At 41.2% G+C, this 72,089-nt stretch overlaps 3 protein-coding genes across 4 annotated transcripts; 2 read left to right on the top strand and 1 right to left on the bottom strand.

Moving 5' to 3' along the window:
* Positions 1-23,364: 23,364 nt before the first annotated feature.
* Positions 23,365-25,054, bottom strand: LOC117811770 (myosin heavy chain, cardiac muscle isoform-like). Of its 2 annotated transcripts, none has more exons than XM_034682238.1 (2): positions 25,036-25,054; positions 23,365-24,616 (listed from the first exon to the last, which is right to left on the bottom strand). In XM_034682238.1, exon 2 carries the CDS (start codon positions 24,557-24,559, stop codon positions 23,453-23,455), a length of 1,107 nt encoding a protein of 368 aa, XP_034538129.1. In that variant the 5' UTR covers positions 24,560-24,616; positions 25,036-25,054; the 3' UTR covers positions 23,365-23,452. The 2 variants fall into 2 exon arrangements, with proteins under 2 accessions (XP_034538129.1, XP_034538128.1); XM_034682237.1 differs by lacking the exon at positions 25,036-25,054 and adding an exon at positions 24,851-24,901.
* Positions 25,055-29,724: 4,670 nt separating this feature from the next.
* On the top strand, positions 29,725-61,396 carry pcca (propionyl-CoA carboxylase subunit alpha). Its single transcript, XM_034681979.1, has 23 exons — positions 29,725-29,902; positions 33,782-33,859; positions 36,611-36,658; positions 38,665-38,733; positions 40,656-40,769; positions 41,022-41,075; positions 43,550-43,681; positions 43,798-43,834; positions 45,859-45,937; positions 48,391-48,493; positions 48,594-48,688; positions 49,420-49,570; positions 50,583-50,726; positions 53,337-53,411; positions 53,544-53,612; positions 53,710-53,785; positions 54,401-54,614; positions 55,843-55,945; positions 56,123-56,221; positions 56,340-56,393; positions 58,688-58,828; positions 59,468-59,545; positions 61,031-61,396. Exons 1-23 carry the CDS (start codon positions 29,849-29,851, stop codon positions 61,097-61,099), a joined length of 2,136 nt encoding a protein of 711 aa, XP_034537870.1. The 5' UTR covers positions 29,725-29,848; the 3' UTR covers positions 61,100-61,396.
* A 4,471-nt stretch (positions 61,397-65,867) lies between these two features.
* Positions 65,868-69,397, top strand: LOC117811128 (trichohyalin-like). Its single transcript, XM_034681212.1, has one exon. It carries the CDS (start codon positions 66,156-66,158, stop codon positions 69,270-69,272), a length of 3,117 nt encoding a protein of 1,038 aa, XP_034537103.1. The 5' UTR covers positions 65,868-66,155; the 3' UTR covers positions 69,273-69,397.
* The last annotated feature ends 2,692 nt before the right edge of the window (positions 69,398-72,089 follow it).

Here is a 72,089-nt window from a genome sequence, read left to right as displayed (position 1 = left end):
GAGCCTTATCTTCAGCTGCGCTGTCATGAACAAGGTTTGACATCACTGGATGCTGCTCTGAAATTCGCCATCCAGATTGAGACTGCTCACCAAGCTAGTAGGGTGTTTTCATCTCAAAACACTGTGCAATATGTTTCCCAGGCACCCGTGTTGCCTAATGTACCTAGTGCTGCACCTGCTCACTTCTCGACATCATCCCCTTCTCTCAGTGTTAACTCTGCCACCTCAGAGGACCTCAGAAACATGCAGAAAACACTGGAGACACTTTCTGAGCGTGTTGAACAGCTACATCTGCAGGTACAACGCCAGCATAAAGACGCACGCCACAGCTCATCTGACTACTGGTCTCATCGGAGGAGTCCCTCTCCTCACAGTGAACGGGGACACAGCCGCCACTATTCCTCGGACAGAAACAGCTACAGACGACCTTCCTATGATCAGCACACAGCTCCTGACCGCTCCTATGGACCCTCAAGGTATGTAGAGGATCGTTATGACACACGGGACTCCCACAGGCGTTCCGGGTCGTATGAACGACAGGCACGTGGCCGCAGTCCATCATACAGGGAACACACACAGAGTGGTCGCTCTGCTGACCGCCATGAGGACAGACGTGGATCTCATCGCTCTCCAAGTCCTGGACATGTACGGTTCCAGTCTCCTTCACACACCAGCTCCAATAAGTTAAACTACAAGTAGTTGACGATGAGGGCCAGTTGCCAGCTACTGACTTTTCCCAGGCCCATAAAGACAATGATATGACACAGACTGACTTAACCAGAGACATTTTATCTGAAGTTAATGCGTCAAAAAGATATGTGTCAGTTGTTATTGAGGACACTGTGGTACATGCTTTTGTTGACACTGGGGCAGACATTTCAGTTATTAGTGAAGATTTCAGAATGTCTACTAGTGCTCTTCACAAAAAGCCCATTATGAAGCAATTTGTGCCTCTCACTAGTGTCACAGGTGACCCTCTTGACTCAGTGGGTTCAATTTCCGTGAATCTGAGTATTGCCCACAAACCAATGTCGCATAATCTGCAGGTGGTTAGAAACTGTACAAAGCCGTTAATTCTTGGCTGGGATTTTCTGGTTGCTAATGGCATTATTGTGAACACCAGAAACATGTCTCTAGTTGTAGATCACAAAGAAGTGCCGCTAGTTAGCCCACACCAGTATGTTCCTAAACTAACTGATGTCACTGTTTCTTCTACAGTTACAGTTCCAGCCATGTCAGAGATGGTAATTAATGCTAAACTTGATGTACCACTAAAAGGGTTAATACCTCATGCTTATGAAGGTGTTTTTGAACCACATTACACTAATCAGTCAGTCACTGGTTTTGCATGGACTGTGTCAGAAGTGAACAACGGTTCCATCCATGTAAAAGTAGCTAACCCCTCCAGTGATGATGTCATGTTGCATTGTGGTAGCCTGATAGGGACTTTTTCGCTACATCTAACAGCAGCAACGATGAGTACACTGTGATAGAACGTTCTGTTTGTAATATTAACATACAGATGCCAGTTGTTTCTAAACAGGCTGTACTATCAGATGTGTTGAACCCTGACCTTACGAGTACACAACAAACAAGGCTGAAAGATACTTTACAGTCATTCTCAGACGTGTTCAGTCAGCACCCACATGATTTTGGAAGGACGCAATTGGTCACACACAAAATTACAACAAAATGTGACATTCCCATCTCACAAAGGGCATACCGCACTTCTCCTTCCATGAAAGCAGAAATCCGCAGGCAAGTTGAGGACCTAAAGGCTCAAGATTTGATTGAGGACAGCAAAAGCCCCTGGGCCAGCCCAGTCGTCATGGTACGGAAAAAGGATGGCACATACAGGTTCTGTGTGGATTTCAGGAAGTTGAACTCTGTCACCATCACCGATGCTCATCCTCTCCCCAGAGTTGATGACAGTTTGGATGCACTGTCTGGATCTCAGTTTTTCTCAACCATGGACATGTCAAGTGGATACTGGCAAGTTGAAATGGATCCTTTGGACAGACCAAAAACAGCATTTACAACAGGTGACGGTCTCTACCAGTTTAAAGTGATGCCAATGGGACTGAAAAACTCCCCACCTACTTTTCAGAGACTTATGGAGCTTGTTTTGAGAGGTCTTCATTGGACAACATGTGTCATTTATCTCGATGACGTCATCTGTATGGGACGTGACTTTGAAGATCATTTGACGAACTTGACAGACATTCTTACCAGATTCAGAGAAGCAGGACTGAAACTCAACCCGAAGAAATGTGAGTTTTGCAAGTCGGCTGTTAAGTATATGGGACACATTGTTTCAAGGGACGGTCTGGCATTAGACCCATTGAACAGCAACAAGATTCGTGAGTGGCCAAAGCCAAAATCACCCACTGAAGTTCGAGCATTTCTTGGCCTTTGCTCGTATTACAGACGTTTTGTGCACAGATATGCTTTCATTGCTCTTCCTCTTCACAGACTCACACAAAAACATGTGACATTTGAATGGACAGCAGAGTGCTTAGCTGCATTTCAGACATTAAAAGACGCACTAACCTCTCCTCCGATAATGGCTTTTCCGAACTTCCATCAGCCATTTATTCTCAGCACAGATGCCTCTAACTTTGCAGTTGGTACAGTGCTCTATCAGGTTCAAGATGGTACGGAACGGGTTATAGCATATGCCAGCCATGTTTTGACCCGCACAGAGAGAAAGTGGTCTACATATGACAAAGAACTGTGGGCCATTGTTTGGTCTGTCAGACATTTCAGACACTACTTGAGCTGTAATCCTTTCACCATCATTACTGATCATCGTCCACTCCTAAGTTTGAGAAAGATGGATGTCACACATGACCCTACAGGACGACGAGGTCGTTGGGCTCTGGAGTTGGATCCTTATCAATGGACGATTTTACATAAAGATGGCAAGAAACACACAAATGCAGATGCCATGTCGAGGATTCCCCTCTCTAAACAGGACTCTGAGGACGCTGTTTCTGCGCCTGATGACCACTCTTCACCTACAACACTGGAAGCTCCTTCTCCAGGTTCCAAGTCAGTCAGTCTCCCGGTGCAGCCTGTGTCTTCAAGTGCCAACATGACAGCTCAGGTTTGTTCTGCTGACAAAGACACTGTTGTTATACCAGCTAATGACGCTGATATGGTGTTGTTGGAAAACTCACTTTCTAATCAAGATACTGACATTCGAGCAGAACAACTTCAAGATCCGGTTCTCTCAGAAGTACTCAAGTGGGTACAACAAAACCATAGACCTTACCTCAGAAGTGTTAAAGGAAAAATGCAAAGAAAACTCTGGTGGCAGTTTCCTAGACTTGTACTGTGTAATGACATATTATGTAGACAAGCGCATACTGCACCTGGTCAACCAGTTGTTTATCAAGTGCTCATTCCCACTTCACTTATCACAGCCACTTTGAACATTCTCCATGGCAATCCCTGCTCTGGTCATTACAGTGCTGATCGCACACTGAAGAAAGCCTTAACTATGTGCTATTGGCCAAGCATGAGGTTTGATATTGAAAAGTTTTGTGAGACCTGTCATACATGTGAAGCTTTTAGGAAGCCAGTGCCAAAGCACAGAGCTCCCCTTCAATCGATACAAGCAGAGCAGCCTTTTCAGTTTGTATGCACAGACATTACTGAGCTCCCACTTACTTCTCAAGGACATAGATACGTACTTGTAGTGCAAGACCATTTTACAAAGTATGTCAATGCTTATCCTATGCCCGATCAAAAAGCAACCACGGTAGCAAAACTGCTTTGTGAGAGATACATTTCTGAGCATGGAATTCCTGAAGAATTGTTTTCAGATCAAGGCAGACAATATGAATCGGTCATAGTTCAAATGATCTGTCAGAGACTGAACATCAAAAAGAAAAGAACCACACCATACCATCCACGTGGAAATGGAATGGTGGAAAGATTTAACAGGACTCTAAAAGAACAGTTGTCTAGGCTAGTTCATGGGAATGGTGGTGAATGGGACCACTATTTGCCAGCTGTGGTTCTTTCTTTCAACTCAACCCCACATTCTAGCACTGGATATTCACCCTATTTTCTTGCACATGGCAGAGAACCTCGTGTTCCAGCACATGTGGATCTCTCTACGCCTGTTGAGACTGTGCAGGACTATGGCTCAGAACTGGTGAGACGGCTGGACACAGTCTTTCAGTCAGTTCGCTCTCATCGTGAAGAACAGAGGGTCAAACGTGAACACTACTCCAACAGACAGGTGAAATTCAAACCGTATCATGTTGGAGATTTAGTATGGCTGGACGATCCTACTACACAGAGACAGAAACTTGAGCCAAACTGGATTGGACCCTACAAAGTTGTTTCATCAGAAAACGAGGGACTCATCTACACTCTTTTGGACTTGAGACGCCCTCAAGCTGGATTCAAAGTCGTTCACTATGACCGATTAAAACCTTTTAGATCTGCCTGGGACACAACTTCAGCACCAGTGAATTGGACAGTTCCCCCCTTGACTATGGACACATACCCCAGGTATACAGCTTTGTCTGGTTCACTCCCCTTGCACTCTAACACTGACTCTGGACAGTCATCTGCCCCTGCCTGCCCCTCTGTTCCACTGCTTCGAGGGCCTTCTGGTCGGGTCTCCCCTGTTCTCCCAAGGCGGTTTGATCCTCCTGTACTGCCTTGTGGGACGCATGTTTGTGACCTACCAATCACTCGCACTGGACGGATTGTCAGGAAACCGCAGCGTTTTTTGCTGTGAGTTATGGGCCATGGACTACTGATTGAAACAAGGACAAAAATAAATAAATACATAAAAATAAAATAAAGAAAGTAACAATATAAAAAAAAAAAAAAGAAAAAAAAAAAGTAAACTAAAGAACACTTTGATTTGGTTTTTGCAATTTTTCTCTACCGTTGACTAAACAATGATACAGGTGTTGCATCTATTGTTTAATTTTTGTGGAGGTACATCATTGCTTTGAACTTTCAAGTGTGCTAAATCTTCATGTGAGTGATATGTGAACAGGAGAGAAAAGAAAAAGGTTCAAGTTTCGTGTTTGAAGAATTTATGCCATGTTTTGGTCTCTATGCATATTTGAATTAATGTATGTGCATTGCCTGGTTGTTCTTGACTGTTATTCTGTTTACGAGTCTTAATAGGTTTCACTGTTGGATGAGATTTATTTTTCATAACTTTTGAAATGAGGACATTTCATCTGAAGAGAGGAAAGTATGTAAGATGAGATTTTATTTTGGTCTAAGTGATTATATCATTAAGTCTTTAATGAAGTTTGAAAGACTACGGTTTCATATATTGCACTGCTTCTTTAAGGTTGCTCAGGGTGATATTGTCTGAGGTTAAGTAAATGTGTCACGAGTTTGATGTGCGGTTGTCCAACGTTGTTGAAGAGTCATTAAAGGCATCACGACGCAGAGCAGAAGTTGTCCCGTGCTATTTCTTCCCCACAGCCCTGAAATATATTTAATTAAGTTTTAAGTTAACGCAGTAACAGTTTAACAGATCTGAAGAGATTAAACAAGGTACGGCGTTACATTAGCTTGGTCTCTACCTGCAGCATGTGTTCTGTGTGAACCAGTCTCCTCTTCATTGAGGATTTTTACCCCCAGTGTGTGTTAGTGACAAAGACACACCCGGGGGACGTCTGTTTAATATTTGATGTTTGACGTTTTTGCCGGTCTCCCCATAGAAAGCTCCGCATCTAGAGCTTGATTTAATCCAGTTTGGTGAAACATCAGACACATTTAGTAAGTGTAACCAAGCTAGGGCTGGAAAGGGATTTCTGGGATTAGAAGATAAAATACCAACAACGCCACCTTGGGACTTTCCCCCAAAGAGTTTTAACAATATACTTATTTTTTAGTTACCGACCCTTTAACAGAGGGTTTCCCCTTTAACAATACGCAGGTGAGTTCACAAATGAATACAAAGGCATGGTTTAGGAAAATATATACACGATCTTTATTTAACTGGCAGAAAAATAGTTTTAAAACACCATTATTATTATTACTTCAACATGAACCACATACTAGAAATCAGTGTTGGGACACCGCTAACTGCAGCCAGGTTATAAGTATCGGGCTTATGAACACGGCACACTCACGACAACAACACACATCTAGTTGATAAATTAGACGATGCAAAGAACATGAAAAAGCCTGACACAATAAACTGTAGCTACAGCCACGGCTGCTTACACAGCCTGGACGGGGATACTTTAACACTGTTACTGAGTAGAGTCTTTAACTCACACTGTTACTGAGTAGAGTCTTTAAATCACACTGTTACTGAGTAGAGTCTTTAAATCACACTGTTACTGAGCAGAGTCTTTAACTCACACTGTTACTGAGTAGAGTCTTTAACTCACACTGTTACTGAGTAGAGTCTTTAAATCACACTGTTACTGAGTAGAGTCTTTAAATCACACTGTTACTGAGTAGAGTCTTTAAATCACACTGTTACTGAGCAGAGTCTTTAACTCACACTGTTACTGAGCAGAGCCTGTAACTCAAGGCAAAAAGAACAAAACAAAGACAAGCTAAATAGAAAGGCAAAAAGAGACAAAAAGACACCAAAAAGACAAGGCAAAAGTGGCAATCTGCAACAAAATACATGAACGTTAACCACTTACATACAACAAAACGGCACATTAAGATAAACAAAACCCAGTTGAGGTTTACCTCGGCCGTCCGCGACCCTATCACGTCACTACCCGCGCTCGTACCGCGTACTATATGCGCTGCCGGCACACAACGATCCACCAACACGAAAGGAACACCGTCCTGGAATAAGAGTGAAAGTTACTCACATGTACGAACATTGAAAACACTTAACACACGCGACTCGTACCTGCTCTCAACCCGGAACTCTGCAGAGACTGAAGGGAGCTCCGTCACTCAATTTTATCCCCGCAAACAACCAGGTAACCGCAGGTGATTGGTTCCCACCCAGCTGTGGGGCATGAGCGCTAATCAGCCGGTTACATAAGTTTGGATCAACTCCTAGGAATCAAAGACTGCCGTGAGCTGACGGTCTGTCTAGACTCTAGAGCGCCTGTCACTGCAGTTGCATTCAGGGACCGTCGTAAAAGTGCAATGCAGACCTGTATTTTGCGTTCATGGCATTTTTATTTGAATCAAGAGAATCAGATATAGTGGTCACATGAAGACTGTTTTCTTTTGACTTTTTTGCAGGCTAGATTATTTAACTTAAGATATTACAAAAGCAAAAGTGTTGAAAGAGTGAAATGATGCCAATTTTAATACTTGGTATAGCCCTGATACCGATATCTGATCAACTACATGAATTATTTAAAAATAGAAAGATAGACTTTGAGCATGTAGAGAATGAAAGTAAGCGTGTACTGAGAGACTTTGAGCATGTAGAGAATGAAAGTAAGCGTGTACTGAGAGACTTTGAGCATGTAGAGAATGAAAGTAAGCGTGTACTGAGAGACTTTGAGCATGTAGAGAATGAAAGCAAGCGTGTACTGAGAGACTTTGAGCATGTAGAGAATGAAAGCAAGCGTGTACTGAGAGACTTTGAGCATGTAGAGAATGAAAACACGTGTTTACAGAGAGACTGAGTATGTAGAGATTGACAGCACATGTACTAAGAGACTTTGAGTACGGAGAGAATGAAAGGGCGCGTGTACTGAGAGACTTTCAGTACGTAAGTCTTAAAGGTGACATATCACGCTTTTTTCATCAAAATATATTGGTCTAAGAGGTCCCCAAAACATGTCTTTAAAGTTTATGCTCAAAAAAACACTTTGAAATCAGATTTTGGCATGCCTGAAGAACCCTCTTCTTCAGCCCTCCTCAGAACACTCTGTTTTCCCTCTGACCACGCCCCCTCAGGAAGTGGATGTGCCTCGGCTCTCCGGCACGTTGATCTAATGTTTACATGTTGGCTGCTCACAGATCGGGCTACTTCAACCCTCTAAATCTGATCCAGAATCTGATCCTGACGGAGAGGTGCCTGTAGCAGGACCTTTCTGAACGATTGGTCACAGATTTAGTGTTTCTTGTTGTTTTATTTATCAGTATGTCGACGTGTGTCTTGGAACACAGCTACGAATATGTAGCTATGTGGCTATGCTAACTAGCGCTAGCACCTTTCCATGACAAATAAAAATCATCCACTAGATCTTCAAATCTGCAGACGTGGGGAGTAAAACCGACCTCTGCCAGAAAGGCAGCAGGACCTTTCTGAAGGATTGGTCACAGATTTAGTGTTTCTTGTTGTTTTTATTTGTCAGTATGTCGACGTGTGTCTTGGTACACAGCTACAGCTACAGCTACAAACATGTAGCTATGTGGCTATGCTAACTAGCCCTAGCACTTTTCCATGATAAATAAAAATCATCCACTAGATCTTCAAATCTGCAGACGTGGGGAGTAAAACCGACCTTTGTGTTTATTAAGACAGCCTACAACTAGCATGCCCCCCTCCTAAGCTCCTTGTTAGCACACGTGTGCAGGGAATGAAAAACGGAGGAGGGGTTGAGTTGTATTTTATACAGTCTATGGGCTGAACAAGCTCCGAGCTCTGATTCCGTGACAGACCGGATATTGTTGTTACGTAACAAAAACACGGAAGTCTGAAACGGCTCGTTTCACACACATTTACAGAAAGGTGGAGAAATCAAAACAGGGGCAGAATGGATTTTTTTCATTCTCGGGGGGTTTGTAGACATGCCAGGGACACATAATTCAGGTAGAGAACCATTTAAAAGTTGATTTTGCATGATATGTCACCTTTAAACTTAAGTATGTAGGTCGTAACTTTGAGTACGTAAGTCGTGACTTGAAGTACGTAGGTCGTGACCTTTAGCACGTAGGTCGTGACCTTTAGTACGTAGGTCATGACTTTGAGTACGTAGTTCGTGACCTTGAGTACGTAAGTCGTGACTTGAAGTACGTAGGTCGTGACCTTTAGCACGTAGGTCGTGACCTTGAGTACGTAGGTCGTGACCTTGAGTACATAGGTCGTGACTTTGACTACATAGGTCGTGACCTTGAGCATGTAGGTCGTGACCTTGAGTACTTAGGTCATGACTTTGACTACGTAGGTCGTGACCTTGAGTACGTAGGTCGTGACCTTGAGTACGTAGGTCGTGACCTTGAGTACGTAGGTCGTGACCTTGAGTACGTAGGTCATGACCTTGAGTACGTAGGTCGTGACCTTGAGTACGTAGGTCGTGACCTTGAGTACGTAGGTCGTGACTTTGAGTACGTAGGTCATGACCTTGAGTACGTAGGTCGTGACCTTGAGAGAAGAGCTCCTCCCCCTTCTCTTATATATAAGCCTGTTGTTCATTTGAAATCCAGATCGAACTCTAACAGGACAGACTTCAGACTAAAGTATGGAAGCAGTCATCAGAAGAATCCTCGACACACTGCAGCATGGACTGGTGTCTCTGAGGACCTTCTTTAGTCGGTTTGAAGTACAGCCCGGGTATGAGGAGCCTCTGGGACTGGTTGTGGTCATGAACTTTGACAGGCAGAGATTTGCTGTGATATCCATCTCGTACTGGGCCACGACACTGTTGAGGGCTGCATTCAACATTGATGAATCAACAGCAGCCTAGCAGAGTGTGATCAAGGCGACATACGGAGCGCTGTGGTGTGAAGAGGCGGATACACTTTTGCTCTCTCTTTTTTTTTTAAAGTTATATTTTTGGCCTTTTTGCCTTTAATGGGCAGGACAGCTGAAGAGAGACAGGAAATGTGGGGAGTAGAGAGCGGGGGAGGACATGCAGGAAATGGTCAACCGGCAGGGAATCGAACCGGCGACCTGCAACGGGGACTGTAGCCTCTGTATGTAGGGCGCTTAGACCGCTAGGCCACCAGCGCCCCACACTTTTGCTCTCTAAGCGTGAAACTCGGCTGAGACGACACCGAAAACATCCCCGAGGTGGGAACCTCTCCAGCAGGCAGCTCGACAACATGAAGGAAATGCACAAGCTGCCCTGTGTGCTCCCCGGGACAGACTGTGCATGACGTTCAGTGAAAAGAAGAATCCAGCGCTTTGTCTGTCACCCTGTCAGTTTATAATAAAACCAAACTTTCAAGTGAAGAATTCAACACCGTATCAAATGAGAGAAACACTGTGCATTCATGATGACATTTTTACAGATGTTGTTCCAGTGGTTGAAGTTGTTTTTTATCTGAGACACACACACACACACACACACACACACACACCACAACATGTACAAACAATCATCATGTGGCAGCACAAGGGTAGGTCACTATTTGGGGCAACGCCACCCTGGGAATTTCACCCAGGGAAGTATTGAAGACAATTTAAACAGATAAATTACACACTGGTTCAACATATATACAGAGGAGCCTAAGGCGTGATTCACAGTAAAACAATTTTTATTATTTTTTTTAGAGGTTGCCAAAATTTCCTCCAAATGTGGCCAGGTGCCACGCCCACAGCAATTGACTTAGAGAAAATCTGTCTGATAACTTTTGATCGCCAATGGTCTACTTCAAAATGTTCATGGTTGGGAGTTGATCGGCGCAAAATTGTAGGAGGGATCTACATAAATACGTACCCTTGCGAATCGGGTTAAAATCAAAATGGCCGACTTCCTGTTGGGATTTCACCACAATGTCAAGAGGATTTTTTGTAGGTCTTGGCATGATACCTATCCAAAAAAAAAATCATACATGTATGTTGAACGGTCTTGAGGGGCTGGCCCTTTGAAATTTGCAAATCCAGTGTCTTCTGCATAGATATGGTAATTTATTTTGTTGTTTCTTATTATCTGACCTAAGGGGAGCATGTAGATGTTGAATAGCAGGGGCCGCAGAATGGAGGTACTCCACATATGATTTTCATCCGTTCAGATGTGTATTTACTTATAGACACAAAATAGTCCTGTTCATTTAAATAGGACTTAAGCCAATTTAGTACTGCACCAGAGAGTCCCACCCAGTTTTCAAGTCTGTCCAGTAGTATCTTGTGGTCAACTGTGTCAAAAGCAGCACTAAGATCAAGTGATACCAAAACTGAATTTTTGCCATTGCCTGTGTTTAAATGAATATCATTGAGGACCTTGACTAGAGCGGTCTCTGTGCTGTGATGTGATCGGAATCCTGATTGGAAGACATCAAAACAGTCATTTATCATTAGATAATTGTTCAATTGTTGAAAAACAGCCTTTTCAATAATTTTACTTAAAAAAGGGAGGTTTGATATCGGCCTATAGTTGTTCATTTCTGATGCATCTAAATTGTTCTTCTTCAGGAGTGGTTTAATTACTGCTGTTTCCTGGGGGAAGACACCTGTAAGAAGAGACATGTTGACAATTTGAAGCAGATCTGAGGTCATGCAGTCTGAAGCCTTTTTGAAAAACGATGAGGGTAGAATATCAAGGCAGCAGGATGAGGATTTCAAATGTTGTATTATATCTTGTAGGTTTTTGTAATTTATTGGATTAAATTGTGTCATAGTGATTGAGTTGTTTTTTGGTGGACACACAGATAACACATTCCCAGTACCTCGTACAGTAGTGCTGACTGCTTGTCTGATTTTCTGAATTTTGGCAGTGAAGAAGGATGCAAATTCATTGCAGGCCCTGTTAGATAGATGTTCAGAGGCCACTGGCACGGGGGTGGGGGGTGGGGGGTGGGGGGGGGTTGTTAGCCTGTCGACTGTAGCAAACAGGGCGCGCGCATTATCTTTGTTTTTGGTGATAATGTCTGAGAAGAAGGTCTGCCTTGACTTTTTCAGTTCTAGATTAAACATGTGAAGTATTTCTTTATAAATGTCATAATGAACCTGAAGCTTTGTTTTACGCCACCTGCGCTCAGCTTTTCGACATTCCTTTTTTCATGTTTGACCTGCATGGTATTCCTCCAAGGAGATTTTTTCTTATTGGAGACCACTTTTACTTTAGTTGGTGCAATGGAATCAATAATATTTGTAATTTTTAGTGAGTCCAAAGTTGTCAAGGACATAACACAGTTCTTCAGTCACTCTGTCCTCAGGTTTGTCAAAATGGATGTTAAAATCACCAACAATTAAAACAGAATCAAAGTCAGTGCAGATAAGAGACAGTAGTTCAGCAAGGTTATCAAAGAAATCAGTACAGTATTTAGGTGGTCTGTAAATATTAAGAAATATAGACCGAGAGGATGTATTTAACATAAACTAGATAGCTGCCAAAAACAACACTGGTTTCATTTCTTTCATGCATGGGACAGCAGGCATGAGCTGTTTAGCCTGACCAAGACGGGAAGGCAAAACTTTGCCTAGTTGATATCTAGTTGAATACAATCTATTTTCGTATGATTGTCAGTCCAAGAGGGACAGATGAAAAAGGGGAAGGAGAGGAGAGAGTGCTCTTGCACTCTCTCCTCTTCTTCCCCTCAGGAAGTATCAGGTAAATACAAATAGAGATGGTGGCATGCAAATCACCAACCTTTTAAGCTAGGGTTGGTAGTCACGGAAAATTAGCATGAATTTGAATGTAGCATGTCCTCAGGACTCCACCTAACCCCCTCCTTCCCTCGGAGCTCCTCCAATCGGTTTACCTCGGCCGTCCGCGACCCTATCACGTCACTACCCGCGCTCGTACCGCGTACTATATGCGCTGCCGGCACACAACGATCCACCAACACGAAAGGAACACCGTCCTGGAATAAGAGTGAAAGTTACTCACATGTACGAACATTGAAAACACTTAACACACGCGACTCGTACCTGCTCTCAACCCGGAGCTCTGCAGAGACTGAAGGGAGCTCCGTCACTCAATTTTATCCCCGCAAACAACCAGGTAACCGCAGGTGATTGGTTCCCACCCAGCTGTGGGGCATGAGCGCTAATCAGCCGGTTACATAAGTTTGGATCAACTCCTAGGAATCAAAGACTGCCGTGAGCTGACGGTCTGTCTAGACTCTAGAGCGCCTGTCACTGCAGTTGCATTCAGGGACCGTCGTAAAAGTGCAATGCAGACCTGTATTTTGCGTTCATGGCATTTTTATTTGAATCAAGAGAATCAGATATAGTGGTCACATGAAGACTGTTTTCTTTTGACTTTTTTTGCAGGCTAGATTATTTAACTTAAGATATTACAAAAGCAAAAGTGTTGAAAGAGTGAAATGATGCCAATTTTAATACTTGGTATAGCCCTGATACCGATATCTGATCAACTACATGAATTATTTAAAATAGAAAGATAGACTTTGAGCATGTAGAGAATGAAAGTAAGCGTGTACTGAGAGACTTTGAGCATGTAGAGAATGAAAGTAAGCGTGTACTGAGAGACTTTGAGCATGTAGAGAATGAAAGCAAGCGTGTACTGAGAGACTTTGAGCATGTAGAGAATGAAAGCAAGCGTGTACTGAGAGACTTTGAGCATGTAGAGAATGAAAGTAAGCGTGTACTGAGAGACTTTGAGCATGTAGAGAATGAAAGTAAGCGTGTACTGAGAGACTTTGAGCATGTAGAGAATGAAAGTAAGCGTGTACTGAGAGACTTTGAGCATGTAGAGAATGAAAGCAAGCGTGTACTGAGAGACTTTGAGCATGTAGAGAATGAAAGCAAGCGTGTACTGAGAGACTTTGAGCATGTAGAGAATGAAAACACGTGTTTACAGAGAGACTGAGTATGTAGAGATTGACAGCACGTGTACTAAGAGACTTTGAGTACGGAGAGAATGAAAGGGCGCGTGTACTGAGAGACTTTCAGTACGTAAGTCTTAAAGGTGACATATCACGCTTTTTTCATCAAAATATATTGGTCTAAGAGGTCCCCAAAACATGTCTTTAAAGTTTATGCTCAAAAAAACACTTTGAAATCAGATTTTGGCATGCCTGAAGAACCCTCTTCTTCAGCCCTCCTCAGAACACTCTGTTTTCCCTCTGACCACGCCCCCTCAGGAAGTGGATGTGCCTCGGCTCTCCGGCACGTTGATCTAATGTTTACATGATGGCTGCTCACAGATCGGGCTACTTCAACCCTCTAAATCTGATCCAGAATCTGATCCTGACGGAGAGGTGCCTGCAGCAGGACCTTTCTGAACGATTGGTCACAGATTTAGTGTTTCTTGTTGTTTTATTTATCAGTATGTCGACGTGTGTCTTGGAACACAGCTACGAATATGTAGCTATGTGGCTATGCTAACTAGCGCTAGCACCTTTCCATGACAAATAAAAATCATCCACTAGATCTTCAAATCTGCAGACGTGGGGAGTAAAACCGACCTCTGCCAGAAAGGCAGCAGGACCTTTCTGAAGGATTGGTCACAGATTTAGTGTTTCTTGTTGTTTTTTATTTGTCAGTATGTCGACGTGTGTCTTGGTACACAGCTACAGCTACAGCTACAAACATGTAGCTATGTGGCTATGCTAACTAGCCCTAGCACTTTTCCATGATAAATAAAAATCATCCACTAGATCTTCAAATCTGCAGACGTGGGGAGTAAAACCGACCTTTGTGTTTATTAAGACAGCCTACAACTAGCATGCCCCCCTCCTAAGCTCCTTGTTAGCACACGTGTGCAGGGAATGAAAAACGGAGGAGGGGTTGAGTTGTATTTTATACAGTCTATGGGCTGAACAAGCTCCGAGCTCTGATTCCGTGACAGACCGGATATTGTTGTTACGTAACAAAAACACGGAAGTCTGAAACGGCTCGTTTCACACACATTTACAGAAAGGTGGAGAAATCAAAACAGGGGCAGAATGGATTTTTTTCATTCTCGGGGGGTTTGTAGACATGCCAGGGAAACATAATTCAGGTAGAGAACCATTTAAAAGTTGATTTTGCATGATATGTCACCTTTAAACTTAAGTACGTAGGTCATGACTTTGAGTACGTAGTTCGTGACCTTGAGTACGTAAGTCGTGACTTGAAGTACGTAGGTCGTGACCTTTAGCACGTAGGTTGTGACCTTGAGTACGTAGGTCGTGACCTTGAGTACATAGGTCGTGACTTTGACTACATAGGTCGTGACCTTGAGCATGTAGGTCGTGACCTTGAGTACTTAGGTCATGACTTTGACTACGTAGGTCGTGACCTTGAGTACGTAGGTCGTGACCTTGAGTACGTAGGTCATGACCTTGAGTACGTAGGTCGTGACCTTGAGTACGTAGGTCATGACCTTGAGTACGTAGGTCGTGACCTTGAGTACGTAGGTCGTGACCTTGAGTACGTAGGTCGTGACTTTGAGTACGTAGGTCATGACCTTGAGTACGTAGGTCGTGACCTTGAGAGAAGAGCTCCTCCCCCTTCTCTTATATATAAGCCTGTTGTTCATTTGAAATCCAGATCGAACTCTAACAGGACAGACTTCAGACTAAAGTATGGAAGCAGTCATCAGAAGAATCCTCGACACACTGCAGCATGGACTGGTGTCTCTGAGGACCTTCTTTAGTCGGTTTGAAGTACAGCCCGGGTATGAGGAGCCTCTGGGACTGGTTGTGGTCATGAACTTTGACAGGCAGAGATTTGCTGTGATATCCATCTCGTACTGGGCCACGACACTGTTGAGGGCTGCATTCAACATTGATGAATCAACAGCAGCCTAGCAGAGTGTGATCAAGGCGACATACGGAGCGCTGTGGTGTGAAGAGGCGGATACACTTTTGCTCTCTCTTTTTTTTTTTAAAGTTATATTTTTGGCCTTTTTGCCTTTAATGGGCAGGACAGCTGAAGAGAGACAGGAATTGTGGGGAGTAGAGAGCGGGGGAGGACATGCAGGAAATGGTCGACCGGCAGGGAATCGAACCGGCGACCTGCAACGGGGACTGTAGCCTCTGTATGTGGGGCGCTTAGACCGCTAGGCCACCAGCGCCCCACACTTTTGCTCTCTAAGCGTGAAACTCGGCTGAGACGACACCGAAAACATCCCCGAGGTGGGAACCTCTCCAGCAGGCAGCTCGACAACATGAAGGAAATGCACAAGCTGCCCTGTGTGCTCCCCGGGACAGACTGTGCATGACGTTCAGTGAAAAGAAGAATCCAGCGCTTTGTCTGTCACCCTGTCAGTTTATAATAAAACCAAACTTTCAAGTCATTGTTCCTTTCTTTTTATTTACCTCCAAAGAATTCAACACCGTATCAAATGAGAGAAACACTGTGCATTCATGATGACATTTTTACAGATGTTGTTCCAGTGGTTGAAGTTGTTTTTTATCTGAGACACACACACACACACACACACACACACACACCACAACATGTACAAACAATCATCATGTGGCAGCACAAGGGTAGGTCACTATTTGGGGCAACGCCACCCTGGGAATTTCACCCAGGGAAGTATTGAAGACAATTTAAACAGATAAATTACACACTGGTTCAACATATATACAGAGGAGCCTAAGGCGTGATTCACAGTAAAACAATTTTTATTATTTTTTTTAGAGGTTGCCAAAATTTCCTCCAAATGTGGCCAGGTGCCACGCCCACAGCAATTGACTTAGAGAAAATCTGTCTGATAACTTTTGATCGCCAATGGTCTACTTCAAAATGTTCATGGTTGGGAGTTGATCGGAGCAAAATTGTAGGAGGGATCTACATAAATACGTACCCTTGCGAATCGGGTTAAAATCAAAATGGCCGACTTCCTGTTGGGATTTCACCACAATGTCAAGAGGATTTTTTGTAGGTCTTGGCATGATACCTATCCAAAAAAAAAATCATACATGTATGTTGAACGGTCTTGAGGGGCTGGCCGTTTGAAATTTGCAAATCCAGTGTCTTCTGCATAGATATGCTAATTTATTTTGTTGTTTCTTATTATCTGACCTAAGGGGAGCATGTAGATGTTGAATAGCAGGGGCCCCAGAATGGAGGTACTCCACATATGATTTTCATCCGTTCAGATGTGTATTTACTTATAGACACAAAATAGTCCTGTTCATTTAAATAGGACTTAAGCCAATTTAGTACTGCACCAGAGAGTCCCACCCAGTTTTCAAGTCTGTCCAGTAGTATCTTGTGGTCAACTGTGTCAAAAGCAGCACTAAGATCAAGTGATACCAAAACTGAATTTTTGCCATTGCCTGTGTTTAAATGAATATCATTGAGGACCTTGACTAGAGCGGTCTCTGTGCTGTGATGTGATCGGAATCCTGATTGGAAGACATCAAAACAGTCATTTATCATTAGATAATTGTTCAATTGTTGAAAAACAGCCTTTTCAATAATTTTACTTAAAAAAGGGAGGTTTGATATCGGCCTATAGTTGTTCATTTCTGATGCATCTAAATTGTTCTTCTTCAGGAGTGGTTTAATTACTGCTGTTTTCATGGCCTGGGGGAAGACACTTGAAAGAAGAGACATGTTGACAATTTGAAGCAGATCTGAGGTCATGCAGTCTGAAGCCTTTTTGAAAAACGATGATGGTAGAATATCAAGGCAGCAGGATGAGGATTTCAAATGTTGTATTATATCTTGTAGGTTTTTGTAATTTATTGGATTAAATTGTGTCATAGTGATTGAGTTGTTTTTTGGTGGACACACAGATAACACATTCCCAGTACCTCGTACAGTAGTGCTGACTGCTTGTCTGATTTTCTGAATTTTGGCAGTGAAGAAGGATGCAAATTCATTGCAGGCCCTGTTAGATAGATGTTCAGAGGCCACTGGCACGGGGGTGGGGGGGGGGGGGTTTGTTAGCCTGTCGACTGTAGCAAACAGGGCACGCGCATTATCTTTGTTTTTGGTGATAATGTCTGAGAAGAAGGTCTGCCTTGACTTTTTCAGTTCTAGATTAAACATGTGAAGTCTTTCTTTATAAATGTCATCATGAACCTGAAGCTTTGTTTTACGCCACCTGCGCTCAGCTTTTCGACATTCCTTTTTTTCATGTTTGACCTGCATGGTATTCCTCCAAGGAGATTTTTTCTTATTGGAGACCACTTTTACTTTAGTTGGTGCAATGGAATCAATAATATTTGTAATTTTTAGTGAGTCCAAAGTTGTCAAGGACATAACACAGTTCTTCAGTCACTCTGTCCTCAGGTTTGTCAAAATGGATGTTAAAATCACCAACAATTAAAACAGAATCAAAGTCAGTGCAGATAAGAGACAGTAGTTCAGCAAGGTTATCAAAGAAATCAGTACAGTATTTAGGTGGTCTGTAAATATTAAGAAATATAGACAGAGAGGATGTATTTAACATAAACTAAGATAGCTGCCAAAAACAACACTGGTTTCATTTCTTTCATGCATGGGACAGCAGGCATGAGCTGTTTAGCCTGACCAAGACGGGAAGGCAAAACTTTGCCTAGTTGATATCTAGTTGAATACAATCTATTTTCGTATGATTGTCAGTCCAAAGAGGGACAGATGAAAAAGGGGAAGGAGAGGAGAGAGTGCTCTTGCACTCTCTCCTCTCCTTCCCCTCAGGAAGTATCAGGTAAAATACAAATAGAGATGGTGGCATGCAAATCACCAACCTTTTAAGCTAGGGTTGGTAGTCACGGAAAATTAGCATGAATTTGAATGTAGCATGTCCTCAGGACTCCACCTAACCCCCTCCTTCCCTCGGAGCTCCTCCAAATCGGAGTCCTGAGGACATGCTACATTAAAATTCATGCTAATTTTCCGTGACTACCAACCCTAGCTTTGAACGGTTAGTGATTTGTGTGCCACCATCCCTATTTGTATTTTGCCTGGTACTTCCTGATCATGCTGATCATTGGACTGACAATCATACACAAATAGATTGTATTCAACTAGATGAAAAATTACATAAATAAGAAAAAATACATATAAGCATACTAATAAATAAAGTCTTCTCTCTGCTCCTTTCTCTTTGTATTGTCAAGCAAAAGGCAAATAACCAAAAAATGCATTTTAAATCTGATAAGAGATCTAAACTGATACATTGATCCAACTTACAACATCATTCTAGATAGATAGACCATTTGATCTTACATTGTCTATCTGTCTGTACACACACACGCACGCACACACACACAATAAGAGTTCTAATGTTAATGGATGGGAATCCAGTCAGTTAGCTAGTCAGTAGCACATTGGCTTTAATATTAACACATGCACATAACACAACAGCTAGCTTCTCTCATTCCAATTCAAACAGAGGACAGTGGTTCTGTCTGACCACATGTAACGTATAGCTAGCAAAAAAGTCAGCTAACTCCGACCTAACAACATAAAAAGTGACCTACGATTAAATGCAATAAAAATTAGGACTTGTAACGATAATAATGTGTTGGTATTGAGTGGTAGAAGTTAAGAAATGTGCCACATATCCTGGTTTAAGCCAGATGCTTAAATCACTATTGCATATCACTAGCTCTGGAAGGCAGCGCATTCCTTTGTGTAGATCGGTGCAGAAAGAGGACTCAGAGCCCATATTACGTTTCAACCAAGTACTGTATGGTTTCAACACTTTTCTAGCTTGTTAAAAAGGACATACCGTGACTTTTTTTTAAAAATCTCTCAAATTTTATGGGTGCTGGGATTCAATTTAGTGGAGCTTCAGCATCCCCAAAAAATGTTTAGAAACACCTATGGCCTGGGTTGTAGCTGCTTGTCGACGGAGGAGTGAGCCGTGTGTAAAAGGAGCTGATTGTCTGTTTGAGTCACAGCAGGCACTTTGAGAAGTGACTCGGTTCAATGCTGCGGTGAACTGGACCAACATGTTTGTGAGCTATGAGTCCCCTCTGAATGCTGAGCTTTAAAGCACCATGTACTGTCAGCTGGCCCTCCCCGTCCATTCTCACTCTCACTGTATGCTCCGAGACAGTGGCCCTCATTTATCAATCTTGCGTGAAAACTGGTGCAGATCTGAGCCCAGAATTGGTCTTACAACAGGACACACGTGTGATTATTAAAACATTAGTTACTGACCAATCCCAACGTACTAATGATCGGGTCGTGATAAATGTGGCAGCTGAAAACAATCGTCATTTAAATATCACGCCTCTAATTATTCACGGTTCAGCCGGGATCGCCCAGAGAATTTGGGACATGGAGGGACGCTCTACGGCAAAAAAAACCAGGAAACTTGTCTAAACGAGAGATCGACACCATAGCGACAGAGGTAGAGAAATACAACTGTGTTGTTTGGCAGCCAGATAAGAGGCATTACGGGAGTCAGAAAAACCAGGTCTGGATGAAAGTCACTGCAGCAGTCAGCAGCGTGGGTTTGATACCTGAACTCCAGCTGAAGTTTAAACATTTGATTTAATAATCCTTAGATAAAAAATGAATGTATTCATCCGTGATATGAAACTTTCAGCCCCCCCAATAGAAGTAATTCTTTATATTAAAGCTGGAGTAGGACATGTTATTTTGATACATTTTTATCAATCACGAGCAAAAAGCGATGTATACATCGATAGGGAGTAATACACAAAGTGATCTAACACTGAGATGAGAAATCTCAGTTGTCTGTGTCAGCAGCTAGACTGCAATAAGTTCGTCCAATCATTCATTCGCCACCGAGCGCAATGATTGGCTGACCGGCCGGATGACCTGTGACCTGCCGAAAGACACACCTACTGTTTACCAGAGTGCGCGTGACCTGACTGAGATCGTCATCAACAGGCTGTTCACTAACTCAGAACATCTGATAAACATGTCAGAGAGAGAGAAACCGACGATTTAGCTCAACTTCTGCCCTCAAGTTCTGCCGCTAAACAGAGCAAGAAGAGGGAGACTGATGGAAAAGGAGACGACTTAAAAACACTGGATGAAGATACAAACACGAGTCAATATTCGGGCTGTATTTCTGAGACAGCTGAATGATTAGAAGGGTCTCTAAAGCGACGCCATGGTTGCTTATTTTTTACTGGAGTAACTAACCTGGAAACACAGGATTCAGAACAATAAAACAGAATACACAAGACAAGACTAAGAAACACCAGAAAATACAACGCATACAAACAGGGCGGGCAGAGGGGGCCAAAGGTAAAGTCAGGGGGACGGCCAGGTGACCAACCACTCTGGGAAGGCAGTTCAGGGGGACAGCCCAGAGGCCGTCTGCACAAGGGCAGCAACTCTGGAGGACGGCCAGGAGCACCACTACCAGTGGAAGGCAGTTCTGGGGGACGTCCCGGAGGCCTGCCACACTGGGGCAACAGCTCTGGCGGACAGCCAAGAGCTGGCACAGGTGTCGGCTGCGCAAGAATCTGCCTCTGCCGGGGAGCCGAACATTGAGTCGGAACAGGGGTCAGCGGCACAGGAACCGGGGTCGCTGCCCTAAGCGCAGGCACAGGAAATGCCGGAACAGGGATCACTTCCCTCCGGGGCGCTGGCACAGGAAGCAAAGGAACAGGGGACACAGGAACAGGAAGCACAGGCACAGGGTTCGCCACTCTCCGGGGCGCTGGCACAAGAAGCTCAGGAACAGGGGACACAGGCACAGGAAGCACAGGAACAGGGGTCGCCACCCTCCGGGGCGCAGGGACAGGAAGCACAGGCACAGGATACGCAGGCACAGGAAGCCCAGGAACAGGGGTCTTTCAAGTTAACGGTTAATAAACACAACACTTTCAAATAATAAATTGCCCTTTATTCCTTGACAACTGGTATGAACTATATAGTAAAATAAAATATGTATAAAAAATGACAACTCCGTATGTCATGCTTGAAATAAGAAATGGTTACTTTGAAAAAGCAGTTTTATACTGGTGAGTGTTGATGAAACAGCTTTGTAACAGTTGGTATTCTAGTTTCAACCATGTATTACTCAATATAGGTCATAAAATCTCAGTAACAAGCTGTAATATCTTACTGAGATCATTTAGGACCAAAACACTCAAAACAAGTGAAACACTCCAACATAAAAACTGCTTAGTGAGAAAAACAATCTGATCAGGCAAAACATAATCAACTTTCACCTTATCTGAGATATTCAATCTTACTTAGATTTCAGTGTTTGCAGTGTGGCAGCCAGTTGGGAAAAAATGAAGAGTATGTTCAGTGAGTCAATATCAAATCCAAAACAAACTATTATTTGGGACAGTCCTGTCATCACTCTACAGAACTCCCCTTTAAACTGGTCTGCATGGAGGGAGAGAGGTCCAGAGACTATTGAAGACCTGATCAGTGGAAATAAGTGTATCTCCTGGACCGACCTTCAATCCACTTTTTGTTTATCTAATGAAGAATTGTTCAGGTATATGCAGCTTAGAAGTGTATTTAAAATGTTTGACCTACATTCTTACACAGAGCAGAGTGATTTAGAGGAAACTATTTATATCAGAAACATGTAATCATTTAATTAAAGTTTATAAGGTTTCACAGAAATCATATTCTGTTGAAACTACATTGTAAACTAGAATAAATTCATGGAACCAAGATTTAGAGAGGAAGGATATCAAACTGAGATGGAAGAACTGTTGGAGTTTAACAAGAGATATTACAGTCAATGGACATTTCATTTAATCCAATATAAAATAATGTACAGAATTTACTGTACAAGGGATAAAATCAAACAGTATGACAAAAATGCTTCAGGGAACTGTCTGAAATGTTGACTCACAGATTCACTGATTCATGCATTTTGGAGCTGTAGTAAAGTTCAGAGGGTTTGGTTGAAATAGAGCGTTGGTTGTCTGAGGTTTTGGGAGTGGAAATTAAATTTTATATTTATATTTGCATCTTTCAAGATGTCTCACATGTCAGAGTCAGATATCCACAAAGCTGGGTTATTCTTTTTTCCTCTATTGTATTTAAGAAAGTTCTTTTAAAACACTGGAAAGCTACATGTCCTCACTCACTTAAACACTGGAGTGATGAACTGAGATATTATTTAAAGTTGAAAAAATCATCAGCCCTTGAAAAGAACAAAATATTTGATTTTGGAAACATATGGGGTAAAGTATTACACACACTCAGTTCATATGTTTTAGTGAGAGTACTGAAAATTTGATTTGTGATCAAAGATTTTCTGTTATTTGGATCTATTTTTAAACAGCTAACATTTATTTAAAGAAGAAAAAAATCATGACATTTTAGAGATGGAGCTTGTCGGTGTGAGGAGTTGTTTTTTCTGTTCTGTTTGTGGATCTTGTTTTTGTTTGTTTGTTGTTTTGTGTTACTGTTAGTTTCATTGTCCCCTTTGTTTTATTGTTTATTTGTTTTGGTGTCATGTGTATGAGGTTAAATGTGAATTTAATAAATTCTACCATCAAAGGAATAGCTTGCAGACTAATGATAACGTTTCATGCATTTAGGTCAGTTAATAAGAAAAACCTCAGAGAGAGATGTTGAGGCCTCAGAGACCCTGGATCTATTAGACCTGTTCAAACACACTCTGCAAACACATTTGATTCTATTACACATCAGACTCTCTATACAGACAACAGTGTGACAAATACAGAATTACAAACATAAGAAACAACATATAGTTTTCACAAATTTATTCTAATTTTTTGTGTGGGATAAAACCGGAGCTACCCGGAGAAAAACCCACGGAGGGGGGGCAGCAGCTGTTTAGGGGGGCGTTCTCCAGGGAGAGATCTTGATAAGTTCTTTAACCCAAGTCTCATTGCTAGGAAGGGAGGGCCCTGAGTTGTCTTGGAGGGACAGGTTCTTCATTAGTTGGGCCAGATCAGTCTCCTCCTTGACAGCTTGATGGTTGGGGAGCTTCATCACCCAAAGCTGCTCCCGGACCTCTTCCAGCTCTTTCAGAAGGAGGTCACTCCACAAGGTTTGGGTTTCCTTCTCCTTGGTGAGCTGGTCCACCTCCTCCCTGAGCCTGTCACTGTCGTCCTTTTGTGATTTTAATTTGGAGGACAGCTCAGTGTGGCTGGTCTTGGCTTCTGCCAGCCTTTTCTTCAGGTCCTCCACCTCCTCCTTGGTGTCTAAGGCCTCCAGCTCCCAAAGCGGGTCGCTGACCTCGTCCAGCTCTTTCATGAGGCGGTCACTCCATCGGGTTAGGCTTGCCTTCTCCTTGGTGAGCTTGTCCACCTGTTCCTTGAGGTCTAAGGCCTCCAGCTCCCAAAGCTGCCCCCTGACCTCATCCAGCTCATTCATGAGGCGGTCAATCCACCAGGTTTGGTGTTCCTTGTCCTTAGTGAGCTGGTCCACCTCCTTCTTGAGCCTGTCACTGTCCTCATTCTGGGATATCAATTTGGAGGACAGCTCAGTGTGACTGGACCTGGCTTCTGCCAGCCATTTCTTCAGGTCCTCCACCTCCTTTTTGAGGGACTCATTGGCCTCCTCCTTGGCTGTGAGCTTCTGGTTCAGGTCTTTTATTATGCCAGTGAACTTCCCTGTGGTGTGCTGCACATAATAGGTGAGGTTCTGAGGCTGAAAGGAGGGCTTCAGGTGTTTAAGTTCTTTTAAACACCTGTTCTCCTTTTCACACTGGAGTCTCTGTTGTCGCTCCTCCTCCAGCCTCTCCTGCAGCTCCTGGACCTGGCTCTTGGCAGCAGGATACCTCTCCTGTCGTTGTGGTAGGCGCCTCTGATTGGATTGAGGATGAGGTTTGTCTTGGCTTGGCCAGCGACAATACCTGCTGATGATCTCCTCCAGAGTCTCATTTGACTCGTCTATATCCATTGGTTGGTACCAGCTTGTTGATTTTGAGTTTGCCATCTCTCTGTTGTTTTCGTATTGTTGCTGTCTCTCTGACTGTGTTCTCCAGATGAATATCTGTGAAGTGTGTGTGGTCTGTCAGCTTGGTGCTATATATATGTAAAAACTCAGACTCTACATTCTAGATTGCTTTGTGACACTTTCCATTTTTTAAGTCCTATTGTGACCTAATAGAAGCATTCCAGCCATGACCTGCTCACTGAATAAAAACAAAATGCCCCCACAGAATCAGCATGTAACAAACCCTAGACTGACTCCTCCTTTGCGAAATAAAACACACATTAAACTCACCAATGAAATGTTGAAGATTCCTCGGGCTGGTCCACAGAAGACCAGATCCTGGTGTTGGCATGAAGCCCTCATGTCTTAAAAACAGGGCTGGACATCTCTGGTTTGAGGCCGATACAATTCGCATCCTGATACATTGTCAACAATCCACTACATCAAGGATACATAATTGAGGGAGAAAGACTCACTGTGATCTCCTTGGGGTGGGCGCCTCTGATGGTATTGAGGATGAGGTCTGCCTTGGCTTGGCCAGCGACAATACCTTCTGATAATCTCCAAAAAAGTGTAGACACTTTAAATCATAATTGAATGTGATAACTTGCTACCCCTTTTGACATAGGTATCATCATAAAAGATATCAAAAAAAGTAAATAAATAAACAAAGAAGACTAACATATAAAACACCTATTTGGAAAATTCTACAGATAAACACACCCATTGGCAATAGGTGATAGTGACATGTCTGGGTGTGTAAGGGGCATCCTCAGTTCACACGAAGGGATGGTAGAGGTTCACACAATTATATAAAACATTCAATGGGCTCTGGGACAATTCCTAAAACTTTGAGTGTTTTACACTCAATAAAAAACAGTTGGTCAATTATTCTGTTTTTATTTCTGATTTATATTTTGTCTCAACTTTTTATTAGGAGTCAGAGCTATATATGATACAGTAATCATGTAGGCCACTGTATCTCTTTTGACTTATAACCCTTTCTCTTTCTAAGAATTGACAGAAATACAACCTTACTTAACAGGTATGTTAAAGGGGAATTTAAATTGGGAAGGATTCAAAAATTCAAACAAAATATCCATTAACATACAGTTCAATAAATATTTAGTGTTAAAAACACACAAGTAATAAATACCATGCATAATAACTATTAAAATCAATGCTAATAAATAAATACATCTAAAAATATTTTTCTTTTGTTTTTATAAACAGGACCAAAGTCCCTTGCAAAGATATGCAATGGTCAATGCCCAGGTGCCCATTCCTTTCTGGAGCTGACTTGAAACCAGCCTTCAGGCTGTCCAGGGACAGCTTCAAGCTGCTGATGCAGATGCTGCCGGGTGAAAAAACTCACGGCTGGGGACGTGACATAGAAGTACTGGTTACACTCTACTGGCTTACCTGTGGAGCCTCTTACAGGGTTACTGCTGACATCTTTTCTATGCCCTTGGCCACAGTCTGCAGAATTGTTCACAACCTGGTGGAGGCAATGATGACCATACTCCATCGTGTAATTCATTTCCCCAAGCCAGAGGAGATGGAGGAGGTGGGGACCGGCTTTGTCTGCCTTGCTGGCCATGAGGCACTCCGGCATGCAACTGGTGCCATCGACGAGTATCACATCAGAATTCTTCCTCCTGCAGAGCCACAGAAAAAATGTTACTTCAACAGAGAACTTTCCATCTATTCTGTTGCAAGGCATCTGCAATGCAAAGGGCGCATTTCTGGATGTGTACATTGGAAATCCAGGCTCAGTTCATGATGCACTTGTCCTGCGCAGATCACCAATGTACCGCCAGGCCCTGTATCCACCAGATGGGTACTTCATCCTTGGAGATGGAGGATATCCATGCCTGCACCATCCTGTTGCTATTATAGAGAGAGAGTTAGTTGAACGACTTTAAAACTCAACACGCTGGCGCTCCATCTTCTTGAGGGCCCTGCAGATCCGGCCTTTGTTTTGTCCCAAAGGTCGTTGCTGCCTGCTGTATTCTCCACAACATCTGTGTGGCAGCAGGTGATATCCTGGATGAGGAGGAGGAGGAGGTGCCGGTCCCTGATGACAGTGAGGATGATGCAGACAATGCTGACATTGATGAGAGGGTGCTGTCAGGGAACAGTGTTCGAGGAAGGCTTGCTGCTCAGATTTCTGCTCCAGAGGCACTGCTAGTATTTCTGGTTGAACATGACTACATTTAAACTTCTCCAGATATGGTCATGTTCACTGGAAACACTGGTCATGTCACTACATGAAGATGCTGTCTGCTGCACAATGGGTCGTACTTGCACTACATTTAGCTAGATAGATAGACAGACATAAATAAACAGATAAATAGACACAGATATAAATAAAATGTACGTTGTATATCTTCATTTGTTGCAATATTCTTTTTCATGTTCTGACTCAATTACATTTTTCTGCATGACTGTAATTAGTTGTTAATAACTGAAAAAGGAGCCATTTAATCATTTTTGTTTTTCTCATTTTAAAATGTATTTCTCAAACAATCCCAAATATCTCTCTGCCCTCTCTCTCTCTCCTCTTCTCTGGCCAATGCCTCTCTCCCCCTCTGCTCATCCCTCTCTACCTGCTCCTTCATGAAGGCCAGAAGACTCTCCCTGTCCCTGGGCCTCTTCTTCTGTGGCTGGCTGACCCTGGCCTCTTCTGCAGAAGGGGCAGAGGCTGGTGTGCTCACTGTGCCACCTGTAGTGGCAATGAGGTTGGATGCAACAACCAGGGGAGGACTGATTGAGTGCTGCCCCTGGATTGCTGCATCCATAGCACTGTACCACTGCCAGGTGGCAGCCGTCACACTACCAGCCTCTACCCCTTTGCCCGTGGGTGGGTCCCTAAGCTCCTAAAATCAGGATCCAGGTTCAGTTTTACAGGGGCACCGGCCCCTGTTGGCCCCCCCCCAGAACCGCGACAGGATGTATGAACTAACTGTTAATTACTATACCTTAACTCATAATGTATTAAACACATTGTCATTACATGATGAAGTCATAGTGACAGAATCATTAGTTCATGGTGAACAACAGGAGTTCATTATTAATTCATACAGAGATTCAAAATGAGTCATGCATGACTTAAGCATTATTTGGCTAAGAAAATGGTTCCATTATTGTAAAGTGTTACCATAATTATTGACTTACCTCCATCCAGCAGTGGCTGAATGTTTTGCACCGGTAAACAAATGGTCCTTCTGATCCCTCAGTTTTATGAATTTCTCGGTTTGATCTTTACATCCAAAAGTGAATTCCACTCCGTTTCTCTCTTCTCCGCTTTGTGCCGCCATTTTGAATAATAGATAGATAGATAGATAGATAGATAGATAGATAGATAGATAGATAGATAGATAGATAGATAGATAGATAGATAGATAGATAGATAGATCTTTATTTGTCCTTAATAAGGAGATTTGTTGCCACCGTCTGTACAGGAATACATGTATGAACACAATAACCATAAACATCCACCCAGCCTCACAGCAATGGTTTCCCCGCATCCCACAAATATACACACCAGACACATATTCACACACTGGGCACATATAAAACACACCGAACACATATGAACTCACCGGACACATATATGCACACCGGACACATATAAACACACCGGACACATTACAGTGGCATTCTGTTTAGCAGTGCTATGGCCGATGGGACGAAGTTTCTGCCAAACCGGACTCGCCTACAGTAAGGGGATCTGTACCTGCGACCGGAGGGGAGTAGTGTGAAGACCGAGTAGAGGGGGTGTTGGGGGTCCAGTGTTATAGTGCGTGCTCTGCGTATGATGGCTCTGTTGTTGAGGTCAGACAGGTTGGGTGTGGGGAGGCGGATGATTTTGGTGGCAGTGTTTGTGGTGCGTATGAGTTTGTTTTTGTTGGAGACAGTTAGCATGTTGTAGTAGCAGGGGAACAGTAGAGGAGAATGGGTTGGATGATGCTTTGGCACAGTAACAGTAGAAGGTGGGGGGCGACAGAAAGTGCTTTGAGTTTGCGGATGGCAGCGAGTCTTCGTTGGCAGCGTTTGTGAATGTCAGTGGTGTGTTGATCAAAGTTGAGTTTATTGTCCAGGGTGAGTCCGAGATATTTGAAGTGATCCACTATTTCGACTGCTTGATTGTTGATGTGGATGGGGTTGTGAGCCGGGCTGTGAGTGCTGGAGGAGTGAATGACCATTTCTTTTGTTTTTGAAATGTTCAGCTTAAGGTGATTGTCCGTGCACCATTGTATGAAGTGGGAGATGGAATCCTGGTAATTTCGAACAGAGTTATTGTCATTAAGGAGGGCAAGTATGGCAGTGTCATGAGAGTATTTGAAATATGTTGTGGTTGTTGAGGGGCTAATGCAGTCATTGGTGTAGAGGGTGTACAGGAAGGGACTCAGGACACAGCCTTGAGGGGCTCCGGTGTTGGTGATGGTGGTTGATGATGTTAGTGTGCCTACTCTGACTGCTTGTGGTCTGTTGCTGAGGAAACTGTGTATCCAGTGGATGAAAAGTGGAGAGATGTTGAGATGGTGGAGTTTACTGATCTGACTAATAATTGTCAGGAATGAGCAGCGGCGCACAAAGAATCTTGGGACATGGGAGGCCGCGAAGGACAGTAGCGGTGTGTCCTGCAAGAAGAGGGAAAAGAAGGCTGCATTTGTGGGCTGCACTTGAAGGAGCCTTCGAATTGGGACGGCCTTCAAATGCAGCCTTCGTAGGATGCAGACCCTGAATTGAGACGCAGCTACACACTCCACACAGTGGCCTTTTATTGTGGCCAGCCTAAGGCACACCTGTGCAATAATCATGCTGTCTAATCAGCATCTTGATATGCCACACCTGTGAGGTGGAGGGATTATCTTGGGAAAGGAGAAGTGCTCACTAACACAGATTTAGACACATGTGTGAACAATATTAGAGAGAAATAGTCCTTTAGTGTATGTAGAAAAAGTCTTTAGATCCTTGAGTTCAACTCATAAAAATGGGAGCAAAAACAAAAGTGTTGCGTTTATAATTTTGTTCAGTAGATAGATAGATAGATAGATAGATAGATAGATAGACAGACAAACAGACATATTATTTTTTTAAATAAGTTTAATTAATGCTTTAAATAAAGTTAGGAGCAAAAAAAAATCCCTAGAGTCGACGCCTCTCGCTCAACCACTGAGCTCGTGCCGGCTTGCCAACCTCCAATCAAATCAAGAGAGGAAGCGGAAGAAGAGTGACGTCATCACGTCGAAGCGGAGCGGTTGACCGTCAACAGTGACAGACATGGCGGCGCACTGGCTCTCCCCATCAGTGAGCAGACTGCTGAACGCTGCGAAGGTGAGCTGTCAGTGGGTGAATGAGTCTCTGGCTTCTTGAATAATGTGACTGCAGTGTGTGAGGCTGATCCGGGGCGAGCACCTGAGCTGTGTTTCATGTATGTTCGTGAAAAGAGGACAGTCTGTAATGTTCTTGACGGGACAAGCAGACAGTTAACACAGGATCAATGTAGGTTACATGATAATAAACGGGTTAATGATGGGCAGGTGATAAGAAAAAGGATCACATGAGGTCATTTCGATGCAGATCCCTGACGCCACAACCTTGAGAACTGAGTACTTAAATACTCTCAGGTGTTACTAATGTCAGAGGACATCAAGTGCAGCTCACACAGACTGACTCATTAAATAAACTGCACGTGCACACCCAATTCTGATCAACAAATCAATGTGAGCAGGGTTTCCAGACACAGCTGATAGCTTCAGCCCCAAAGCTATTTAAACACACTTTGACTAACTGTGATAACAACAAACAGCAGCAGCAGCAGCAGCCTACCGACAAACCTATCTCAGGCACATTACCGCACCCTAGTGGACTGGATGTTACAAACACATGCAGGAGTCCTCAAGGCAAGGCAAGGCAGCTTTATTTGTATAGCACATTTCATATACGAGGGCAACTCAATGTGCTTTACATAAAAACATTAAAAGCATTGGAAACATTCAGACAGGCATAAAAGAACACAATTAAAAAGACAAGTATAATAAAACAGAAAAGAAAAGGAAAATTAGAAATATGTTAAAAATTAAACTAAGTTAAGATATGAAGGCAGTGTTAAATAAAAAGGTCTTAATCTTTTATTTAAAAGAGGTGAGAGTTGGAGTGGACCTGCAGCTTTCAGGGAATGTGTTCCAGATATGTAATAATAATAATAATAATAATAATAATAATAATAATTTTATTTAAAGAGTGCTTTTGATCAAAGTGCTTTACAAAGCTTGAAAACAAATAACAAACAAAGACACAACACAACATAAGAAACATCAGCCATAAACTGCAGTAAACAGGTGGGTCTTCAGCTTTGCCTTAATTATGTGAAAAATGTGGTGCATAACGACTAAACGCTGCTTCACCATGTTTCGTTCTGACTCTAGGGACTGAAAGCAGACCAGTACCTGATGACCTCAGAGGTCCAGATGGTTCATACCATTCAGTGCTTTATAAACCATCAGCAGGATTTTAAAGTCAATTCTCTGACAGACAGGAAGCCAGTGTAGAGATCTAAGAACTGGAGTGATGTGGTCTACTTTTTTGGTCCTTGTTAGGACTCGAGCAGCAGCATTCTGTATGAGCTGCAGTCATCTGATGGACTTTTTAGGGAGTCCTGTAAAGACCCCGTTCCTCAGGGTATGCTGCACCTCTGCCTCTGATATATATACAGTGCTGGACAAAGTACACAGTATCATTATCAAATGCCAAAAATGGCTGCTGAAAAGTTGATCTGTTTGTTCTTTCTAGCTCACTGGGAGGTAACACAGGAGCTTTAATAATATTTCCCCCATGTGCAGAGACGGGGAGAGTCAGCAGACTAATTACTGACTTTCTGTTTGGAGGGCAAAATGTCAAAAATACTCATCTTTATTTATATATCCCCTTTCATTCGTACAAGCATGCAGCCCGAAGTGCTTCACAAAAGAACAGAGAGACAGAAAACATCAGAGATGGGTAAAATAATAAAATACATAATCATAAAAAATACTTTAAAATCAAACCAATAGAGTGAAATTAATTAAATAAGTAAGGGTAGAAAGTCAAATAAAAAATCAGTTAAAGTTAAAAAGATCAGATACATAAAATGAATAATAGATAATAGCTAAATAAATAAGAGAAATGTTTAGGGCTAAAAATAAATGACTCCAAATAAAGAAGATGAATAAGGTAAACTTTAAGTTTACCTTTTAGAGGGGACATATCATGAAAAACACACTTTTTCAGATTTTTGCACATATACGTGGGTATCTGGAGTATTAACTCACTCACAAAATGTGAAATAAGTCAACCCAGTCCTTTATCAGTGGTCCACCTGAGTCTGATCACACACAAACAGACGTTCTGTTCATAATCTGCGTCACAAGGAGAGTTTTTGGAATTATATCTCCACCATCACCTTCATAGCAGCCCTAAAGCCTGACATTGATTTACTCTAATGAAGGAACCGCTCACGTTTACATGTAGCTGGATGCTGAGTTTACGGTAGGATTTTATTATTATCCATCATGTCTCACAGTTACAGGCTATATAAAACAACTATCAGACAGAAACTCTGAATATCTTCTGAGTAACTTACATTTACCAGCAATAAAACACAAAAAAACAGTTACACATTAACCCAGAAAATCATACTAACATTTTAAAATGAATCAATTAATAATTATTATGATCATGCGCCGAGAGACAGTGTGTCACTGCCTGAAGGAGGAGGAGTTAATATAATCATTCATCAGTGTTTCCAGACATGTAGGGCTCTGGAGCTGAGTTTCACTGTAGGTTTGACTTGTTGTTGCGACGTGCAATGCTCATGATGGATTAAGGTGGGGTCAGACCAAGCGGCAACCTCCGGTCTAAAAATATGAGTCAATGCGGAAGTGTTAAAAGCTGAAGTTCATCGAGGATCCGCTTGAGGCTGGCTCCGGAAGTACCGGAAGTCACTTACACATGAATGGGGAAAAGACGATCTTTGCAGCATTAATAAACATGTTTACAGCCTGGTACAAAAGATGAGTGTAGTCTGAATAGCTCATTTCTTGACGTCCTCTCACTGTGAGGGGGGTGAATTTTTTTCTAATTCGGCAATTTCAAAGATATTGAGATTACCAGTCTTCCAATGAGAGGCACAGCTGCCTGTGGGAACACTGCAGCTGTTGGCTAGGAGGCTCAAAGCCCGCCTCTTTACGTCACACTGGCTCGACAGAAGCAATATGGCTGCCGCAGCCGATTGGTCTCAAAACAGCTCTTCAGAAACAGATGGGTGACGTCACGGATACTACGTCCATATTTTTTACAGTCTATGGGTCAGACTGAGTCTTACCCTGTCTTGAAGTTGGGCCTCTGTTCATAATTTGACGAGTGGTCTAGACCTCCTATGTTTGTAAAAGCTTCTTAAGATAACGTTTGTTGTGATTTGACGCTATACAAATAAAGATTGATTGATTGATTGATTGATTGATTGATTGATTGTTAAAATGCACAATTCATACTGTGTGATGTCATGAGGGCAGGGTGAGAAGGAGCTCATGTGGATTTAAAAAGACACACACCAAAACGGACCGTTTTGAGAAAAGGTGTTTAGAGCTGGTCCAAAACCTCCTCTGATGATTCACGTAATGTTTTGACTGGAACATGGTGAGGATGTTTCATTTAGACAAAAAGGGGACTTTGTTGCATGTTTGAAAAAGGGCATGATATGTCACCTTTATACCTACTGTTAGTGTAATGTAAGTTTAAGCCTCTCTACCATGTAACCTCATTCTTCTGTAGTTCTGATGCCTGACGTGATCTGATGTGGACCCATGAGGTGTCCCCAGTGAAGGGCTGCGTCCATGGTCTTTAATAAACAGTGCTCCTGATAGACGTTTAGGGACCCCTAAGCTGAAGAACTGCAGACCAACATTGACAGGATGAAACCCTGGAGTCCCCCGTGTTTGTGATTTCTGCCTTTTAGATGTTCGACTGTAGAAAGTTGATGAACACAGTCTGTCATATAAAGAATCTTTTTGGGATCAAATAGATTTTTGCTTTAGTTAGAAATAAATGAACAATAGAAAGAAAACAGAATGAATGAGAACACTACTAAAGATGAACTTTTTGGAATAAGAGCTGCATGTTATGGTGAATGAAATCAAAATGTCCTCATGTATTGTTTTTATATGATCCTTGTAGAATGTCTCGTTCCAGTCCAGATGCGGTGCAGCGCTCAGCAGTGCCAAGTACTCTACGGTCCACACCTCCGATGAGAAGGTAATGCCTCTCTCTCCTCTCTCTTATTGTTCTTTGACCAAAGTACGGTGGCTGGGAAGTTCAATGCAAATTTACAAAGATGAAACACTTTTACAAAGTTGGAGACAAATTTACATTTTATAAAACAAAATGACAGCGAACACTTTTACCAAGAACAAAAGAAATGTACATTTAAGATAACAAATTTACAAAATCAGAAACACTTACACAATAGTGGAATGCAATTTTTTAAGATTTCAACTGGCTAATATTTTAAATTTACAGATCAAACTGTGATTGGCTGGATTACATTATGAGGTTGTCCAATATTACTCTGAACTATAAAGAGTCAGAGTAAACTGAGATTTTTAATAATATCTGATTGCAAACACATCAGACTGACATGTGATTGGCAGGTCAGTCTTCTACTACACTAGCAGTACGTACTGATTTGGCATAAATTCAGTATGTATTATGTGAACAAGAGAAAAATCGGCAGTATACCAAAACTACCCGGATGTTGTACTGATTCAGGAACATTTCTGAGTCTGCTGCAGACCAGTCTCCCTCACGTACTGTTTCCCACAATGCACAGCACTAAAGTTACGCTTCTTCTTTTTTCCGTATATGACGGGGGGCACTCAGTGTTTAGGTGCTGTGAAATTATTAAATTCCATATCAACCACTTCTTAACTTTTTAAATCAAAAGTGATTCTAAAGAAGCAGTTTATGTATCAGCTTGGTTGTTGTTTACTTCCGGAAATCCAGCGACGTCTGACCCAGCATCCTGAAGACCAGATCCAACAGAACAGTCATACTACAGATGACCTTCAAACACAGCAGGCAGTATGGATGGGCATTTCAAGCCAAAATAGTAAATACTGTTCGATAATCACTGGCATCTATTTGATGATTATTCGAATAATCACCCCCCCCCCGACACACACACACATACCTGTCCCATCAACAGCCCGTTTGTGTGTCAGTCTTGTTAAAGGTGACATATCACGCTTTTTTCATCAATATATATTGGCCTAAGAGGTCCCCAAGACATGTCTTTAAAGTTTATGCTCAAAAAAACCACTTTGAAATCAGATTTTGGTCTGCCTGAAAAGCCCTCTTCTTCAGCCCTCCTCAGAACACTCTGTTTTCCCTCTGACCACGCCCCCTCAGGAAGTGGATGTGCCTCGGCTCTCCAGCACGTTGATCTAATGTTTACATGTTGGCTGAATATACACGGCTGCTCAGAGATCGGGTTACTTCAACCCTCTGAATCTGATCCAGAATCTGATCCTGACGGAGAGGCGCCTGTAGCAGGACCTTTCTGAACAATTGGTCATAGATTTAGTGTTTCTTGTTGTTTTATTTATCAATATGTAGACGTGTGTCTTGGTACACAGCTACGAACATGTAGCTATGTGGCTATGCTAACTAGCGCTAGCACTTATCCATGATAAATAAAAATCATCCACTAGATCTTCAAATCTGCAGACGTGGGGAGTAAAACCGACCTTTGTGTTTATTAAGACAGCCTACAACTAGCATGCCTCCCTCCTAAGCTCCTTGTTAGCACACATTTGTGCAGGTAATGAAAAACGGAGGGGGGATTCAGTATTATTTTATACAGTCTATGGGCTGAACAAGCTCCGAGCTCTGACTCCGTGACAGACCGGATATTGTTGTTACGTAACAAAAACACGGAAGTCTGAAACGGCTCGTTTCACACACATTTACAGAAAGGTGGAGAAATCAGAACAGGGGCAGAATGGATTTTTTTTATTCTCCGGGGGTCTTTAGACATGCCAGGGACACATATTTCAGGTAGAGAACCATTAAAAAGTAAATTTTGCATGATATGTCACCTTTAACCAGCAGCAGGACGAGGTGCTTCTAGTAGCAGGCACTGACAGCGTCTATCTCGATCTTTATGTCGGTGTTTCTGTGACGCAATGTGGCGTGTGTTTACATTTTACAGCCATGTTCAGTCTCTGGAAATACGTGTGTGGTAGTGTGAGATTCAGAAACGGAGTAAATCACCACGACTGTTGCTAATGTTTTCTTCCTCATTTGCTATTTAATGCAGTTAGCATTCTTCTTCCTGTGTAGCTTAATGTGGTTTGCAAACAGCTTTAAGATGCTCTATAGTTACCGTCTGGAGGGAATACTGTATTACAACCAGGCACCAGTATAAACAATGAAAAAGTGTACTTTTAAAATGAGAAAGCATTCAAAGTAACTCTAAGATTTTTAGTAAGTTAACGAATATTCAAATATTCAAAAATCATTGCCCATCGATAGTGTGCAGTACCGACTACATACTGCATTCGTAGGTAGTATGTAGCCAGTGGTTTCGAAAACAGCCTATTTCTCTCTGCTGAAACAAACCGCTCACTCGATCACTTCTGGATCACTTCTGGTATTTGGTACTTTCCTTTTCCCTCAGAATCTGTCGTTTGTAGTTTTGTTTCAGGACTGTTAAAAATGTTCTGTCACTTGTAAAAGTGTTTCTGATTTTGTAAATGTGTTTTCTTATTTGTAAATGTGTTTTTCTAATGTAATGTTGTTTTATAAAATGTAAAGTGTTTTCCAAATGTTTTTCATCCTTTTATAAATTTGCACTGCACTTCCCAGCCACCGTACCAAAGAGTTGAAGTAAAGCTTTGAGGGATAATCATTTTGAGACAAGTTCAATATTTGGAACTGTTGAAGAAAAACGAAGAGAAGCCCTTTCTTTGTGAATGATGAATGAATTTGATCTGTTTCCTTCCACAGACCTTCGATAAGATCCTCATCGCTAACAGAGGAGAAATCGCCTGCAGGGTAATACTGACTAACATTCAGATGTGAACTGTAAATACATGTATGTTCGATCACTGTTGAATACTCAAAGAGCTCAGTCTCACATCAAACAAGATGTAGAGGACAGTGTGGTTGTTTGGAATCAGGGTTGTGTCAATTCTTGATACCACGTGAGTTACTTCAACCCAAACACAAACGTGCGTGCGATAACGTAAGTGTACGTTCTCCTAGGAAATGTTCAGCACTATTCACAGATAGAACACACACCTGTTCCTCCACCTGCAGTTCCCTGGTCAGCCTGCAGGCTATGAAATAGACAGATTATATCATTGTAATAAAGAGAGATTCTGACAGAGATGATGACATGCTGGTTAGAAGATACCAGTCCAGAGAGGAAGAACAGAGAGACCATGACCAGAGAGCTCAACAACAACAAGAAGGCCTTTCTTAATTGGAGGATACCAGAGAGGTATACTACGAAGCAGGATTTGAGGTTATCGAGGTAACTTCAGGGTTAACTCTGGATTTTCAGTACTATGAAGGTTACTAATCCTGAACTCCTAACCTGATTCGGGGCAGGTTACGTTTAGGATCAGAGATCAGTTTGTAGAAAACTCGGCCCACTGACCAATCAGCTCCCTCGATCACAGAGTTCTGAGAGCTGATCGCGAGGGGAGAGAGACGGGCAGGACACTTTGTCTACCTGTATGATTTTATATATAAAACACTGATGACTGTTAGTGATTATCTTTCCTGACATCATACTCAGAGTCTAAAACAGGTGAGCCAGGTGAACTTGTTGTCCTGTATGTTGTATGTCATATTTTTCTGATAACAGAGCTCTAAGTTTGTAAAGTATGTCGATGTGCTGACGGCAGACTGTAGGTGTCTGTGATTGGTCACATGTTGCTGACTCCGCCCCACTCATGTGAGTCTGCCCGGGGTAATCCTAGATTGACTCAACATGTTGATAACCAGCTTTGTGTGACAGTTTAGCGCAATCTCCTTTTGTTAGGTTCAGTGAAGCCGGATCAGGAAAAGATATCTGCATATGTTGAACTCGCTCAGTAGTATACCCCTCAGTAGCTCGTTCACCATCCTTATAGTTCCTGTCCTTACGGAATGATGCTGTTTTATGGACTTCAAATTAGAAGTTGAATTCGAAAACTAGAAAAGACAAATGGAAGTATCTCATTTATTTATTTATTTAAAGGGACAGTGCATATTGATGAATATTTCAGCATAGCATCCATGTAAATATGCCAGACATAAGGCTGGTTTTCATCTGCAGTCCCCAGCAGGTCAAAACAGAGTTCATAACAAACGATTAAGATCAATAACATTAGATGGAAACAGCACATCATGATAGCATGACAATGAAAACAACAATACATCACAAGAGCATCAAATATACAAAATGGTGCAAATAAGCGTGATTCAGCATAATAGAGTGATGTATCTGGAGTTTGACCACACAGACAGGTTGAGTATCTCTTAAAGAAAGGTCTTGGCTCTTCCTCAGTTTTTATTGCATAATGACACACAACCCACGGTCAGTATGACATGTTTACCTCATCAAACAGACATGTGCAGACATCACTGTGTCAGCTGGATACTGCTCAGCATTTGTTGCTTCAAATTCTGACAATGAGGTGCAAAAATATCTGTGAACTGGGCCAACGTCAAGCTGAGTCATACGTCATAGACCAGATCAGATGATCACTGTGTTGACGGAAGAGGAACATTTCTGTATTGGGTTCACAAAGAGTGCAAAACCAAATTATATCAGTAAGTGTGTATTATGTATATCTTATATACCAGGACAAGTACCTCAAAAAATCCCACCTAAAAAAACAACAACAAACAAGCCCGAACTTTCCCTTTAAGGAGCTTTTAAAGAAACCTTAAAGAGCAGATTTTGTAATAGATACTTCAAGCTTTGATATTTATTTATTTATTTTTTTACATCTTACATCTGTATTGTTTACATCTAATGAAGTGTGATGATGTGTTTGTTTTTTCATCAGGTGATTAAGACCTGTAAGAAGATGGGCATCCGGACTGTAGCTGTCCACAGTGACGTAGACTCCAGTGCTGTGAGTCACCACCTCTGATTGTCTAGTATTATAAATTAGAGCTGAACATTCTGAATCTAGATACCTGACTCTTGAAAGCTAGGGTTGGTAGTCACGGAAAATTAGCATGAACTTCAATGTAGCATTTCCTCAGGACTCCCGACTCCTGTCAGAGTGAAATGATGTGCATAGGAAAAATCTAAAACTTTCAACAAATAACATTTCTAAAAAATTTAGAAAATGAAGGAAGCAGAGATCTAGGTCTGTGAAAAGGTTTCTGTGTCCACTTTTATGATAAGAATGACTTTTACTATTTTCATTTTAGAGGGAAAAATACTAGTTTGAAAGGATTGAATGCAGATATATGTTAATTGTTTCAAAAATTATAATTTGTAAAATATATTTATATATATATACACACTACCAGTCAAAACTTTGGAAACACCTTCTCATTCAAGGGTTTGTGTTTATTTTAATGATTGTAAACACTGTAGATTAATACTGAAGACATCAAAACTATGAAAGAACATATATGGAATTATTGAATGAACAAAAAAGTGTTAAACAAAGCAGAATCTGTTTTATATTTTAGATTCTGTAAAGTAGCCCCCTTTTTCCTTCATGACAGCTTTGCACACTCTTGGTATTCTCTCAGTCCGCTTCATGAAGTGGTCTCCTGGAATGGTTTCTAATGAACATGAGCCTTGTCAAGAGTTCATTTGTAGAATGACTTGCCTTCTTAATGTGTTTGAGACCATCAGTTGTGTTGTTCAGAGGTAGGGTTAGTACACAATGGATAGACCTATTTGACTACTGTTGTAAACCAGATTATTTCATAGTTTTGATGTCTTCAGTATTAATCTACAATGTTGAAAATAATTTAAATAAATAAAAACCATTGAATGAGAAGGTGTGTCCAAACTTTTGACTGGTAATATATATATGTGTGTGTGTGTGTGTGTGTGTGTGTGTGTGTGTGTGTGTGTGTGTGTGTGTGTGTGTGTGTGTGTGTGTGTGTGTGTGTGTGTGTGTGTGTGTGTGTGTGTGTGTGTGTGTGTGTGTGTGTGTGTGTGTGTGTGTGTGTGTGTGTGTGTGTGAAGATTTGTTTTTATTAGCCAAATGCAAACTTTACAATACAGGTCCAATATTCAAACATGTTTTTATGTGTTTTAAACAGAGTTATATGTATTAATATAAATCAATGATAATATGCATATTTACATACATACGCATATAAACTTAAATACAAAAATAAAACTAACACAACTGATGATAATAAATGAAAACAAAATCAAGAAATACATATGGAAGGGAGAGAAAAAATATATACATATGTACATACATACACCAATACACATGTACACACACACACACGCTCATTTTAGGATCAGATTTGTTGATGTTTTAATAAAGGTGCATTAGTAAGGTTAATTGCATGTAACATATCATGGAGGACATAAAAAAAAAACACAAGTAATATGATAAAATAAATCAACAGGTAAAAAACTGAATAAATACATGAAAATAACAATGAAAGTTAAATTTAGAATAACAGTAATAAGAATGAGAAAACAATAATGATAAAAGAAACAGTCAATATAATGGTAAAAATGTATATTTTATCAAAGAAATTAAAAAAAATCATTTATAAGATTCTGTATTAATGATATATCGATTCCCGTATCTTAGTTTTTTAACAAGACTTCCTTTTCTTTGACAGCACTAATAAACATTGAGGAGTCATTTTTATGAACTATATATTTATGTAAATAATCATTATGACTTAGTTCAACAATCCCCTTAGCTAGGTCGTATCCAACATTCACAAAATAGTCATTAAATCAACATTTGACTTTCATGCACTGGTGGAACTAAATGTTGGTTTAACACTTCAATGTGAGGCTACGTCTGGTTTTATCTTCCCTGTGTTTGTCTCTATCAAGGTTCATGTAAAGATGGCTGATGAGGCCCTGTGTGTTGGCCCTGCACCAACAAATAAGAGCTACCTGAACATGGACGCCATCATGGACGCCATCCGAGTTACTGGAGCACAAGCAGTGAGCAGTCATACAGTTTTTATGAGACAACACATAGCTCCTGTAAACAGTGTATCACACAGAACATTAAACACAGATCAATCAAACACATTGTAATGAGTATACACATAAAGAATCACTTATGTGCCTTTTTTCAATCTTTTGATTTTATAATCAATCAGTGATTTAAAATCTAAACACCTGTATGTATACCTTTTTGTTTAAAGTGTAACCATCAATGGTATGTGGTTTTAAATGTTGTTCTTTGTGAAGGTTCATCCTGGATATGGGTTCCTCTCTGAAAATAAAGAGTTTGCAAAGCGACTGGTGAGTATTACACATTACCAGGTTCATCATTCAATCAAAAGTAATTCAAAACAACAAAGGTGAAAATGTAAAAAAAATGTAAGCATGCATGTTTGTTTTTAACCCACACTTGTGAAAGCTGTTTTGGTTTTTTTTTTAGTCTCATTCATTAAAAAAAATCATTTATGTTCAATAGGGAAAAAAAGGAAATGCTTAAGATTTAAACACTTTATAAAACTATAACTCCAAAATGGGTTATTAAGTTATTCTATTCCCCATAACTACCTGCTATCCATACATTATCCTGCTTATTACCCAGCTACTAACTGAGCACAAAAACACGTTGTTAAAACATTGATTAAAGATTATTTTATTAATCTAAATGATTTATGGAAACAGTTTTTTTTGTTTTTGTTTTTTGTAGAACAGTTTTATTCAAATTTTCAGACAATAAGAACAGTGACAATGATAGACAGTACCAAACAGTTAAAGGGACAAAAATCTAATCTTACAATACTACAAGGAGACAGGCATCCAGACAGTAAGACAACGGCAAAAACACACAACAGTAAAATTAAATAAATAAAAAATTTAAAAATTAAATTACAACACCCCAAGGTTAAATCATACAAACTGCATAATCCATCAATCTGCCACTGTACAGGCCCTGGTTTATCCTTATTGGAAATGAGTGACCATTGTTAGTGTTGGGACCAGAACAGCACTGATCCTCTCGTGAGGAAGTACATTAGATATCTCCTTATACCACAAAGTAACAGTAGAAGGAGTATCTTGAATCCATTTTAACAAAACACATTTTCTTGCCAAGAGCAGTAATTTATCCAACAGTTTAAATTTAAGAGAGGTAAGAGACACATCCTTAGAAGGCAGGCTGAGTAGGAAGAGCCTGGGATCTTTTTTGAGTTTGAATTTGAAAATGCTGCTAAGCTCTTTGTGTAAACAGTTATAAAAAAAATAGTCCTGTTTCCTCGTCAGTGATCGTTCCATGGTGATGGATTCTTCTCTGCCTGTTGCGGTGGATTGAACATGAAACTGTCCTCATTCAGCTCTCCTTCTTCTCTGAGCTCTGCGGTTCACACACCTTTAAAAAGAAACTAATGTCACAACTTTGAACCCTGCTGCTATCATCACCACCGCTCATGGTTTAACTTTCTTTGTAGAGATCACTAACCTAAAGTTCCTCTCACCTGCTCCACTCCTTCATCATATTGATGGACAGGATCCAATATGAAAATTTCTGTAGTCTGCCGATTTAGCATGCTAACCGAAGCTAACTTTTATAGTCACATTGTTTTGATGCTAACTGAAGCTAACGGTTTTACCTCACCTTAAGGTCTATGGTGTCAACAAGCAGAAGCTAAATGTGTCTGATCTCTTTTCCGTGGATTGATATGACATGACGTGTGATCAGTTTTTTTCTGGTGTTGATCATGTTAATGAAAGTTAATAACCGTTGTCAAGGGGGTTAGACCAATCAGAATCAAGCATCTTACACAACTGGAAGAGCTTTAAGAGAGTCGGGTGATAATTAAAACAAACACACACACACACACACACAGGATACAAACTGATGTTTTCACTCAACTTTCTGGAAACTAAGGCAACAAACTTATTAACCAAACCTTTACCTGTTAAATTCTGCCGTTAATGACCGGGGTCAAGCTAAGCTGGGTCAAGTTACCATAGTGTTTTCATTTATCTTTAATGAGGCGGGTAATTGAATCACACAGTGTCTCATGCACCTGAAGACTCTGGTCTGGCAGTATGTTCACAGTTTGTCTTATGTAAAGTGTGTTGAGATCACGTTAGTGGTGAATTGGCTCTATATAAATAATGATTGATTAATAATAATAACTTTATTTATTTAAAACCTTTAAAAACAAATGTTTACAAAGTGCTTTCACTTGTGCATTAACAACTATTGTTGGAATAACAAAGTAAACCTTTAGACAGACAGAGAGGAGGAACTTTAACAATGCAAAACAGAATACAGCACAAGAGGTTCAAAAGGATAAATTAAACAGAATGAAGTTGTATAACAATAGACCAATAAATCATTGTTTAAGAGGTTTTAAAAAAAAATTAAAAAAAATTTGAATAAATGGATAAGTAAATAAAAGCATTAAAAGGAGGTTTTCAGAATAAGAGGACGAATGAGAGGACAACATCACTTCGGGAAAATTAGATAAAGTGAAAAGGATAAATTAGGAACATTCAAATAATGAAAGAAAAAGAAGAATGAATAAATAAATTAATTTAAGCAATAAATAATCAAATAAAATGATCAAATAAAAATTAAAACAATTAGTTGGATACAAACTAAAAATAATAATGAAATAGAAGTAAAAGCAGTTAAAAGGATGAAGTCACAGAAAAGCAAGTCTGTAAAAATGGGTTTTAAGAAGAGATTAAAAAGATGTCTGATTTAAGGGATTGGTACTCTTGATTTGATGGTGCTATTGTTGTGTTACCAGGCAGCAGATGGTGTGGCATTCATTGGCCCGGACACCCATGCTATCCAGGCAATGGGGGATAAGATTGAGAGCAAGCTGATTGCTAAGGCTGCTAAGGTCAACACAATCCCCGGGTTCGATGGAGTCGTTGAGGTACGGCAGGGCGAGTTGGAAGTGCACGTCACGTTACCGCCTTACCCCCAATAAAGAGCAGCACCCTAACTGTATGGGAGTCATTTCAGATAGTAACTCTAAACGTTCTGTTTCAGACTGCTGAGGATGCTGTGAAGATTGCGCAGGACATTGGTAAGTCATCCCATCAGTCAACTTAACCCTTTGCCGTCCTCTTTTATAAAGATAGACACATTAATGAAGATTTAATCGAGGCCCTTTTTGTGTTCTTGATTATTTTTTCTGTTTTCTTTTCTTGTTTTTATTGAGGGTTACTTTTTTTTTAGTAATGAGCACTATGTCACTTTGTTTGTCGTATCTTGTCCTGTGCTGTTTGTTGGTAGATGTATAAAGTAGGGATGTAAATTTGAAGTATTTTCCGTGATTGATTTTTGGAAATGTTAGGAGGAGGCTGGCTCACTACAAACAAAACCTACCTCTGAGTACAAATAAAGTAACTTTGAACCTTAAATCTTGTTACAGGAACTAAAATAGCTCTGGAATTTAATGGTAAATGGCAAATGGACTGAATTGATATAGCTCTCTCTAGTCTTACATCATATGTCACATTCACCCATCCACAGCAGATCCATACACTGATGGCAGAGCCTGCTGTGTAAAGAGAACATCAGTTTGAACTATTCCCATTCACACACTGATGACTCAGCAATCAGTAGCTTTTTGGGGTTCAGTGTCTTGTCCTAGTCCGGGGACCTTGGATCGAATCACCAACCTTCTGATTGAGATATGACTGATTATATCACACCATATAGAAAGCACGGTCACAGCAGATGTGTGTTTAACATGAGTCTGGTCCTGCTGGAGGTTTCTGCCTGTTAAAGGAAGTTTGTTCTTGTCACTGCACTGCAAAAAAGGGTAGCTTAAATGTAGGGTAAAATTCACTCACTTAATTCAAGGTGTAAATTTCTTAAAACTAGTGAAATGATCTGTCCATGCAGCAAGTTCATTTGACTTGATAAGAAATCTTAAAATGAGATTGTTAAATCTAGAAATAAGCAGGCTCTGAAAGTATTAAAAAGGGTTGAAGTAAGTAGAATATGCTGACTTTTAGCTCAAACTACTTGAAAACAAACTTCCTGCAGCACATTTGTAAGTCAAATATACTGAATATAAACAAAGAAAATCTCATTTATTTATTTTGTATATTTAATTTGAGCAAATGAAGGCCTGGGGACAAGAAAAACAACACCAATTTAAGTAAAAAATGACTCCCTAATAGAAAACTATGATTACACTGTTTCTTGATATAAGCTGGCTCATCTTAAAATAAACCCTAATCCATCTTTAAACTAAAACTAAAATCTTTAAACCAGTTCTTATTCTTAGAATATACCTCTGAAATGTTTCTACAGAAACCACAAGAGCAAGCTGGATTACTGGCAACCTTTAATAAACGTCAGGATTAACAACATATAACATCAAGAACACTATTAATAGTGGCTCAGGGTTGATGCTACTTCAAGACATTTCAAACACAGTCTTTAGAGCCAAACCAAAAAAAATATGTATCCATTTTGCACCACAGAAAAATGAGCAATCAATAAGATGCAAGCTGAACTGTGTCTTTAATAGATGTCTTGTGTGTTATTCTTGAATCAAGCAGCTTGAAGTTGTTACTCAATCTTGGAACAAGTTTTATTTTGATGAGACTTTAGATGAGACAATCAATGTAGCTTATTTTAACAGTCATTCACTCAATTTAAGATTCCCAGACTAACTGAGACAAAAAAGACATGTTCATAATCAATTTAAGATTCAACCATACATACAAAGACTACAAACAAGTAAATAACTCTAAAAACAAGGTCATTCATCTAACATGTCTCAATCTAAGAATTCAAATATTGGCAAGTGCCAAATTATTTGCAGTGTGTAACTTGTTAAATGCTGCAAAGTGCTCTGCTCATGGTGGATTAAGATGAGATCAGACTGAGTCCTGTCTGTAAGTTGGGACAGGATCTTATCCTGGCTTGATGTTGGATCTTTGTTAATAATAGAACATAGAGTACAGTCTAGACCTGCTCTGTTTGGAAAGAGTCTGAAGAGAACATTTGTTGGGATTTGGTGCTGTACAAATATGTAACACAAATACATCTTTAAAATTGTGGGTTTTTTCATATCCGGGTGTTTTCTTCTAGGCTACCCAGTGATGATCAAGGCTTCTGCAGGAGGAGGAGGAAAAGGAATGAGGATCGCCTGGAATGATGAAGAGACAAGGTACTGTTCCCCTCTCTCTGCCCCCTCAGTGTGAGCTCTGTGGTTATCATCTATGTGAGGGTTAGAGTGTAGTGAATGGGATGTCCTCCTCTGCTAGAACAACCTGCTTACTATACATTATATATAAATATATATATATTATATAAATCTGCAACCCCTCAAAGGAGCTAAAGGTGCATTTCGAACAAGAGTCCCGGGGTCTTTCAGCCCCCAGAACTACTTTACCCTGAACTAAAAGGTACAGGCAGGTATCATTATGAGCAACACAACAGTTAGCCTGTTAACATGAAGAGACTCAGCTGGCGCTGTTTTAGATGGTGCTATATTTCATCACAGATGGATTCACTGAATCAACACGTGAGAGGAGATAAGCACGAGTAGCAAAGACGTTTCAACACGCCTTTAAAATCCTTTTGAACTCAAAAAGCTGTGTCAGAGATCGACCAGTGTTTTGGTTTAAACAGCGACCCTGTTAACTGGAGACTTTCAGCCGGATGCATCCCTCATAAACGTCTTTAGACGATCATTAAATATCTGATGAGGATATTTTGAAATCTTAATAAAAACTAAACGAGTTTGCATTCCCAGGAACTCCCTCTGTGTTTCAACAGCTGTGTAAACTCCACAAACACTGACACGTTCAGCTGAAGGTCTCCAGTTTACAGGGTCACTTTTAAAACCGTAACACCGGGAGAGACGCATTCACGGTGGGCTGAGAGAAGACTACTGTTACAAGCTGCTAAATCAAGAGAATCACAGCTTCTTCTTTTGAAAAGTACACACACATACAAAAAAGATAGAACAAATAAAAACTAATGAAAGAAAGAGAAATCAAGTGAATCACAGATGTGTGTGATGTTATTGTGGACGGCGGGCGGAATAAAAACACTGAGGTTAATCTACCAATCAGACACGTTCAGCATTGCAGGCTCTGCCCCCCGAAAGTCCCAGGACATTTGAAAAGCACTACCCCCCTAGTAAGGGCTTTTCAGAATCAGAATCAGAATCAGCTTTATTGGCCAGGTATGCTTGAACACACAAGGAATTTGACTTAGGTAAACTGTGCTCTCTTTGTACAAGGCATAAGAATAAGACCTACAAATAAAAATAATAATAATAACATCAGCTATAAATACAAAATAACAACAAATAGGCTTGACTAATATGTACAGGCTAAAATAATATGATAAAGTGCAGTGGTGAGTTGCAGAGGTAGTTTTTACATTATAAAAATAGTAGTTAAATAATAAAATAAATAGAGATATGGAATTCTGCTTGGAGAATTGTTGCATTGTATATCTACATGTATATTTACAGAGAGTATTTATCCAACAGGTGTGACACTGTTATGGTTTAGTGTTCATCAGAGTGACAGCCTGGGGGAAGAAACTGTTCTTATGGCGGGTTGTTTTGGCGCACAGTGATCTGTAGCGCCTGCCGGATGGGAGGAGTTTGAAGAATTTGTGTCCAGGGTGTGAGGGGTCAGCGGTGATGCTACCTGCCCGTTTCCTGGCCCGGGACCGGTACATGTCCTGGATGGGGGGGCAGGTCGACACGGATGATTTTTTCTGCAGTCCTTATAGTCCGTTGCAGTCTGTGTTTGTCTAGTTTGGTTGCAGATCCAAACCAGACAGTGATGGAGGTACACAGAACAGACTGGAGGATGGAGGTGTAGAACATGATCAGCAGCTCCTGGGGCAGGTTGAACTTCCTGAGTTGACGCAGGAAGTAAATCCTCTGCTGGGCCTTTTTTCTGATTGTGTCTATGTGGGAGGTCCACCTCAGGTCCTGGGAGATAGTGGATCCCAGGAACCTGAAAGAGTCCACAGTAGACACAGTGCTGTTCAGGATGGTGAGGGGGGGGAGTGGAGGGGGGCTTCTCCTGAAGTCCACTGTCATCTCTACCGTCTTGAGCGGGTTCAGCTCCAGATGGTTCTGACTACACCAGAGAGCCAGCTGTTCCACCTCCTGTCTGTAAGCAGGGGGAGATTAACTACTATCTAGGGGTAAAGTCCCTAGTTCCGGGGTAAAGTTCCTCCTTTCGAAAAACGCCTTGACTCAGCTGTTAACTCACATCAAAATGCACATGTCCTCTGGTAGTGGAGGAAAACAGGGTGAACAGAACGAAATCCGGCCAAATACAGCTCCCAAATTTTATTCTCATTACTGTTAGACTCTGTGAATTGTTCTTTTCCATTTATCAGTCCTTACACTGTCATACCCTGTTGTTGCGTGTTAACTTCATGCACTATCTCAAATGTCTACATTATCTTAGCTAACCAGCTTGGTTAATATCCAGTCATTGCTCAGGATTTTGGGGTGGCCAAAGCAGATCTCAGAGGCCACACCTCTCTTTGAAGATGTTTAGACTAAAACAACTTATCTTAACTCATTTCTACTTTTTAAAAGGTCTGTGTGCGTGCATGCTAATTCACATTTGCATATTGCTGCAGGGACGGTTTCCGGTTTTCTTCTCAGGAGGCAGCGTCCAGCTTCGGAGACGACCGGCTGCTCATTGAGAAGTACATCGACAACCCCAGACACATAGAAATACAGGTACATCACAGGGACAACGAAGGCACGGTTTTAAAGGATAATGCAAAGTGTTACTTTAGTAAGAAGGCTTGGACATTAAATAACTCAGAGCGTCTTGCAGGTGCTGGCTGATAAACACGGCAATGCTCTGTGGCTGAATGAGAGGGAGTGCTCCATCCAGAGGAGGAACCAGAAGGTGGTGGAAGAAGCCCCAAGGTAAGTGAGGAATGATCTGCTTTGATTTTATTTTGTGATTCAGTGGATGATCATTTTTTTAGGAAAGGCTAAAGTTAAAGTATGAAATGTACTAGACAGTAACTTAAGAAAGCAGTCTGACAGACTAGTAGGAGTAGTGACAGCAGGAAACACTCGGGACAGGCAGAGAGTGTCAGAAACAACATGAGGCTCAAATTGTGTGTCCTGGATGTACTGTCCACATGTGCTCTTAATGCCAGCACAGGATGTAGCATCCCTGACCTGTCCTCTCCCTCACTTCTTGATAGGGTCAAACCGTGCAGGCCGAGTGACAACCTTTTTAAGGTGCATTTCGACCAAGAGTTCCGGGGTCTTTTAGCCCCCAGAACTACTTTACCCTGAACTTAAAGGTTCCTGTGCTCGCATTGTTGTCTGCGTTTCGACCTGCGTTGAGACCCTGTCTCAAATTTAAAAAAGAAAAGATATTTTTCATAAAACAGCACATTTTTTCAGTTTCAACATTTAATACGTTGTCTTTGCAGTTTGTTTATTTAAATGAAGGGTTTAAAAGATGATGCATTACATCATACTTGAGCAAGACCAACCTCCACTTCAACACAGTTTTTAAGAGTTGGTGGGCTTTGATAATGAAATGCACGTTATTAAATCTCAGCTGTAGATTTTGTTTCAATAAGAACTCCCCCCCCCTGCACCTCTAAATTGTGTACGGGTGTGGATTGTTTTTCTTGCAGTACTTTCCTTGACCAGGAGACGCGACGAGCCATGGGGGAGCAGGCGGTGCAGCTGGCGAAGGCTGTGCAGTACTCCTCTGCGGGCACCGTGGAGTTCCTGGTTGATTCTAAAAAGAACTTCTTCTTCCTTGAGATGAACACTCGGCTTCAGGTCAGCACAGGATTGTGTGTATGTGGGTGTGTGTGTATTAGAGATGGGATTTATGGCTCTTTGAAGGGAACCGGATCTTGAGGAGCCGTCCCTTTCAAAGAGCCGTTCAAAAGACTGGCTCTTTGGCTCAGTGTTATATTTATTTATTTTTTAGAAGTCAACCAGGGGTAACTTCTTTTTATCAAGGAAACAATCCCTGGTAGCAGTTATAAGATAAGATTTGGATCAGAATAATTCAAACTTACACATCCCACCAATATAAAGTGGGTATGGAAAGTATTCAGAACCCTTCACTTTTTCTACATTTTGTTGTTACAGCCTTATTCCAAAATGGATTAAATTATAACAGAATGTAGAAAAAGTGAAGGGGTATGAATACTTTCCTGATGCACTGTAAATGATGTGTGTATAACTATTCTCCCTCTAGTGTCGACACAGTTCTGACGAGGCTAAGAAGAACCAAAGAAGGCCAAATACTGAAGCAGTTTGGATCAGGGCTGCAGGAAACTTTTAAAAACTGATGTTAGGATATTTTTCATTTCTGTAATGTGTTTTGTGTCATGAAAAAACACAAGAATTTATTCTACATGAATACAGTTTTATTGAGTATTTCCAGTCGTGACTTTGTTCAAAGTTTTCCTTATAAAAGAAGAAAACAATTGAACACATTCCATGTCTGGAGAGGAGCAGGGAGAAAAAGATCTTGTTTTGCCTTCCTGTACTCAAAACACAAGTGAACATTAGATATGGACTGATCGGAGGCTGCAATTAAACCTTCCACATTGAAACTTTACAACATCTTCAGACATCATTCAATCTGACTTTCTGTCAATACACAGAAAGACTTGGTGATATTAGAAAACCTTGTTATCTACTATATTTGTTGTCGTTTGCCTTTTTATCAACAGGCAAAGAGAAGGCCTTCAAAGCATTCATTGAGTTTAAACCCATCCAGCACATCAGTGGTTGACTTACTGAAACCTGTGTCCTTCTTTTTAACCTTTGACCCCAGGTGGAACATCCCATCACAGAGTGCATCACTGGCCTGGACCTGGTGGAGCAGATGATCAGGGTTGCAAAGGGTTACACGCTTCAGCACAAACAAGAGGATATCCCAATAAATGGCTGGGCAATAGAGAGTCGCGTCTACGCTGAGGTCTGTGTGTGTTTATATGTTTACGTGTGTGTGTGTGTGTGTGAGTGTGCGTGTGCGTGTGCGTGTCAGAAGGTCAGATTAAGTTCAGCTGTAAAGGTTAAAGTGCATTAAAGGTGCATTCTGAAATTTCATCTGAAAGACGAATATCCCAAACTTTTTCTGAGTTATTTATTTATTTATTGAAGTTATATTTTTGGGGCTTTTACACCTTTATTCAGAGAGGAGAGGACGGTGGATAGAGCTGGAAACTGGGAGAGAGTCGGGGAATGACGTTGGAAAGATGCCACTGGCTGGAATCGAACCTAGGCTGCCTGCTGTATTGGCAAGCAATTTAACCATTAGGTTGGATCCGTGCCCTATACGTTGTTTTTAATTTGAGTAGGGTTACATGAGGAACTAATTGTTGGTGCATTCCTGCAGTAGATCATTTGAGCATCAAGCTGGCCAATGCTACTGTACAAAAAACCACCAAATACATTAAGGAGAGATGGGAAAAGGAAGGAAATTTTAACATTACTGAGGAAGGCTGGACAAGAATATATCTGACACAGTGGAACTCAACATGCTCACCAGTATGGCAGCAATTCTGTTGGAAGAATGTTGTACGTTTTTATTATACCGCTGAAAAAAAGTCACCAGGGGATTGGTTGCTGTTGTTGGAGGCTTTGTGGGATGAATGACTCCAATCATTACCATATTTTCTGTAATTGCCCAGTTATAGCACCCTTTTGGAAGGAAATTCACAGGCACATCAATAATGTATTTGGAATTAACATCCCTTTCAGTTGCGACACAGTTAATATGGGTGACTTTGACCGCTATGGATGGAATATAAGTGATAAGAAATTAGCACAAAGTCCTTTGGCAGCAAACAAAAAAGCTGTTACAGAGAAATGGTTGAAACCTGATCCCCCTACTATTGATGACTGGACTGAAATAATACATCAAATTTATATTCTGCAAAGGTATTTCATTCTCCTTCAAGGTTCAAAAGGAAAGATTTAACTGAATCTGGTCGAAATGGACAGAATATGTTAAACCAGTAAGGCCAGATTTCATCTGAATGTAGTGAAGGAGTGAAGATAAGCTTGATTTCTATTTTATCTTTGGCTTGCTCTTGATTTTATTTTTGCAATCTCTTCCATTTACACCTTTTAAAGGTGACATATCATGCAAAATTGACTTTTTAATGGTTCTTTACCTGAAATATGTTTCCCTGGCATGTCTACAAACCCCCTGAGAATGAAAAAAATCCATTCTGCCCTTGTTTTGATTTCTACACCTTTCTGTAAATGTGTGCTGAAACGAGCCGTTTCAGACTTCAGTGTTTTTGTAACGTCACAACAATATCCGGTCTGTCACGGTGTCAGAGCTCGGAGCTTGTTCAGCCCATAGACTGTATAAAATAATACTGAATCCCTCCCCCGTTTTTCATTACCTGCACAAATGTGTGCTAACAAGGAGCTTAGGAGGGAGGCATGCTAGTTGTAGGCTGTCTTAATAAACACAAAGGTCGGTTTTACTCCCCACGTCTGCAGATTTGAAGATCTAGTGGATGATTTTTATTTGTCATGGATAAGTGCTAGCGCTAATTAGCATAGCCACATAGCTATATGTTCATAGCTGTAGCTGTAGCTGTAGCTGTAGCTGTGTACCAAGACACACGTCGACATACTGACAAATAAAACAACAAGAAACACAGAATCTGTGACCAATCCTTCATAAAAGGTCCTGCTGCCTTTCTGGCAGAGGTCGGTTTTACTCCCCACGCCTGCAGATTTGAAGATCTAGTGGATGATGTTTATTTATCATGGATAAGTGCTAGCGCTAGTTAGCATAGCTACATGTTCGTAGCTGTGTACCAAGACACACGTCTACATACTGATAAATAAAACAACAAGAAACACTAAATCTATGACCAATCGTTCAGAAAGGTCCTGCTACAGGCGCCTCTCCGTCAGGATCAGATTCAGAGGGTTGAAGTAACGCGATCTCTGAGCAGCCGTGTATATTCAGCCAACATGTAAACATTAAATCAACGTGCTGGAGAGCCGAGGCACATCCACTTCCGGAGGGGGCGTGGTCAGAGGGAAAACAGAGTGTTCTGAGGAGGAATGAAGAAGAGGACTTTTCAGGCAGACCAAAATCTGATTTCAAAGTGTTTTTTTGAGCATAAACTTTAAAGACATGTTTTGGGGACCTCTTAGACCAATATATATTGATGAAAAAAGCGTGATATGTCCCCTTTAAAATGGAATCGTCCCATGTTCTGTTGTATGTCTTAAGGGGCCTAGAAAAAAATTGAAGAGCTAAATTGCTGTAGAACTAACAAGTATGTTTTGCCTACTATACATGTTAGATTCTGCTGTAGAATAAATGCTGACTGTAAAGTGATTGCCCTTCTCAATAAAGAACGAATTTTAAAAAACAATGAAAAAACAAAAGCAAAAAACAGCATTTTTCAGGGATGAGGTTGTCGGTTTTCCTCACATTCTCCCTGACTGTGACTCGTGGAGGACAGATTGGTAAAAAAAAACTGGAGTGCTGATTATGTTTTTGTTTTTGTAAAAAGTTGAGTGTTTCTTCATTTTTTCTCTGCTTTCATTTAAGGATCCTTACAAGTCTTTTGGTCTTCCTTCCATTGGACGGCTGTCTCAGTACCAAGAGCCAATCAACCTACACAATGTACGTCCTTTTATATATATTTGTTATTTAAAATGGTATTTCTCTAACACAAAAACTCACCAGTCAGTCTCCTTGAGAGACCTGAAAGTGTCCCTCCAGTATGAACATGTCCCTCTCTCCTTGCATTGTCAGGTCCGTGTAGACAGTGGGATCCAGGAGGGCAGTGACATCAGTATCTACTATGATCCGATGATATCTAAGGTCCGTGATGTGTGAAGTATAGAATGCTTCGTAAATGCTATGTCTTTTGTTTTTGATTGTTAGTTCTGCAATAACCTTCTCTGGTATTTATTGGTAGCTGGTTACTTATGGAGCTACACGCGCTGAAGCTCTTTCCAAGATGGAGGACGCTCTTGACAACTATGTTATCAGAGGTATACCAACACATTTTCATGCACCACAAGGGTTAACTTCTCAATATACAGTACCAGTCAAACGTTTGCAAACACCTTCTCCTTCAAGGGTTTGTATTTATTGTAATGATTGTAAACACTGTAGATTAATACTGAAGACATCAAAACTATGAAAGAACATATATGGAATTATTGAATGAACAAAAAAGTGTTAAACAAAGCAGAATCTGTTTTATATTTTAGATTCTGTAAAGTAGCCCCCTTTTTCCTTCATGACAGCTTTGCATACTCTTGGTATTCTCTCAGTCTGCTTCATGAAGTGGTCTCCTGGAATGGTTTCTAATGAACATGAGCCTTGTCAAGAGTTCATTTGTAGAATGACTTGCCTTCTTAATGTGTTTGAGACCATCAGTTGTGTTGTTCAGAGGTAGGGTTAGTACACAATGGATAGCCCTATTTGACTACTGTTGTAATCCAGATTATGGCAAAACCAGATTATTTCATAGTTTTGATGTCTTCAGTATTAATCTACAATGTTGAAAATAATTAACATAAATAAAAAACATTGAATGAGAAGGTGTGTCCAAACTTGACTGGTATATCAGCTTTGGTAATTACGTTTGTTTATCTCCCTAGGTGTGACCCACAACATCCCCCTCCTGCGGGAAATCATCACACACCCTCGTTTTATCTCTGGTGACATCAGCACTAACTTCTTGCCGGAGGTTTACCCTGATGGGTTCAAAGGTCACCAGCTGGAGAAGGAAACATGCTGGGAGCTGTTAGCCTCAGCAGCAGCAATCCACGTCACTGCTCAGCTCCGTTCACAGAAGGTTCTTGGCAACGCAAGGTGAGGATGACAAAAAGTTTGGTGTCACTGGGGCATGTAGGAGTCTGGCCCAGTGTGGTCAGTAGAGCCCCAGCACAGACCAGCAACAAGTCATCCTGTAATCAACACTGTGAAAATGTCTGGCTCTAAAATGTCTGTGGTTCTATTTCAAACTCCTCTAGGCCCTGTTTCAAAATGTTGTTGATCAAGATACTGAACCCCAAATTGTAAATGAAAGGCTGTGCCAGTATGAACATGAACATCTTTCAAATTCAACCAATCAATCAATCAATCGTGTTGGGAGCGTGGACGGATAATTCTATTAAATTAAACTTCTGATGTTAACAAAGGGATACGAGCAGCAGATATCACACTAAAAAAGTGCCAAACATTTATTGATCCTTTTAAAGATCGGTTCTAGACCTTCATTGGGCAAACGTTTTGCAGAGACAGACAGAACAACTTAAAAAGGGTGTGGCTACCAGCCTGCGCCTTATTAGTGTCACGGCATCAGATGTGAGCAAATAGACGAAATAGAAGAGGCAAAACGATAACAAAGCAGAAGTTTGACAATCAAAAGTATAAAGTAGGAACTTAGTATCTTATCACCCAGCCTAGTGAAGTAAAAAACTCCCTGTAGGTCCACCAGGTAAGAACCATAGACTGTATATAAAATGGACAGCCTTGCTCCGTCTTTTCCCGTTGTACGGTTCTGAAGCCAAAAAAACCTGTTCCAATGCGCAGCCATTGTGCAGCCAGAGTCTGCTCTGTAGAGAATTTCTGTGGTTACCACGGAAATTTCTGTGTTGCCACGGTAATGGCCTCCACCCTACAGCGTAGCATCACGAGAACCTATGGAGTTTCCCTCTACGGCAGCTGTGAATCAAAGTGAACCCAGAAGTAAAACCCTCTTTTTTAAACTCTAATAACTAACCAAAAAGAAACTTTTCAGAAAAAAGAGGCCTTGAACACAAAACAGTCAAATAATAACTACATATCACCACAGCATACAGATGTGACAAACATTCGTGCCCATTGTATTTATTTTATTTTTTTATAAGTGTGGCTGCAGCCTCATACAAATGAATGAGGGAGGCAGAGTTTTTGACCTATACTGCAGCCAGCCACCAGGGGGCAGACGCTTTGTTGGAAGCTTCACTTCCAGCCGAGCAAGCTGCACCCCTGGTAAGAACGTGTAACTTGGATGCATTCAGCCTCATCACTAGAAAGTGATTCGTTTGTTTTGCAGGGTGTCCTCAGCTTCTGTGGACTGTAGCAATTGGGAACTGATTGTGGAGCTTGGAGAAAGATGCCATACAGTGGAGATTACCAAGTCAGGAAATGTTTATACTGTAAGTATTCAAATATTTCACTGTCTCCTGTTAAGGTTTTCCGTTTATCCTGATGCATTTTGGGCCCTTCGTTGATAACTGAAGAAGCCTTTCCGATAAGAGCTGTCATCAAACAACTTTCCCAGAGTTCTGTTTCCTTTTCATGAAATCTTGAATGAAATCTGTCTGTGTCTGCAGGTGGAGGTAGATGGAGGAAAGGTGGAGGTCAAAGGAGAGTGGAATCTGGCCTCCCCACTGTTGCCACTTACAATTAACGGTACCCAAAGAACACTACAGGTAACTCAAAAACAATATATTGCCGTCTCACAATGAGCCCAAAGTTAGAAAACTCGTTGTGTTCTCCAGTTTTTTGGATCACTTGAATGGACTGTGTACATGTTCTGTGTTTTCTTAGTGTCTCTCCAGAGACGCGTCAGGAAACATTGTCCTGCAGTACTACGGCACATCGGTAAGACAACACATCTCGATGGAACTGTAGGAAAAATATTATTAATTCTACTGTCTTGAGTCCTCTTATTTCAAATTAAACCACATAGCAAGTTCAGCACTCCGATATGAATGTGAGAATTATTGCCACATTCAAATCAGCCTCTGGACAAAGTTAATAACCAGCTCTGGGTTCACCAGCTGTGTGTAAATTCAAACGTAGACTAGTTTGAGTGTACTTTCTAATTTAGGATGGAGTTTACACTCGACTAGCGTTTAGGGCGTTGCACCAGCTGAGATAGTTCCAACGTGAGCATAAGTTACATCTTAAATTTTACACCTCGCTCTGAGTCAAAAAGAAAAGAAAGGAGAAGAAGAGGCGGCTTAAGATACGCATTAGACATGACACCAGGACACCAGGGTCACAAAAATAAACCAGGAAGTGGGCTAATACACAAGAAAACAAACTAAGCATGTGCTGTGTAAGGGTCTGATTGTGGATGACGCATCCACTTTAATGAGTTTTATGGCGACATTTTTTGGGGAAACTTTGGAATTTCACCCACAGCCTTAGTGGTGATAACAGAGCAGCATTGGGTTGCACCAGCTGTGTGACACTTCCAACGTAGCCTAGATTAAACATAATTTCTAATTTAGGATGGAGTTTTTAAAGATAGGATCACCACTAGATGTCACTGTTTTTATTTTGCACTATAGATGATTTATCACCATATCAACATGATCTGTCATATTTTACCTTTATGTTGCTGTTTGTCGATTAAGTAAGGGACAATGTATGTTTAGCAGGTTGACAACGTGTTTGTATTTTAAGTTAGTAGCTGGGTAATAAGCGGGATAATGTAAGGTTATGGAAAAATAACCTTTTTGGACCTTACGTCTCCGTGGTGAAACAAAACAACGAGACAACTTAAGTTAATAACTAACTCGTTTCAACCAAGCCGCAACCTCCAGTCCAAAAATATGACGCCAATGTGGGAATGCTAAAAACTGCAGTTCATTGAGGATCTGCTTGAGGCTGGCTCCGGAAGTACCGGAAACCACATACACTCAAATAAAAAAAAAGCTGATCTTTACAGCAGAAATAAACATGTTTACAGTCTGGTTCAAAAGATTAGTGTAGTCTGGATAGCTCATTTCTCAATCAGCACACACTGTACGGGGGATTCTAACGCAGCAATTTCAAAGATATTAAGATTACGAGTCTTCCAATGAGAGGCACAGCTGACTTGACCGACAGGCGTGAACACTGTAGCTGTTGGCGAGGAGGCTCAAAGCCCGCCTCTTTACGGATGATGTCACGGATACTACGTCCATTATTTATACAGTCTATGGTTTCAACATGGTTTAGTGAGGACTTTATACCCTAACTTAGGACTCAACTTATGCAGAGCTGGTGCAACAGGCGACAGTTTGAAGGCCCTTGAACCTTCACAACTTCAGTTGTTCCTCTTTCTGAGAAGGTGAAGAAGTCAGTTCAAATTATTTCTGTTTTTATTACAATTATTCTCATTATTCCAATAAGCATTTTTATAATAATGATAATAATAGTAATAACTGTATTTGTAAGGCACCTTTAAAAACAAATGTTTACAAAGTACTTTGACAAGCAAAGCATGGTTCGAATAACAAAGAAAGTAGAAAGTAGACAGAGGAGGAACTTTAACAATGCAAAACAGAATACAACACGAAGTTAAGAAAATTAATTAGACAGAATGAAGTGGGATGACAATAGACCAGTAAATCATTGTTTAAGAGGTTTTTCAAGGATAAATAAATAAAATAAATAAATAAAAATGGATAAGTAAATAAAAGCATTAAAAGGACAATAAAAGAGGTTTTCAGAATGAGAGGATGACATCACATCAGAGAAAATGAGAAAAAGTGAAAAGGATAACTTATGAACATTAAATTAATAAATGAAAAATAAGATAAAATAAAGTTAATTAGTTGGATAAAAATTAATTATAATAATAAAATAGAAGTAGATGCATTTAGAAGGATGAAGTAACATAAAAGCAAGTCTGTAAAAATGGGTTTTAAGAAGAGATTCAAAAGATGTCACTGACTCGTGTGCCTTGAGTGCATTAGGTCATTTATGATGATAAATGTAATTGTATGAGGAATTGTATTCATTAGACATCTGAATCTGTAGTATCAGAGGAACAAGGTGAGCTACAGCCTACCAGAGAAACTCTTATTTGTAATGTGAAACTGCAGAATTGAAGGATAAACACTGAAGGATAACTCAGACTCTTACATACCCGTCCTGTTCTTATCCTGTCTGTTTGATTTTAGTTTAAGCTTCGAGTTTTATCCAAGTTGGCTGCAGAGTTCAATTCCTTCATGCCAGAGAAAGTTCCAGAAGACACCAGCAGCATCTTGCGTTCACCAATGCCGGGCACAGTGGTGGTCGTGTCGGTCAAACCTGGAGATACGGTAACACCTCTCAACACGTAGAGATTTATAACCTACCTAGAGACAAGACCTGTGGCTGTTCTGACTTTACTGCCTGTGTTAGTTAAATTCTATTGTGTTGAAGTGTGACCAGGCCAGCTGCAGAAAGAAACAGCTTGTGGGTTCTGTATGGAGTTTGGCTTGCAAACACAGGGCCCTGATTTGATCTGGTTCTTTATTAACATCACTCCTGCTCTTATTGATGATACTTTCACTCTCCACTGCTAAGAATGCAAAAACAGACATCACGTGTTAGGTCCTCTTTCTCTTCCTACTCCTGGACCCTCAGCTCAGTGTCACCGCTCACCACAGCCAGACTGAATATTTCATGTAGGAAAGAATTTGATTATCCAGAGATTGAACATGAAAAACGACTTGTGTCAACATCTTCTCTTGGTTTAGATTCACTTCTTTTTGTCTTGTTTTAATAGCAATGTGATAACCTTAACCAACCATTCTTACAAACTGTGTGTGTGTGTGTGTGTGTGTGTGTGTGTGTGTGTGTGTGTGTGTGTGTGTGTGTGTGTGTGTGTGTGTGTGTGTGTGTGTGTGTGTGTGTGTGTGTGTGTGTGTGTGTGTGTGTGTGTGTGTGTGTGTGCGTGCGTGCGTGCGTGCGTGTAGGTTGCAGAGGGTCAGGAGATTTGTGTAATTGAAGCCATGAAGATGCAGAACAGTTTGACTGCTGCCAAGATGGGGAAGGTAACAACACAAAATGCTGACACAAGAACTTCTGTTGTCAACGTCGGTGGCCTCTGATATATACTTTATAGATTTTAATGAGTGTGATGCTGAATCAGCAGATGTAATCAGTGTATCCATGTCAACTAATGCGATCAATTAATCTTTATTTATAAAGCGCCAAACACAGCAAATGTTCTCCTCAGACTCTTTCCAAACAGAGCAGGTCTAGACCGTACTCTATGTTCTGTTATTAACAAAGACCCAACATCCAGACAGGATCAGATCCAGTCCCATCTTACAGACAGGACTCAGTCTGATCTCATCTTAATCCACCATGAGCAGAGCACTTTGCAGCATTTAGCAAGTTACAGTGGCAAGGACAAACTTCCTTTAACAGGCAGAAACCTCCAGCAGGACCAGACTCATGTTAGACACACATCTGCTGAGACCGTGTTGGAGAGAGGGATAGAGGGAGATGAAGAGAGAGAGAGATGATAGTGGTGAGACGGATAGTAGTAGTTGTATCTGCTGGAGTCTGGCACGTCCACAGCAGCAGATATCCAGAGGAACCTACGAGACAAGGGAGCTCAGGGACTCCAGAAAGGTCTATGGTTAGTAACTTTAATGGGACAGGAAGAGTTAAAGTAAGAGACAGGCAGAGAGAGGACAGAGAGGGAAAGACAGGATCCCAGTGTGTCAGTCTGAACCTATAGCAGAGGTGCCCAAAGTGTGGGTCGGGACCCCCTTGGGGGTCGCGAGACACAAATGGTGGGTCCTGAGTTGTCTTCCAGATTGTTTTTTATTTTTATTTTTTTAGTTATTTAAAAACAGTACATTTTACCCTCTACAGTAACAAATATTCACAGAAATAGTAGCTAAACTTGAAATAAAACCTTGAAAATATAAAATGTAATGAGTTTTCTGCCTTTCTTTTTGTTAGATGACTCCTAAGTTTAGGGTTAGTGAACAGTTAATTATCAAAAGCATCAGTAGCAGCAGGTTAATTCATAACAGCACAGGAAACACAGACACATGCTCATATAGGTAGGGTCACTTTCTGCAGACCAGCTAAATGAAGACACATTAAATCACTTTGAGGGACAGTGGGGGTCATAAGTCTTTGGCACCAATATTTTGGGGGTCGCGGCTGAAAAGTTTGGGAACCCCTGGTCTTTAGCAGCATAACTAAGAGCTAGTCCAAGCCTGAACCAGCTCTAACTATAAGCTTTATCAAAAAGGAAAGTGAGAGGGTGTCTGCCTTCCTGACCCTGACTCGTACATGATTCCAAAGGAGAGGTGTCTGATAACTGAATACAACAACTCTTCCACAGATTGAGACAAAGACAGTTTTTGTAAATGTTACCATGTCTGTAGTTTAAACACACGTTAAACAGAACATTTATCTTGCCCTCTAAAGTCTAAACTGGTGTTGTGTGTTTTCCTTTGATGTTTTCATATTGTAGCGTATAACTTTGTGTGTGTGTGTTTCCTTCTGCCCTGCAGGTGAAGAGCGTCCATTGTAAGCAAGGAGAAACAGTGGGAGAGGGAGACCTTCTGGTGGAGCTCGAGTAAAACACAACCTGTGGCCTTTTACGTGTTACACCAGCACGGGGATGACAGAGGAGACCCAAGAGGATGCTGAGCAAACACTCCGGACAACAACTGACTCTTGAGTTGTTTGGTCTCTACAGGGACTCTCATTGACATTCAGTGCTTAGCTGTATCAGCTGTTAGTGTCTTCTTATTTCAGATTCCTATATATTGGCTGGTTTGATACAACTCTCTTTGATTCTCTGTTTTGATTTTTCTTTTTTTTTTTGGTCTAGATTTGATTTTAAAACAAATGAAAAAATAAATCTCACATACTCATCTGCTGTGTGGCTTTACAGATTTGTCCTCCCTTCCCATCTTTCCTTAATATCTATACCAGGGGTACTCAAGTACAAACCTTAAAGGGCCACAAATATTTTTTTCAATGAACCAATGGTCCATAATGTAAAAAAAAATGTTTAAATAAAGTTGAATCATTCAAAAAGTATAAAGGCTGAACATGTGGAAAGATATAACCTGAAAGAGGTGAAGGAGCTGAATAGTTGAAAAGTTGAACGGTTAAAATCGGTCAAAATTTGAAGGCTGTTAAAGGCGTAAAAGAAGAAGAAAAAATACCTAGAAAGGTTGCATTTCCTGAAATGCTGAAGCTGTATGCTGAAAACTGTAAAAAACTGAACATGTGAAAATGTGAAGTAAAGAACAAAACTACAAAAGTAAGAGAGCAGAATAAGTAGAAGGTTCATAAACATTTAAAGTAGTTGAAGTAGTTAAACTGGTGGAAGTGGTAGAAGAAGTGGAAAAAGCAGAAAAAGTATAAGAGATGGAAAAAGTAGAAGAAGTGGAAGAAGTAGTAGCACCTATAAAACTGGCAAACTATGGAAATGTCTAACCTGTGTGTGTGTGTGTGTGTGTGTGTCACTCACTGAAGAATAAAGCAAAACATTGTACCTGCTGGCTCAACGGTACAATGTTTTGCTTTATTTACCTCTTTGGCAGCAGCAGGAGAAGACAGGGAACGTTTTGATGTCTTATTTGTTTATGTGGAGTGACATTTGTGGATTTTATGTCAATTTTTCCACAGGGCATGTCACATTGTGACATTTTTCCAAAGTGGAAAAATAATAAGTAGAAAGTAGAAGAAGAATATGTTGAAATGCTGAGTCAGCATTTTAGTGTCTGGTTTATTCTGATTTTAAATCCGAATTGAATAATTCCTCGATCATGTATACGTTCATTCCACTTTAAATTAATTCCGGTCATTCTGAGCATGCTCGTTCCCTTGTCCTGTCGCGATGACACACATATTCCGTGCTGGCGGGCACATATTCCAGGTTGAGGTAGAGCAGCTGTTGCACTAACCGGCTTTGATTCACCAAAGTACGGTCTTCCGCCTCCCTTCTCCGGTCCTCTATCTCTCTTCTCCTCAGCTGATGAAAGTGAAGCAGTATGTTTGTGTCCAGCTGCTTATTCAAAACTATAATCAAAATCAAAGCCAAATCTGTACTTATTGTGTGGTCTTCCATGTTGTTACCGAAAATGAAAGAAGCAGTAACTGGAGTCTGTTTTCTTCTGGTAAACGTAAATACGTCACGCCTGCCCCTGTCCAATCAGAACCCTTCCCAACCCCCAGACATTAAGTGGAATTGAATAAAAACGATTAAACGTATTTTCATGTAAACACGAAGGAGAATACTTTAACTCCGAATTTTTTAATTCTGAATAATTAATTCTGAACTAGAAAGGTTGCATTTCCTGAAAGCAAATGCGTTGAAATGCTGAAGCTGAAGGCTGAAAGCTGTGAAACACAGCTGAACATGTGGAAGAGTAGTAGAAGTAGTTGAATTAGTGGAAGTAGAAGAAGTGGAAGGATTGGAAAATGTAGAAGGACAGGAAGTTGAAGAAGTGGAAGTGGAAAAGGGAGAAGAAGTCGAAGGAGTGGAAAAAGTAGAAGTGGAAAAAGGTGAAGGAGTGGAAAAATGTAGAAAACGTGGAAAAAGGAGAAAAAGTGAAAAAGGAGAAGAAGTGAATAAAGTGGAAAAATTTAAAAGAAGTTGAAGTGTTAGAAGTAGTAACACCTATAAACTGCTTGACAAACTATGGAAATGTCTTACCTGTGTGTGTGTGTGTGTGTGTGTGCGTGTGTGTGTGTGTGTGTGTGTGTGTGTGTGCGCTTTCCGGTGTGTGTGTGCATGCTTGTTTGTCACTCACTGATGAGGTCATCTGAATCACCTGTGTGTGTGTGTGTGTGTGTGTGTGTGTGTTTGTCACTCACTGATGAGGTCATCTGAATCACCTGTGTGTGCGTGTATGGGTGCATCTCAAAGCTCTAAACTGCAGTCTCCTCACTCCTCGCTCCTCGGTCGAACCGGAAGTACTTACTGACGCGCCATTTTAACTTGCGTCCCAAAGCTCTAAACGCTGCTGGAGGAGAGAGGAGCGAGGAGCGAGGAGACTGATCCGAGGAGGGATAATCGAGGAAACACGAGAGCAGACTTTGCGGAAGTCTTTTCTCTGACAGACACGCCCCCTTATCGAATATCACTCACCGATTGGACGCTGCGGCGGCTCGGACTTAACCGAAACTTAACATCAGCTGAGTTTAATAACAGAGAAAAGATGGACCTTAAAACAGTCACTAAGGGTGCCCTGAAACAGATCATAAACATCCGTTGGTTTCTAAACAGTCTGTGTGTGATGAGCTGAGATTAAAAAGTGTTTGATGTAAATTTTAAAAACAAAATACTGATCGCAAAATCATAAATTCAATATAACAGAGGATGGATTATGTTATATCTGATTGTTTTTGTCAGATTCACTGTCTAATGAAATAGAGTAATAGAGTCTAACATCATTGATAGAATATATATCAATGATCAGTTATTCCTCCTGTTAGTTTCCATATTTCTTCTCGTTTTCTTCATGAAGAGAAGTCTGACAGTAAAGTTTGTCTGTTAGTAAAAACACTTGTTATATTTCCAGTCAGGTTAATAAAGTTTCATATGAGGCTGATCATTAATGAGCACAGGGTTTGAAAAGAGTTGCATGGTTTCTATTTTCCCTTAAAGTAATAAATCATTTAATAATGAGGCATTTTACTGATGAACCGATCCGTGATGCTTCAGGACAGAATAAACAGAGAGCTGATTCTCTTCATGTGCAAGTGTGTGTTAAACATGTAAACACAGAGACAGAGATCTGTTACTGTTTATATTTATCAGAGTTATTACAGTGAACATGTGTGTTAAACAGGTGTGTGTGTTAAACATGTAAACACAGAGACAGAGCTCTGTTACTGTTTATATTGATCAGAGTTATTACAGTGAACATGTGTGCAGACACAAACAGCTGTTAAAGCCGTCATCACAAACCGACGTCGCTTCACGTGACGCTCCGGAGGACAGGACGTCTCATTTCTCTAAATACAAATCTCCTCTCTCCTCTCTCCTCTGGTTTCATTTCCTCGCATCTCTGGTGGGCGGGACTAAGACGCGAGGAAGAGATGCGAGGAAGAGACGCGAGGATGGACGTTTAGAGCTTTGAGATGCACCCTGTGTGTGCGTGTGTGTGTTTGTCACTCACTGATGAGGTCATCTGAATCACCTGTGTGTGCGTGTATCTTTGTTTCAGTCAGAACTGATGAGGTCATCTGAGTCAGCATTGTCTCCAACTGTCATTAACTGTTACCATGGTGATGGGACCAGCTGTGTAACTGATGTGTGACATTTGAGTAAGAATGGGATTCATGGAGTAAATTAGGGTCTACATATGCCGACACTGTGCGATAACCGTAATAGCTATCAGAAAAAGGATCAAACCGTGAGCATCACAAGACTCTGATGAACACAGTGATGTGTTTTTCATGTCTGTACAGTCAGAAATGTAGTCAGGGCAGCGAGTTAAGAAAAGTGAAACGTGTGCATCCCTCCAGAAATATTTAACATTACGGCAGATGGCCGAGCAGAGAGACTTTCTCTGACAGTTGGTGACCTGGTGGCTCAACGGTACAATCTTTTGCTTTGGTAACCTCTTCGACAGAAGCAGGAGAAGACAGGGAACGTTTTGATGTCTTATTTGTGTATGTGGAGTGAAATTTGTGGATTTTCTGGCAATTTTTCGTGAGGCCATGACCCATTGTTTTCCCAGCCTGCCCACTCTAAGTTTTGAACCTCTCACTCTGCCCACCAGAGTTCCACCCCACACACACCAATGTTAAAGTGAGGGAAGAGCTGAAATTTGATGAATTTTTGAACAGTGAAATCTGTGAAACTGTGAAAGGTATCAAAGAAGTGAAACATGTGTAGATAGCTGAAAGTCTTGTGACCAGTTTACCGTTTGAATGGAGTCTAAAAGTGAAAGTATGCTGAAGCTATGAGCTGTAGTATTTGAAGAAGTTGAAGTGGATTTGAAGATTCCGCCCCATCTGTTTCAATGTTAAAATAAAGTTAAAATAAAGTTGAATAATTCAAAAAGTATAAGGGTTGAATATGTGAAAAGATATAGCCTGCAAGAGGTGAAGGAGCTGAATAGTTGAAAAGTTGAACGGTAAAAATCGGTAAAAATTTGAAGGCTGTGAAAGCGGTCACGGAAGTGGAAAAATAATACGTTTAAAGTAGAAGAACAATATGTTGAAATGCAGCATTTCAACATAATTAAAAAACATCATGTAACCGTGGCCAATATGTTGAAATCATAGACTGTAAATAAAAAGGGTGAAATACTGACTCAGCATTTAAAAAATGGCTGCAGTGGACACGCCCCCTATTGAGAGCACTATGACATCACAAAGAACAGAATGTGTTTGTTTGAACTATGATGTCATAGGACCAAAGGCCTTTGATATTTTGAGAGCTGTTGAGACCTTGTTAAACTCACACTCCTGGCAGTGACCGAGGACACATACCACAGCTGGTTTAAGAAGAGCAAGGTCAAATCCAAGTTACTTTAATCCTAGTTTCAATTTATTCACTTCTTCACAGTGGGAAAAATGAATAACCATAAGGATAAAGTTAAAGGAGGGAGTTGTTTTCCTATGATAGAATGTAAAAAGACAGTTTCAAAGAAAAGATTCAACAGACACATGGAGAACCTTGATGAGTTGTTGGGAGAAAAGAGGGAGAAGAAGGTGCCAACCTACAAAAAGAAGGAGCTCAATCCTCCAGAGGAGACCTCAAATAAAGGGGTGGAGAAAGAGATAGAGGTGCCAACCTACAAAAAGAAGGAGCTCAGTCCTCCAGAAGAGACCTCAAATAAAGAGGTGGAGAAAGAGATAGAGGAGGAGATAGAGGAGGAGATAGAGGAGGAGATAGAGGAGGAGATAGAGGGGGAGATAGAGGAGGAGATAGAGGAGGAGATAGAGGGGGAGATAGAGGGGGAGATAGAGGAGGAGATAGAGGGGGAGATAGAGGGGGAGATAGAGGAAATAAGCCCCAAGTGTGAACTTAAGAAGAAAGCCAAAGATGGGCACCAGCAGTCTCAGATCCAGAAAGAGGTCTGTCAGTCAGACCAGCCTCTGGCTTTTGAAACTGCTCCAGACGACCTGAAAAGGGAGGAAAGATCAAGCTCTCCGCAAGCTCCAGGGGACGAGCAAGATGAAGCGCTTGCGCTCATGCAGGATATGGTGTGTGATATGATGCAGACTATTAAACAGCAGAAGCAGCGTGAATCTGAGCTTGAAGCAACAGTTACTGATTTGAACGATGAGCTTCAAGAGCAAGACGAGATTGTGACCAATCTCACGAAAGCCCTTCATCAAGCAAAACTGAATCAAGACCAGGAGATTGAATCCCTGATTCTCAACTTTCAGACACAACAGGATGAAAACGATGACACACATAAGTTGAACGAAACACTGTCCTCTGAGAACAGAGGTTTGAAGACCAAGCAAGAGGAGCTGCAGGAGCAAAGTGTGAAAGCATACGAGGAGATTCAATTCCTGCAAGGCACTATTGAAAATCTTCAAAGGGAGATTGGAGACAAAGACAAAGCGTCTTCTTCAGCAAAGGACGAAGTCCACCAGTTGTCCTCAGACCTGAAGAAAGAACAAGCTAAAACCAGCTCTCTCCAGAGGGACCTTGAGGCCGCTGTGTGCCAGCAGCGAAAGCAAGAAGAAGAACCGGAGCGTCTGGCCTGTGAAAACAAACGGCTGCAGGGTGAACTTCAAGCTGCCCTGAAAGAGATCCAGCGGAATGTAAAAAATGAAAAGAAACAAAGGTTTAAGGAGGAAACTCTCACAGACAAAGTGGATGATCTGTTGAAGTCACAGAAAGAGCTTCAGCTGTGCAAAACACAGCAGAGTCATCAAATCCATGAACTGACAGCTGAGCTTGAGAGCAACAAGACCACAATAGAGAAACTCACGAGTGATCTGGAGGAGAGCCTCATTCAGCAGAAACAGAAGAACACACAGCTGAAGCCAAGTCTGCAGGAGAAAGAGGAAATTGAGTCATTGTGCCTCAATATTCAGAACCTACAGAGCGAAGCTGAGCACAAAGACATCACAATCTCTGTGCTGCGGAAGAAAAACCACCAGCTGGCTTCAGACCTCCATGAGGAACAAGCTAAAAACAGTTCCCACCAGAGAGACCATGAGGCCGCTGTGTGCCATCAGCGAAAGCAAGAAGAAGAACCGGAGCGTCTGGCCTGTGAAAACAAACGGCTACAGGGTGAACTTCAAGCTGCCCTGAAAGAGATCCAGCGCAATGTAAAAAATGAAAAGAAACAAAGGTTTAAGGAGGAAACTCTCACAGACAAAGTGGATGATCTGTTGAAGTCACAGAAAGAGCTTCAGCTGTGCAAAACACAGCAGAGTCATCAAATCCATGAACTGACAGCTGAGCTTGAGAGCAACAAGATCACAATAGAGAAACTCACGAGTGATCTGGAGGAGAGCCTCATTCAGCAGAAACAGAAGAACACACAGCTGAAGCCAAGTCTGCAGGAGACAGAGGAAATTGAGTCATTGTGCCTCAATATTCAGAACCTACAGAGCCAAGCTGAGCACAAAGACGTCACGATCTCTGTGCTGCGGAAGAAAAACCACCAGCTGGCTTCAGACCTCCATGAGGAACAAGCTAAAAACAGTTCCCACCAGAGAGACCATGAGGCCGCTGTGTGCCATCAGCGAAAGCAAGAAGAAGAACCGGAGCGTCTGGCCTGTGAGAACAAACGGCTACAGGGTGAACTTCAAGCTGCCCTGAAAGAGATCCAGCGCAATGTAAAAAATGAAAAGAAACAAAGGTTTAAGGAGGAAACTCTCACAGACAAAGTGGATGATCTGTTGAAGTCACAGAAAGAGCTTCAGCTGTGCAAAACACAGCAGAGTCATCAAATCCATGAACTGACAGCTGAGCTTGAGAGCAACAAGACCACAATAGAGAAACTCACGAGTGATCTGGAGGAGAGCCTCATTCAGCAGAAACAGAAGAACACACAGCTGAAGCCAAGTCTGCAGGAGAAAGAGGAAATTGAGTCATTGTGCCTCAATATTCAGAACCTACAGGGCCAAGCTGAGCACAAAGACGTCACGATCTCTGTGCTGCGGGAGAAAATCCACCAGCTGGCTTCAGACCTCTATGAGGAACAAGCTAAAAACAGTTCCCACCAGAGAGACCATGAGGCCGCTGTCTTCCAGAACCAAAAACTGTCTTCTGAGGTGGGCAGGCTGCAGGCTGAAGTCCAGGCCAACGCTCTGCTCCAGCTCATCAACAACCAATACAAGGCTAACGAGGCAGAGTGCGACAGACAAGTAGCAGAGCTCCAAGATGCTCTCAGAGAGGAGAGGAGAAGGAAGTCTGAGCTGCAGCGCAGACTCAATGAAAGGAACTTGGATCTGGAGAGAGAAAGCACCTCCAGGAGGAAAGAGAACATAAAGAGCCAGATAGAGAAGCAAAAATTAGTCGACACTCTTCAGGAAGCTGAGCTGAGTAACACCTTGTACTCAAGACAACAGACGGAGTTATACGACGGCCAGAAGAACTATAACCTTCTCAACGACAATCCCAAGCTGTATAACGAACAAGGCTGCTTGCAGTTAGGATATTACAATCCCAGCAGCACCAGTGACCCAAGACCAGGATCCTTTTATACATACAGAGTCCCCATTCCCCATATCCCTTCAATCCAAACTCCCCCAACATGTTACCCCAAAACAAACACACCACGAGCACCAGTTAATTTCCACAACAAATACATTTAAAGAGAGACGGACCCCAACGTAAGGAGGGCACTACAGGGACTCTACTAATCAGAGATACCCAACCTCAGTCGATTGATCATACCAAAAGCTAGTAATAGAAAAAATAAATTTATTGAAACTTTTCATTAATTTTTCAAAAGTGAGTTAATTGTTTTTGCAAATGAACTCTGTTTGTTTGTTTGTTTGTTTGTTTGTTTGTCTGTCCGTCTGTCTGTTTGTTTTGTTCTCCACATCCGTGTGGGTTTACTCCGGGATGCTCCAGTTTCCTTCCACAGTCCAAAAACATGATGTTCAGGTTCATCGACCACAAAAATTAACCATCAATAAATAAAAAATAAAATATTATCAATAAAAAAAAAATACGTCATGCCTTTATTTACACATTTATGCCAAAGTAAAGAGAGACAGTTTTGGAAACACACTTCAAGAACTCATGCTGTGGTTGTTTTCTCAGATGGTTTTAACTGGTTACTTCTGAATAATCTGACCTCTTACCTGCCGGTATGATTTTAATCAATACCACAAAATCAGAAAGCTCTCACACTTGATGATGAGACAGCACCGAGCTCACACACCTTTACCTGGGACATGCCTCAAAGTCTGAGTGTGAGAGTGTGGATGGTTTTGGGCTGATGGAACAGTTCATCAAATTAGTATGAGTTCATATCATCAGCCTTAATGAATGCTCTTATTTTGAAATACCTGAGTCAGTGTAGTGGGTTTTGTCCAGAGACTGTAAATAAAAATGGACAGCATTGCTCCGCCTCTTCCCGTTGTACGGTTCTGAAGCCAAAAAAGTCTGTCTGCAGGTTTTGAGATAAAACCTGAGCTGTGTAAATTCTTCGTCCTGCTTAGAAGCATACAGATCACTTCACCGGTAAAATGCCTCATTATTCAAATATTTATTAAAGCTGGAGTAGATCCTGAGAAAGCCGCAGCAGTTAGCTTGATTTTGAAAGCACACAGCCGAACAGAGCCCTCCCCCTCCTTCAGAGCAGCCTGTAGGGAGAGGGGAGGGACACGCCTCCAAACACATGAACGCTCTGTGGCATACTCCAGCTGGAGGATGACGTCACGATAGCTAGCTGTGGAGCGGCGAGCGATTGACTTTATTTTCATCGGAGGAAAAACATGTCTATCTCCCATGTAAGTAAACCGCTTATATTACCACATTAAAAAAAAAATGTAATTAGTTAGAATGCACAGCATAGCTTCCATGTTAGCTTTACTTGTGTTTGTTTTTCATCATCTGAATACAGCTAGAGCAAGTTGTTGCTGCCGGTGTTATCGCCCTACTGGTTTCTACGCTAACTGGTTTCCGTGATCCAGCTGTGTTGTATTTACTTACAGACAGGTGCTGTGGTCTGCTTCAGACACAAGATTCGCCACACATTTACAAACATATTAACAGAAGTTCTTGGGTCTCATCTCACATCTACTGCAGCAACAATGGTCGGATCAGTGAGCAGTGCATCACAGCTACCCACGAAAGTCATTAAATATGTAAAAATAAAGTATTTTCAAACTTAAACGGAGTTGGATTCGTTCCCACGAGAGCAAAATGTGATTAAGTCAAGAGACCGTTACCTAAGCTTGTGAGCCACGAAGCTCACTTTGATTCAGCGATTCTGACAGGTATCAATCAACTACGTCATCATCCAGGTCACAGCCAGGGAACATGTTAGTCTGTGTTCACCTGAAACAACTGGTTTCCTTGAGTTCATATCAGGAAATACTGGACCATGTTTAGCGAAAGTTTCCTCCAAACTACGGCCTTATTAACCTCTGAACTGCAGCACGCTACTACACCTTACTCTGTGACAGGTAAATACTTTATAACGGTGACCATCTAACCCACAGAACTCGGTTAAAAGACACCTTTAGACGGTTTACGGGGAGCCGTGGGAACACAGTGCAGGAGGAGTTTTCAAGTCGTGTCTCAGTTAGAGTTTACTACAGGAAGAATAACTCAGGTGAAGGAATCACAGGATCACAGACATCTACAAAAATACATGCAAAGACGAACAAAAACACAGACTCGATCTTACGCGAACAAAATTCATGAGTCTAAAAGTCTCATTCCACAAACATAACCACTATGCCACGAACTCTACTGAAATAATACAGTTCTGTCACTGCAATATTATACACGTGAGCGTGGGGTAACATTTTGGTCTGTGCTCGTCTAAAAAAACAGGTTACTCTGTGTCTGTGTGAGGAAATACCTCAATATATTTAGTAAGGTGTTTGTAGGTAGTGATGCTTTATTAGCTGCTGCCTTACAGCACACTTCAGACCTACACATATTCACAAAGGCAAAAAGTGACGAACATCAGGTAAAGTGTTACCTGGCGTGGAGTTCAATAATGTTTTAAATAGTGATTATAAAATACATTGCGAAGCAACACTGTCCTTTGTCTTTTCTTAGCTGTATTTTTGTAGATGTCTGTGATCTTGTGATTCCTTCACCTGAGTTATTCTTCCTGTAGTAAACTCTAACTGAGACACGACTTGAAAACTCCTCCTGCACTGTGTTCCCACGGCTCCACGTAAACCGTCTAAAGGTGTATTTTAACTGAGTTCTGTGGGTTAGATGGTCACCGTTATAAAGTATTTACCTGTGACAAAGTAAGGTGTAGTAGTGTGCTGCAGTTCAGAGGTTAATGAGGCCGTAGTTTGGAGGAAACTTTCGCTAAACATGGTCCAGTATTTCCTGATATGAACTCAAGGAAACCAGTTGTTTCAGGTGAACACAGACTAACATCTTCCCTGGCTGTGACCTGGATGATGACGTAGTTGATTGATACCTGTCAGAAT

This window comes from Notolabrus celidotus, chromosome 4 (assembly GCF_009762535.1).
Source record: "Notolabrus celidotus isolate fNotCel1 chromosome 4, fNotCel1.pri, whole genome shotgun sequence".
Classification (NCBI taxonomy): Eukaryota; Metazoa; Chordata; class Actinopteri; order Labriformes; family Labridae; genus Notolabrus; species Notolabrus celidotus.
The sequence above is the reverse complement of the archived record's forward strand: the minus strand, read 5'-3'. Positions and strand labels throughout refer to the sequence as shown.

Excerpts from the sequence above, each read along its gene's own strand:
- pcca (XM_034681979.1), top strand. The coding sequence starts at position 29,849 with ATGGCGGCGCACTGGCTCTCCCCATCAGTGAGCAGACTGCTGAACGCT. Across the intron at positions 41,076-43,549 it reads AAGAGTTTGCAAAGCGACTG|GCAGCAGATGGTGTGGCATT; the intron begins GTGAGTATTACA and ends TTGTGTTACCAG. Across the intron at positions 56,394-58,687 it reads TGCAGTACTACGGCACATCG|TTTAAGCTTCGAGTTTTATC; the intron begins GTAAGACAACAC and ends GTTTGATTTTAG.
- LOC117811128 (XM_034681212.1), top strand. The coding sequence starts at position 66,156 with ATGGAGAACCTTGATGAGTTGTTGGGAGAAAAGAGGGAGAAGAAGGTG.
- LOC117811770 (XM_034682238.1), bottom strand. The coding sequence starts at position 24,559 with ATGGCAAACTCAAAATCAACAAGCTGGTACCAACCAATGGATATAGAC.